Raw genomic sequence first — 71,049 nt, forward strand, 5'->3', positions numbered from 1 at the left:
GAGCTGTGAGAATAAGAGGGTTGGGCCAAGAAGAGAGGTCCTCATGCAGATCAGGAATGGGTAAAGAAACAGGAAGCAGAGAGCAGGAATATTTGGAGGGATGTAGAAAGTGGGGTCCCCAAGGATTGGCACTGGGACCTGAACTTGCTGACGTGTTCATAAATGGCCTAGAATTAGTGGGGAGCAGTGAGTTTGCTGACAGTACTTTCAGGGTTAAAAAGCGATTGTGAAGAGCTCCAGAAGAACCTCTCCAAACTGAGTGAATGGGAGGTAAAATGGCAAATGCAATTCAGTGTAAACAAGAGTCAAGCGATTCACATTTAAGACCACTCCAAAATTGCAGTTGCACATAGATGTTCCAAATAACTCAGTTAAGGCCTTGACTCATTGGGCAGCAGCTACAAAAATGGCAGATTCCATCCTAGGGATCACTAGGAAATGAATTGGAAATGAAATTTTAAATATCATAAAGCTGTTCATTGCGGCTCCTGTCCAACAACAGAGGTATTTACTTGCAAGTAAAGAAAGTAAGCTTTTAGCACAGCAGTCCAATGATACAAACTCAGCAGCTAGGAAAGAGCAGAGGAACTGCAAGAATAAACCCAACAGGTTTCTCCTCCCCCCCCCCACAAGCTTTAAGCAGAGGTGGAGAAGGCTCAGCTTCTCACGAGAAATCCCTGTCCCAGTGAGCCTTCCAGACCTGGAGGCAAACTCTTTCCCGGGGGGCAGGGGAGTCTCCTTCCTATTCTCTATGTGTCATCTCTCCCTGAGAGGAAGCCCTTCTTACATTCTGGAAATTAAAGAATCAGGAATGCCAGGAAGGTCAACAGCAAGGTCACTCTGTGCTGGCTGCAAAAGTCTCTGGCCCAGAGAGAGAGAGAGACAATGGCCACACACTGCATGGGGTGGAAAGAAAATGACAGCAGAGAAAGTCACTGAAGCCAGCAAGTGCTCTGAGACGTTTTGGGTTACTTATCGTAAATCAGCCCACATAGTTTGCTGGTTAGGAAGGGCTTGTAATTTCCCAGGAGGTCATACCAGCGAAGGAGTCAGCCTGCCCCATGTTCTCTTCCAGCAACAACTCTTCCAGTCAAGCCTGGCACATGTCCTGCTCGGGTTGAAGGTGAGGTGATGTGTGGCCAGTTCTGCTCCACGGATGCCAGCTGCCCAGGGAACGAGCGCTGCTGCCGGACCATCTGTGGGCGACAGTGCCGGCTCCCTTCCGAAGGTAAGGGCAAAGGGAGGTTGCAGTTCTGGTTTTGGGGACCCTCGGACAGGAGATGCCAGGAGAGAAGAAGACCAGCACCCAACTCAATTCTGCCCCAAAGGCGCCCTTGGCAACCCATCTCCACGGACCCTCTCATCTTGTGCCAGGGATGGGGAAAGTTTAGCCTTTAGGATGTTCCTGTGCTCTAGCTCCCGGCATCCTCTGCAGCCAGCATGGCCAATGGTCAGGGATGAGGGAAGTGGAGTCTAAAAACATCTGGAGGGTTAGAGTTGTCCTCCGCGACTGGAGGCAGAAATATTTCTGAATCCCAGTGGCTAGAAACCACAAGAGGGGAGAGGCTCTTGTGCAGGTTGGCATCTTGTTGGCCACTGTGAAAGCAGAAGGCTGCTCTGATCCAGCAGCTTCCTCTTGTGTGTTCTTAGTGTCATCCTGGCACATCAGCCACATGTGATCTGCCCAAAGGTTCTCCGTGGCCTTCGCAGAATCGCCTTCTGCCTTCCCACCTGTTGCTCCCCCTTCCTCCCCAGCCATCCCCGGATACTGCCCAAGGACGCAACGCCGGCTGGACCGCCCCTGCTCGACCAGCTGCTCAACCGACTTGGACTGTGGCTTCGGTCTCCACATCCCAAGGAGGAAGTGCTGCAGATACGGATGCCACCAGCTGTGTGTAAAGGCTGAGGAAGGTACGGCTTTTCCAGCAAGGACAAAGAACAGCTGGGCGATGCGTGGGAACCCAATCAGAATGAAAAGAAAAAGTGGTTGGGTGCCACTCCCTGACTCTCCACTTTCAATGGGTGCCAATTTGGGGGGGGGGGTATCATTCAGTTTGCATTTAAAGGGAAAACAACCTAATTCACACTTGCTGAACTAAGACACCAACCGAAATGCAGCTCTCTGTTAAAGTTCACAATTGTCTGGATTTTGTGATGCAACTCTGCAACAGAAAATTCCTTACTGAAAGGAGAAGGGTGCAAAACAGTACAGTGGTACCTCTAGTTGTGGATGCGATCCATTCTGGGGTGCCGTTTGCACCCAGAAAAGTCCACAACTAAAGCGGCACTTCTGCACAAGCGTGGAGTGCGATAGAGCGCTTCTGCACATGTGTGGAGCATGCAGAACGCTTCTGAGCATGTACGAAGTGTACAGAATGCTTCCGCGCGTGTGGCATGGCAAAACCCAAAAGTATACACTTCCGGGTTTGCCGCATTCACAATCTGAAAATCCGCAACGTGAAACAAACGCAACAAGAAGTATGACTGTAGTAGAAATAATGTACCAAACTGCACTGTATCAGGGGAAATTTGTTGCAAACATTGGCAGCATTGCATACTCCAGTTTTCATAAACTGTTGTGCAAAGTGATAGGGAAATGGAGAGAATGTTCAGGGTAAAGGAGAAATAAGTTTGGAAAAGAGAAAGCCCACCCTGAGAGATTGCTCTATCCTTCAGTATCAAGATGTGTTATGATTAAGGGCAGGGAAGAAATGAGATTCAGCTCACACTTAAAATCAAGCCCGTTTCCTTCATGCTTTCCAAAACAATATGCAAACTGAAACACAGCCATCCTTCAAAATTCACACAGCTCCGAATTTTGCAATACAGTTCTCCAACCACAGAATGTGAACAAAAATGCATATGACAGGGTAAAGTGTGCATTAAAAAGGCATATGCTTGTGAAAACAGCATACATAAAATGTGTTGTATTAAGGAAAATTTTCTTTGCAAAAGCGTGTATATTAAGCATTCCAGGCCTGAGTTGTGTGTGTGTGAGAGGGGACTACATTTCCACCACCCTGATTTCAGAACCCTTATTCTTGCAAAAATACTAGGTCTTGTGTTTGTGGCTCTGAAAGCCCATTGAGATCATCAGGAGGAAGAGAGCCTGTCCTGGCAGCTGGTGGGAGGAAGGAGCAGAGCCTGTTACGGAGAGACTCAGACTCTCCATCGGGCTTCCTCAGCAAAAGTATGGCTGGTTGTAGAGCCTCCTTGGTCAGGGGCAGTGTGCTTCTGCATACCAGCTGCTGGAAACGGAGGGCTGTTGCCTTCAGGCCCTGCTTGTGGGCTTCTCCAATGGGGCGTCTGGTTGGGCACCATGAGAACAGGAAGCTGGACTAGATGGGCTCTTGGCCTGATCCTACCACAGAGTTCCTCCTATGTTCTTGACTAGGCTCATGTCTCACCGGGCACCAACAAAGCTTCTCCTTGTAGAATCATGCAACTGTAGAGTTGGACAGCCATCTAGCCCACCCCCCCCCCTGTGATTCAGGAAGCACGTATTTTTCGCTCCATAAGACTCACCTTTTTCCTCCTAAAAAGTAAGGAGAAATGTCTGTGCGTCTTTTGGAGCGAATGTGTGGTTGATCGCTGGCTCCCTTTCCGGCTCCTTGCCCAGGCCTCATTTGTTGAATGTTCTGCAGACGGAGGCTGTTTGTTCCCCCAGCGACATGTGACTGGCTGGTTAGATTATCTGTCTGGAAACTGTAGAAAGGGCTCCCTTTCCTTTCCTAAAGAAACTGCAGAACTGTGAGTTGAACCCCATAAAAACAGGATTTTTTCCCTTTGCAAAATAAGCTCAACGACTTTGAGCTGATCCTCAAAAAACAGAGATTTCCCCCTTTCCTCCTCTAAAAGCTAGGCACATCTTATGTCAGGTGTGTCTTGTGGAGTGAAAAATACAGTAGTTCTCTTCTCCAACTCTTTTCTTCCAGAGCACCCTGGCGTGTGTCCCAAAAGGGAACTGGTGTACACCTTTGTGCCCTGCAATGATACCTGTAAAGATGACCGAGACTGCCCCCTCAAACAGAAGTGCTGCTTCACTGGGTGCAGCCTGGGCTGCCTGGACTCAGGTACTGGCAAAGCCACACCCCTTTCCTCACACCTTTTCCTCTTGGGGTACCCGGGCAGTAGCACACAGCTAGTCAGCCCACACCCCAAACCTTCCCTTCTTCTTCCTACAGTCCGTAGTGACCGGTGCCAGTTGCCTCCTGATGGTGGACCATGCTACGGCTACATGCCACGATACTACTACAGCCCATCACAGAAGAGGTGCCTGCGGTTCATCTACGGCGGCTGCAGGGGCAACAGCAACAGGTTCAAAACCAAGAAGGCATGCGAGAAGGCCTGCGGGAAAATCAGCCCAGGTACAGCACATGCCTTTCATGCACTGCCCAAACCTCCTTGAAAGGGAGTCACAACCCACATGTCAGAGGAACACAATTGTGCTCAAAGAGGCTTCTTAAAAGGGCACATGATGCATTCTAAGCATCTCTTCAATGCACATTTAAAGCATGTGACTTCCCCCACAGAATCCTGGGAACTGTAGTTTGTTAAGAGGACTGGAAAAGATAGCTCTGTGAAGGAAAGCTGAAGTTCCCAGGATGTGCATTGAGTTTGCTTTTAGGAATATTATTTATTTGTCTTGCCAAAGCCACTGCAAAACAAAATACATAAAACAGAATGAAATACATTAAACAGAACCGTGTAAACACTGCACAGCTAAAATATTTATTAAAATCAGGCGTTCTGTCAGATAAGGGTCTGCTCCCCTGAAGAATTTAACTTACCATTCCCCCAAATTTTTGTCCTTGAAATTGCAGATCTAAGGGCAAAATGAGCCTCTTTTTCAGAGGTATTGGGGGGCCTGTCCTCCAATAAAATCCGCTACCCAATCAATGGCTCAACTATGAGATTTAAACCTTTGAACAAGGTTGCTCTTCAGTCTTCATAGATTGAGCAAACCAGGAAGTTGTAGGGTAAATCTTCAGCCACATGACCAAACTCTCCATTCAGAAGGAATCTGGCGATATTGTCCTTCAACTACGGCAGTGTGCATGGGGCTGGAAGTGTGGGGCTGTAAAGGCTTTCTCCATTTGACAATTTAGCCTGCATGACTTTCTCCCGCCCTTCTGTTCAGGTCCAGTTCCTGTTCTTGCGTGCGTACTTACTCTTTATTACTGCTGTTATTTATTACATTTTTATACTGCCCTGTGTCCACAATTTCAAGGCAGCTCATAACATAAAACCACAATATAAAAACACAAAATAGATAATAAAAATAAAAGCAAGAACAACCCGACTCCCCAACACATTGTAAAAGGTCATAGGATGTCAATCAACCAAAGGCCTGGTTAAAGAGGAACGTTTTTGCCGGGTCCCTAAAGGTGTATAATGAAGGCGCCAGGCAAACTTCCCTGGAGGTAGCATTCCACAGATGGGGGGCCACTGCAGAGAAGGCCCCGTTCTCGTGTTGCCACCCTATGGACCTCTTGAGAAGGAGGCACACGAAGGAGGGCCTCAGAAGATGATCTCAGGGTCCGAGTAGGTTCATATGGAGAGAGGCAGCCTTTTGCCTCCCATTGATGTATGAGTTATTTCTATATGGTGCTAATGCTTTTGCTCTCTTGTTTTTTTATGGGCAGAGAGGGGTGTTTTATGTCGACTTTATATTCTGCATTCATTTGCTATACAATTGTGTGTGTATCCACCACCACTTTTTCTACTTCCACCCCAGAGGTTTGCGAGCTGCCCAGTGAGACTGGCCCATGTCGCGCTTACTCAGAATTCTTCTACTACAATTCAACTCTTTCCTCCTGCAAGAAGTTTGTTTATGGCGGTTGCAAAGGGAATGACAATCGGTTTTACACGAGACTGGAGTGCAAAATGGTCTGCGGAACTTCAAGTAAACCAGGTGAAAAAGAAAGAGGAGCTGTCCTTCAGGGATGGGACTGGCTTGGGAAACGGACAGGAGATGGGGTCTCCATCATCTGCCCTGCTGGCCATGGACTCTTGTGTGCCAGTTCAAGGCGAGAGTCTCCTTCCTGCCCTTTAACTCTCTCTCTTTCCTTTCCACAGCAAACTCCACCACAACATCTGATTGAGCCATCCATTGACATACTCCCTTGTCTGCACGATTCTCCAAACTGACCCCTCAAAGTCGGAGGAAGAGACACCAACCTGGTACCCTGCCCTGGGGCCCTCACCTCCCTCCCACCTCCACCTTCAGGGAGGCTGGTGGGGTCAACTCTGCTCTCCAAAAATAAAGACATGAGATGTTCAGCTGCATCCTCTGAATCTGGTTCTTGAGTTAACATAAAAGTCTGGCCGCTGGATCAGACCAAAGGCTTACATAAGAACATAATGTAAGAGCATAAGGTGAATTGGCTGGATCAGGCCAATGGGGGCCCCTCTAGTCCAGCGTCCAACCAGATGCCCTAATGGGAAACCAGCAAGCAGGATTCAAGCACAAGAGCAAGAGGGGAGAGAATTCAGATTCAGAAGCACCCCTGCCTCTGGTTAAGGAAAGCATAGCTCTTGGGGCTTGTAGCCATCAATAGCCTTCTCCCCCTCCAGGAATTTATCCAATATAATAATAATAATAATAATAATAATAATAATAATAATTTTATTTATACCCCACCCCAGCCAAGACTGGGCTCAGGGTGGCTAATACCAGATATAAAACAATTGATTAAAATACAACTTAAAAAACAAGATTAAAATACAACATTAAAACATTAAAATGAATCATAGAATCATAGAGTTGGAAGAGACCCCAAGGGCCATCGAGTCCAACCCCCTGCCAAGCAGGAAACACCATCAGAGCACTCCTGACATATGGTTGTCAAGCCTCTGCTTAAAGACCTCCAAAGAAGGAGACTCCACCACACTCCTTGGCAGCAAATTCCACTGTTGAACAGCTCTCACTGCCAGGAAGTTCCTCCTAATGTTTAGGTGGAATCTTTTTTCTTGTAGTTTGGAACCATTGCTCCGTGTCCGCTTCTCTGGAGCAGCAGAAAACTGCTGCTCCGCGCAGGGAAAGTAGGCGTAGACTTGGCGTCAAAGTGCTTTTGTGCTGGAAGAAGTTTAAGAAACACCCACTGACGGATTCTGCTAGCGACTGAACAGCCACGAAGTGAAGGGCTGTCCAGGCAGGAAAGGTTTGACCAGGCTAACTAGCCAGGCAGGGTAGCAACTTACGCACGAGCAACCCCCATACATTCATTACAGCTTCCTATTAGACTCATTGCATTATTATTTCTACAGTTTTTTGACACACAGTTCCAAGTTATTGCATTTCTTTCTTTGTTTTTGTCAGATATTAAAAAACCTTATATTTGTTGTTCTACAATGATCATTCTATTTCTATTTCTAGAATAGAATAGACAAAAGCAGCACTTGGAATTGGTCCCAGAAACTAATCGGCAGCCGATACAGTCAGGCCAGGATCAGTTCAATACAGACATACCTCAGAAGTCAAACGGAATCCGTTCCGGAAGTCCATTTGTCTTCCAAAAAGTTCAGAAACCAAGGCACAGCTTCCAATTGGTTTCCGATTACGCAGGTGTGCCGGAAACAATAGCGGAAGCCGTGCCGGACATTCAGCTTCCAAAAAAACTTCGGAAACCAAAACACTCACTTCCGGTTTTCGGTCATTCGGGAGCTGGAACGTTTGACTCCCAAGGTTTTGGGGAACCAGATACAACCAGATATGCTCAAACCACCTTGACTGAGTGAGCAAGCTTGCCGCCGAATTTTGCACCAGCTGAAGTTTCCGAACCATATTGAGGCAATTGGGTAAGACCAACTCCACCCTTCTCAGCCCCCCCACGTTCCAGTGATACAGACCAGCTCAACCTCCTCATCTACATGGATCATGGATCAGGGAGGCCTTACTCTGAGCCAATTTAGCACTCAGCATTCAGCAGCCACTTGGGACATGGGTGGCGCTGTCGGTTAAACCACAGAGCCTAGGACTTGCCGATCAGAAGGTCAGCGGTTCGAATCCCCGCGACGGAGTGAGCTCCCGTTGCAGGTCCCAGCTCCTGCTAACCTAGCAGTTTGAAAGCACATCAGAATGCAAGTAGATAAATAGGTACCACTTCAGCAGGAAGGTAAGCAGCATTTCCGTGTGCTGCTCTGGTTCGCCAGAAGCGGCTTAGTCATGCTGACCACATGACCTGGAAGCTGTACACCGGCTCCCTCGGCCAGTAAAGGGAGATGAGCGCCGCAACCCCTGAGTCAGCCACAACTGGACCTTATGGTCAGGGGGCCCTTTATTCAGCACCCACAGACCTGATAGGATAACTGACTGATAGGACAACTGCAATTCCCCAGGTTGAGGTGAGCATGTTCTAGAGGTCAAGCTTTTTCTCAACCTAGATCCCAGGATGTATTAACTGCTGGGGGCAGCTCTGCAGGTCAGATGCTCAGCACCGGGGCTGCAAAAGAAATCCGGCCTTGGACTTTTGCCTCTGATTGCCCAGGTTCATTGTGTGGAGACTCAGTCTCTAGTTATCACTGCATGGCAACAATTGTCCTCCCTCCATCTTCAGGGAGGTTGCTGGGATCGTCTTCACTCTCCAGGATAATAATGATAATAATAATAATAATAATAATAATAATAATAATAATAATAATAATAATATTATATACCCCGCCCTCCCCAGCCAAGACCGGGCTCAGGGTGGCTGACAACCGACATAAAACAAATTGATTAAGATACAACTTAAAAACAAGATTAAAAGACAACATTAAAATGCAGCCTCATTTCAGTAGGAACTCAAATCAAAAACTTTGTGGGGATGAAAATGTCAAGTCTTCACCAAGGCTAACTATCCAGACTGGTCCTACGTGGGCCAGAAAAAAGCCAGAGAAGTCCCCAAATAGGAGTTCCATCACAGAAGGAGAAAGGAAAAAGGAAAAAGGGGAAGGGGATCAAGTTGATTCCAAGCCAAAGTTCTTGAAGCTGCCTGCCTCTGCAGCCTATCCAAAGCCCGCCTTTTCCTGCTGACCCTCCCCACATCAGAAAAGCAAGCAGCCCACCCCCTCACCCCACGTAGCAGGGCAGTGTAAAGGGGTCCTTGGTCCTGGTATGAATTGTGAGGGAAGAGGCAAGTGCTATTTATTTCCAAGGTGGCACCCAATGCAGGCCTGCAGCAGGGCAACTTCCGGTCTGGAGTGGTGCCAGCATCATGGTGCCCTCTTCTCTGACCCTTGGCCATGCTGGCAAGGGCTGGTGGGGGATGGAGCCCAACAACAGCTGGAAGGCACCCTGCTTGTTTGTTTATAAAAAACAATTATAGATCACTGCATCATTAAAAACATACATGACAGCAGTTTACAAGAATAAAACAAAAGCTACACAATAAAAACCATGGAAGAGTTAGAAACAGCCATCCATTAACCACTGTGGATGGATGTATTGTTAATTGCCTGCCAAGACCTTGTGGGATAGTTTATTTTATTTTCATTTTCTATTAATTTATTAATTTATTATTTTTTAAATTTATTTAACATAATTATTACAAAATATTGCAAATACATACATACATATATATTTCTGATAAGCACACATATACAAAAAAAGAACAAAAGAGATAAAGGAAGAAAAGAAGAAAGAAAAAGAAAAAATAAAGAGAAGGAGGAGAAGAAGAAGAAAAGTTGGAAGAATTTCTTCCAAATTTATACTACAAATATCTCAATAATAAAACTTCCATCACTTACACTGCACTTCCTATATACATTTTAAGCAAGATTGTATCCAGCAGAAGTTTCAAAGTTGGCACAGAATCTCCAGTGGCAGGGTGTTCCACAGGACTGAGCTGATGACACTCCTCTTGCCCACTCTCCCTGGCAACCATTGCTGGGGCCACTGGGCGCTGGGGCTCCAAAAGATCCTGAGAGCCTCAGGCTGGACAAGGCTGCTGTACTGTTTCTGCACTGGCAGGAGAGGAGAAACAGAGTCAGGACCAATAGCTAAACTAATGGGAACAGAAGAGAGTCCCTTTGAGCAGGACCGTCTTAAGCATATCAGGCGACGTGGTGCGAAGTTCCCTCTGGTGCTCCCCCCCCCATTTCCCAGAGATTTTTAGGGAGGACGGCGCTGCCGGCGGGGCTGGAGGAGGCGGGCAGCAGCTGGAGGGCGGCTCCTCCGGCGGGGAAGAGGCGGAGGCTGTACGCGGCGCCACCCGCCACAGCTGGCCACTTTGTGCCGCAGTGGCCACGGCAGATGGAGGCTCCAGGCGCGGCGCGGTGCTGCTTCGGCGTGGCATGGCAAGGGCAGCGAGCTGATGCCGGTGTTGGGATGTGTCCAGGGAGACAGGGGCAATTGGCAGGCCCCAGCTGGCTCCAGCCACCGGCCGGCAGCCGGGCAAACTCCGGTTCTTAGAACAGCATCTATCAGCGACTCGAGCCTCGGAAAACTTCAGAGACTGAGCACGCTCTAACTGGCAGAGTGAATAACTTTTCACATTCTTAAAAAAACCTGAAGCATTTTTACTTGGTATTATAGGTCAGGACATTAATAGGCAAGATGTTAAATTGTTTTTATATGCAACAACTGCGGCAAGAGTATTATTAGCCCGGAAATGGAAACAAGAAGAAATTAATGGACTACGCAGAATTGGACAAAATGACAGGAAGGATTTGAAACCTGCAGGACCAGAGATTTACAGAAGGTTGGAAGAAGTACCGTATTTTTCGCTCTATAAGATGCATCAGACCATAAGACACACCTAGTTTTTGGAGGAGGAAAACAAGAAAAAAAATATTCTGAATCTCAGAAGCCAGAACAGCAAGAGGGATCGCTGCGCAGCGAAAGCACGGTACCCCTCCCCCCCCGGGACCAGCACACGGAGGCTGGATGCAGCGCCTCCCGGCTGTTAGGATATAGTTCCATTCCACCTTTAGAACAGATGTGTGGATTGTTGTAAGTCACATGCCTGTTTACTTCCAGCACAATCGGCTGGGAACTTCCCTTGTGCATTGCTTTTGCTATACTGTGTTTTGCTTGGAGGCGAAGGGAAGCAGACATGTTTTTTCTTTGTTCCTGATGCTGAATAAACACCTGTAAATATGCTTGCATATGCCTCTGTCCACCACTTCCGTTGTGAAAAGTTATTGCTCAGGAGGCTTTGCGTGGCTATCCTTGAAGCCAGGAGAGCAATAGGAATCAGTGCACAGCGATCCCTCTCTCTCTCGTGGCTTCAGGGATAGCTGCGCAGCCTGCATTCGCTCCATAAGATGCACACACATTTCCCCTTACTTTTTAGGAGGGAAAAAATGAGTCTTACAGAGCCAAAAATGCGGTATATGAATTATTTGAAGAGCAACTGTAATCAACAAATTACGCTAGTAGGGCTACAAGAAGTTTTGTAAGGAGAAATATACAAAGTGTTACAAAGTATAAAAAGATAGAGATATTGGTTATGAGTTTGAAATGTAATAGGGAAGATAAGAAATGCATACTGAGAGATTAGATTGGAAAACTTTCAGACAGGATTGATGGAAGTCAAAAATTTGAATAAGATGTAAAAGTATGTTTAAGTACTGTTGAAAATGATATGTTAAAAAAACTAATAAAAATTATATTTTTTAAAAAAGAATAACTTTTCACAACAGAAGTGGTGGACAGAGGCATATGCAAGCATATTTACAGGTGTTTATTCAGCATCAGGAACAAACAAAAAACATGTCTGCTTCCCTTCATCTCCAAGCAAAACACAGTATAGCAAAAGCAATGCACAAGGGAAGTTCCCAGCAGATTGTGCTGGAAGTAAACAGGCATGTGACTTACAACAATCCACACATCTGTTCTAAAGGTGGAATGGAACTATATCCTAACAGCCGGGAGGCGCTGCATCCAGCCTCTGTGTGCTGGTCCCGGGGGGGGGGTACCATGCGGCATGGTCCGTGTCCAGTCCAAGGCTGAAGCGGGGTCCAAGACAGGGAGTCGGGCGAGGTCAGGAACTCTGGCAGAAATCAGGACAGGGTGCCGGCAGGAACAGGCAACCAACAATGTTGCTACCGCAACCTGGGATTGGGCGGGCTGGGCTTTATCTCCTCTGAGGCATAGGGCGGCCCCGATCCTCAGGTGACTCGCCTCTCCTGGCCTGGAGGTGAGCACTCCTCCTGCAAGAACTTAGTTCCCTCCGCCTCTCTGCCCTGAGCCTCTGCAGCTCAGGAGAGGTTGGAGGGTTACTGGACCCAGAGGCAACCTCAGCTTCCTCTGACGGGGCTGAGAGGGGAGCACCTGCAGGCAATGGGTCCACGATCACCTCTGCAGCCAGAGTGGATTCAGCTGGTATCTGCTCCTGAGGATCCGGCACAGGTGAGGGCCCTCTGGTTCAAGCCCCTGCCCTGGCTCAGCCGGCCCTGGAGGCGGGGACTCCTGTGCAGGCTGGGATTCCTCAGGTTCAGCCTCTGAATCCGATTCCCAGGCCATCACACTCCGCCTCTTCCCTGGCGCCCTCCAGAACTTGGCACCCTGGCACCCCGTGCCACTAGCCTCTATGGGTAAGACGGCCCTGCCTTTGAGGAATTTATTAAGAAAGGAGAGGATCCCCAGAAGCCCTTTTTATTGGGTATAGTGGGTAGAGAGATACCGAGACAAGATAAAAAATTCTTATATGCAACAACTGCGGCAAGAATTTTGTTAGCCCAAAGATGGAAACAACAGGAGTTACCAACAAAAGAAGAGTGGCAGATGAAAATGATGGACTTTGCAGAACTGGCGAAACCGAAGGGGAAGAATCCGGAACCAGCGAGACCAAGCATTCCAAAAGGACAGGAACAAATTTATATTATATTTGAAAGACAACTGTAAGCAATTAACATCATTAGCAGGGTTATCTGAAGATCTGTAAGGTGAAATTGCTACCTATTCAGGTTGTGTAATTTTAGGTAATGATATATCAAGGTTAGGAAACGAAGCAAAATGTAAAGATGTAAAGTTTAATTTTGTAAACCCTCAGACGGGAGGGAAGTCGAGCCAAAGAGATGAAGTAAGAGGGTACAATGTTACATAAAGTGATTATATGTAAAACCAATAAAATTCATAGAAAGAAAGAAAGAAAGAAAGAAAGAAAGAAAGAAAGAAAGAAAGAGTGTTATGTATTGAGCTGATTCCTAGAACAATAGGATCCAGAATGCAGCAGTCTGATTGGTCCACAGGAGCCACCCAATCCAGCTCCAGGTGGAAGTGAATCAGCAACCTGATTGGCCTGCAGGAGCAGCCAATCAGGCTTCTGGAGGAAGTGAAGCCGCAACCTGATTGGCCTACAGAAGCAGCCTGGAATTAGCCAATCACACGCGGCCCATTGTGTAAATAATGTATATATAAGCTAGATGTTTTGGGGAAAGTTTCATTCATTGCTACTAGGAGCTGAATAAAGAGCATGAAATTCACACTCGACTCAGAGTATATTTCAGAGAGGATCCCTGCAGATTTCAGACCTGCTGCAGATAGACATGCGCAGGTCCAGCAGCCAGGTCTGTGTGACAGAGACTGAGTGTTCCTGCTCACAATAAGATCCCTATCGGTTGCACATAACATCTAAGAACATCTTAATGCCTCCGTGATGCTATCAAAGGTATTGTGCAAGATCAAAGTCACTTGTGGTTCAGAACAATGCGGCTGGGGGGGGGGGAGAACTTGCAGGCCCTGGACAGAATCACAGTGGGAAATGTAGCATGCCAGGAAGACCCGCGAGTGAGAAAGAGCTCCTGTTCTCTAGCTCTGTGCTGTAAGGGAAACAGCAGGTGTCATAATTCATCTTGGTTTCCGATTTGGTCCCAGGAACGAGCCACCGCTTGTGCCTCCAGTGGTGTCGTGCTCTCACGGGGGTCACTGCTGACAAAAGACGTCCGAGCCAGAAGATTTGCACAGCACCAAAAGATGTGTGTCCCGATTGTTATTAGGGAAATGCTGGCGGGTATGTGCTCATACGCATTTCTGCTTGTCTCTCGGTTTCCCCATGGGAAGAAACGCTCTTTAACACAGAATCGGAGCAAACTTCAGCCGGGTCTTTAACAGATTTCTGCTTGTTCTGATTCAGTACAGTGGTACCTCTGGTTGCGAGTGGGATCCGTTCCGGAGCCCCGTTCATACCCTGAGCAGAATGCAACCTGCGTCTGTGTGTGCAAGGGTTGTGATTTGCCACTTCTGCGCATGCGCATGACGTCATTTGAGCATCTGTGCATGTGCAAGTGGCAAAACCCAGAAGTAACCCTTTCCGGTACTTCTGGGTTGCCGTGGGATGCAACCTGAAAATGCTCAACCTGAAGCAAACGCAACACGAGGTATGACTGTACCTTGGATGTCGAACAGAATCCATTCCGGAAGTCCGTTCGACTTCCAAAATGTTTGGAAACCAAAGCGAGGCTTCCAACTGGCTACAGGAAGCTACTGCAGCCAATCGGAAGCAGCGGAAGACCCATCGGACGTTCGGCTTACGAAAAGTGTTTACAATCCGGAACAGTCACTTGCGGGTTTGCCGCGTTCGGGAGCCAAAATGTTTGAGAAGTAAGCTGTTTGAAAACCAAGGCATGACTGTGAAGAGCAGGTTCTGCCAGGGAAGACAGTGGTGCAAATGGAAAACCGCTCAGCCCCGCACTTTCTTGGCATGGAACAAGCAGAAATGTAGAAAAGTAAAAAGGTAAAGGTAAAGGGACCCCTGACCATTAGGTCCAGTCGTGGCCGACTCTGGGGTTGTGGTGCTCATCTCGCTTTACTGGCCGAGGGAGCTGGCGTACAACTTCTGAGTCATGTGGCCAGCATGACTAAGCTGCTTCTGGCGAACCAGAGCAGCACACGGAAATGCCATTTACCTTCCCGCCGGAGCGGTACCTAACTATCTACTTGCACTTTGACATGCTTTCGAACTGCTAGGTTGGCAGGAGCAGGGACCGAGCAACGGGGGCTCACCCCGTCGCGGGGATTCAAACCGCCAACCTTCTGATCAGCAACCCACAGTGCCACCCACATCCACAGTGCCACCCATGTCCCGTCCCAGTTAAATTATGGAACTCCTCCCGCAGGAAGCAGGGATGGTTTCCAGCTTGGATGACTTTGAAAGAGGATTGGATAAAGGATTAGAGGAAGAGCAATGCTTCTGAATCCCAGTTGCTGGAAACAATAATAATAATAATAATAATAATAATAATAATAATATTTATTTATACCCCACCTTCCCCAGCCAACACCGGGCTCAGGATGGCTAACGCCAAATATAAAAACAATGATTAGAATACAGATTAAAAACAAAATTAAAATACAACATTAAAACATTAAAATGCAGTATCATTTCAGTGGAACTCCATCAAAAACTTTTGGGGGGATAAAAACGTCAAGTCTTCACCAAGGCTAACTATCCAGACTGGTCCTACATGGGCCAGAAAAAAGCCAGGGAAGTCCCCAAATAGGAGTTCCATCACAGGAGGGGAAAGGGAAAAAGGAAAGAGGGGGAGGAGATCAAGTTGATTCCAAGCCAAAGGCCAGGCGGAACAACTCTGTCTTCCAAGCTCTGCGGAAAGAAATCAGATCCCGCAGGGCCCTGGTCTCATGAGGCAGAGCGTTCCACCAGGCCGGGGCCAGTGCTGAAAAGGCCCTGGCTCTGGTTGAGGCTAATCTGACTTCCTTAGGGCCCGGGACCTCTAGGGTGTTGCTATTTATGGACCTTGAGGTCCTCCGTGGGGCAGACGGGGAGAGGCAAAGCAGCTTGGGTGCCTTGGCAGAAAGGCGGGATATAAATGCAACCATTGAAATAAATAAATAAAGGGTGGCAGCTGATGACCTTGAGGTAGAAGTAGTGAAAGAGCCTCTCATTGGTCAGAGACAGAACGGTGTAGTGGTTAGAGTCAGACCTAGGAGACCAGCGTTCAGATCTCCCACTCATTGGCCAGGAAGCTCACTGGGTGTGACCTTGGCCAGCCGCTGCCTCTCAGGGTTGCGGTGGGGATGAAATGAGATGGGGAAGAACGGCCTGGGCACCACCTGGATCTCCTTAGAGAAAAGGGTCTGGGTGTAAATAAATAAACAAACAAACAAACAACCCCATATTCTGAAAGCACATTTCAGGCACATTTTCCCCACCCACCCCAAAGAATCCTGGGAACTGTAGTTTGTTAAAGGTGCTGGGAATTGTAGGTCTGCAAGGGGAAAGCTACTGTTCCAAGGTTCCTTGCTTTCAGCGTATGCTGTGGGTGTGTTTGTAGCCAATCGTTGGTGTTCTGCTAAGCCTGAGGCTTCTTTGGGTCTCACTTCAGTGGGTGAAATCCACCAATCAGACTGAGGCATTGTTCTAGGACCAATCAAACTGCTGCATTCTGGATCCTATTGTTCTAGGACCAATCATACTGCTGCATTTTGGATCCTATTCAACTCAGTACATAACAGTGGGGAATGATTCTCAGAGCAGGGAACAGAAGTGGGGTCCCCAAGTCTGCCTGCCTTCTTGGGGTGCCGCCCTGTTGCATCTGCAAATCAGGCATCAGAAGAGTCCTGCTGGACCCATTCAGCCCCTCGGGATCTCGCTTCCTGTTGCCCAACCAGATGCTTCTCAGGAGTCACATGCTTTTCTCCTTTTGTTCACCAGAATTGCGTCTGCTCCTTATTAATCTATTGTTTCCTTAGAACAAAGTGTGGACATTATTTCCAAGAACTAGGTCAGGACTGTCTCCATAGAAAGGTGGAGGCTCAGAAATGAACGGAATGGTCCTTTGTCTGGAAAGAGAAAGCCGCCAACAAGAGTTCCTTCTATTTTTTCCGAGGTGGCTTTGCATTTGCAAGAAGAAGTCTTATGTCTTTGATACTTATCGCTTAGTTCAGGGGTCAGCAAATGTTTTCAGCAGGGGGCCGGTCCACTGTCCCTCAGACATTCTGGGGGGCCAGACTATATTTTGCAGGGGTGGGGGGATGACTGAATTCCTATGCCCCACAAATAATCCAGAGATGCATTTTAAATAAAAGCGCACATTCTACACGCTCATTCCCAGACCCTCTGCGGGTCGGATTTAGAAAGCTACTGGGCTGGATCCGGCCCTCGGGCCTTAGTTTGCCTACCCATGGCTTAGTTCATCATTGTTGGCATCACTGTTCATTAATCCACTTTAGCCAAAGAGCTATATGAAACCAAAATATACAGAGAGCTCAAAAATCAGGCAACAGTGACGGCCACGAACCTGGATGACTTTAAAAGAGAATTAGACCAATTCATGGAGGAGAATAAGGCTTTTGATGGCTCTGCTTCCAAAGTAAGAAGCACCAACACTTCTGAATACCATTTGCAAGAGACAACTGGAGGGCAGAAGACTCTTGGCTCAAATCCCGCCGACTGGTTTCTGCCGTTCATGTGTAATGGGTGCAAATGTGATCTAGCAATGGCCCAAATCAAACCATTCTCACTTTCAGCTCACACTTTCCCCACCAGATATGTCCGCCACCAAACCATATTGTGGAGTCCTCCTGGCCTTCTCTGTGGGGTCTGGATCCTCCAAACAGGGCAAGTCTACCCTTCTGGCCTGCCCTTTTCCTCTCATGGGAAGATGGTGGCCTTCCCATCCCTTTGACAATAGTTCAGACAGAGTAGACCAGGACAGAGAAATGAAAGGACTCTTTCATGCAGCGCGTAGTTAACGAGGGAACTCACCCTCCCTGGAGCCAGAGATGCCACCAACCTAGATTGCTTTAAAAGAGGGTTGGACAAATTGATGGAGGATGGGAGGGCTATTGATGGCTACTAGCCAAGAGGACTATGCTTCTGAAAACCAGCTACTGGATACTGCAGGAGAGGAGAGTTCCTCTTGTGCTTGAATCCTGCTTGTGGGCTTCCGAGTAGAGGCACCTGGTTGCCCATGGATCCCGCAGATGTTCTTCTTATGTTCCTATGTTCTAATAAGCCCCATGGGGTTCATGTTGCTGGGAGCCTCCCTGGCAAGACCCCTAGTTTGGAAGAGGACATGACATCTTTGGGATTACTCCTTGGTAGAGCTGCCTTAAAGGTAAAAGTAAAGGGACCCCTGACCATTAAGTCCAGTCGCAGCTGACTCTGAGGTTGCAGCGCTCATCTCGCTTTACTGGCTGAGGGAACCGGTGTACAGCTTCCGGGTCATGTGGTCAGCATGACTAAGCCACTTCTGGCGAACCAGAGCAGTGCAGAGAACCAGAGAGTGGTACGTATTTATCTACTTGCACTTTGACATGCTTTCGAACTGCTAGGTTGGCAGGAGCAGGGACCGAGCAATGGGAGCTCACCCCATCATTGCGGGGATTCGAACCGCCAACCTTCTGATCAGCAAGCCCAAGAGGCTCTGTGGTTGAACCCACAGCGCCACCCACGTCATACTAGAGCTGCCTTACTGATAAGAAAAAGAAAAAGAAAGCAGAGAGCATTTCCCAACTCTGACAGCTACATATCTGGCCTGGAAGCTTTGTGCCTAGTTCCAGGACTGTGGAAACAAGCTAGGTTGCTCCATAGTGAGTGGGAAATGATCTCTGCACATGCTCAGAGAGACTGTTCTTAATTTTAGTCTCTGCATAGCTCTGAGCCTGGTTGGAAGGTTGGAATCTTCCCTCTGTGGCTCAGCATTCAGGAACTTTTGGAGTCCAGCTGAAGCTCTCAGCCCTACAGAGTGCAATAAAAATAGAGGGGTTTTAAACATTATTTCGCAGGTGTAAACACAGGGACAGAGAGATCCTTTTAGAGAACCTATCTAGGGTTTCTGTCACCTCCAGTTTGACAATGAACAGGAAGGGTTCGGTGAGAAAATATATTAGAGAAGAAGGGGGATTCCAACTAAACACCAGGAAGAACTTTGTGAGCTATTCAACGGTGGGACAGACAACATCAGAAGGTGGTTGGGAGATTTTCAGCAGAGGTTAGGTGGTCACCCTCCAGGGATTCTTTAGCTGCGATTATTAGATATCCCTTGAGGACCTTTCCCTAAACATCGACGGGAATTTGCCACAGGATCGGACAGCTTTGTGTCCAAAAAAAGGGATGGAACTTGGTTGTCATTCCTCAAAAGCTCGTTTTGGCCAATTATCCAAAGCCGTTGGGCCCATGTGCTGGGATGGATTGCATGAAGCACCTGCTGACCATTTTAAACGGCATTTCTCCAGGGGTGGTAAAAACATCTGACATAATTGCCATAGAGTACTTATATCAAGGGGGACGCAGGTGGCGCTGTGGGTTAAAGCCTCAGCGCCTAGGGCTTGCCGATCGAAAGGTCGGCGGTTCGAATCCCTGCGGCGGGGTGCGCTCCCGCTGCTCGGTCTCAGCGCCTGCCAACCTAGCAGTTCGAAAGCACCTCCGGGTGCAAGTAGATAAATAGGGACCGCTTACCAGCGGGAAGGTAAACGGCGTTTCCGTGTGCGGCTCTGGCTCGCCAGAGCAGCGATGTCACGCTGGCCACGTGACCCGGAAGTGTCTCCGGACAGCGCTGGCCCCTGGCCTCTTAAGTGAGATGGGCGCACAACCCCAGAGTCTGTCAAGACTGGCCCGTACGGGCAGGGGTACCTTTACCTTTTACCTTACTTATATCAAGACGGTCACTCGGTACGAGCTCTGATCATTTTTAGAGCCAGAAATCTATTCAAAAACAAAAGGATAGAGCTACTAAGAATTTTTTTTTCTATGAGGTTTGCACTCTGGTGTTGTTTCTTCACCTTACTGGAGTGTGGCACCGTGCATGTCCAATGGCTCTCTTGGCAGGTGAAGCAGCTCAGGTGTACAGGTGTGTGAATCTGCAGCAACACAGCAGGGGTGGAGCTGGCTCCGCTGCTGTGCTCTCTTTCCTCCTCCCCTCCCATCTTTCTGATGGGAGGTATAAAATAAACAGACGCTGGAGCCGGCCAAAGTGCCATGGAGATGATGATGAAGAAGAAGACCCAGTGCACCTTCCTCCTCGTGGGTCTCTTTGCCTTCTGGGCCAGGGTGCCACCTGCCTCAGCTCAGGGAGGTGAGTGGAGCAAAGCCCCGAAGCTGTGCTTGAAAACTAGGTGTGATGTTGCCCTGGCTGGGACCTTTGTGCTTAATCTGCAGGGTTCAAAAATGCAAATTGCAGTTCAACTGCTAGATTAGTTGAACTGGCTAGATTGACAGAGGCAATTAGAGATCGCACTAGACAAGGATTTCGAAAAGCATGGGGGAAATGCAGAGAATACTTCACAAAACAGTGCCCTAAAATACATACCTGGACTTTTTTCAATTAATGTCTGCAGGAGACTTTGCGGATGTTTAAGTTATAATTAGAAAAATCTTAATAATTATTCATAAAGGAAACAGCTTATAAGAATAAATAAGGAGGCCAGATACAGGATAAAGGAAGTATTTTATTGGGTTGTTTGTATTGTCGTATGTTATGATTATTGTATGTTATGTTCACGTTTAGTGAGGGTGGGTTTCTGTATTGGGGGGGGGTAGGGGTTTATGTTATGTTGTAAGTAAAATTTCCAATAAAAAATTAAAATAAAAAACAAAAACAAAATGCAAATAGCAGCTGTTGTAGCTGCTGCTGCTGCTGTCATTTGGAAGGTGGGGGTGGGGAGCTGATCATGAACAGTAGTGTAGGAAGGGGCGTTAACCCTCCCCGCCACCCATAATCCATCTGAAACCCCTCCCTCTAGTGCTGCTGCATTAAACTGTTGACTCATGTTAAGTTTGACCCATGTCCACTAAGACCCCTAGATTCTTTTCACAGGTACTGCTGTTGCCAGAGAGCCAGTGTGGTGTAGTGGTTAAGAGCGGTAGACACGTAATCTGGGGAACCGGGTTCGCTTCCCTGCTCCCCCACATGCATCTGCTGGGTGCCCTTGGGCCAGTCACACTTCTCTGAAGTCTCTCAGCCTCACAGAGTGTTTGTTGTGGGGGAGGAAGGGAAAGGAGAATGTTAGCCGCTTGGAGACTCCTTCGGGTAGTGATAAAGCGGGATATCAAATCCAAACTCCTCCTCCTCCTCCTCCTCTTCTTCTTCTTCTTCTTCTTCTTCTTCTTCTTCTTTGGCTTGGTATGGGTTGCTGTTGCTTTAACTGTGTTGAGGTCAAATCCTTGGAGATCTCTCCTTTCTCCACAGGTTCATCATCATCATCTGAGGAACGCCCTGTGCCTCTGCCAACACCCCCTGGTATGTCCCCCACTTTCCCTTCTGGATCTGTGTGCAGGCTCCTGCACTACCGGTCAGTTGCCCTTCCCCCCCATCCCTGACTCCCATGCAGCGCCAGACATCTTTCCGCTGACCCTGCTCCCCCCTCCTTTTGCATTGGAAACTAAAACTCCCAAGGGTGCCGCTATTGGGGCCTCTTCACAAGATGGCACCTGGCATGACAGCAGTACACGCGAGAAGGCCCTCTGCCTGGTTCCCTGCAACTTGGCTTCTTGCAGCGAGGGAACCGCCAGAAGGCCCTCGGAGCTGGACCTCAGTGTCCGGGCTGAACCATGGGGGTGGAGACGCTCCTTCAGGTATACTGGACCGAGGCCATTTAGGGCTTTAAAGGTCAGCACCAACACTTCGAATTGTGCTAGGAGCCAGTGTAGGTCTTTCAAGACCATCGTTAATGTGGTCTCGGAGAGCCAGTGTGGTGTAGTGGTTAAGAGCGGTAGTCTTGTAATCTGGTGAACCGGGTTCGCGTCTCTGCTCCTCCACCTGCAGCTGCTGGGTGACCTTGGGCCAGTCACACTTCTCTGAAGTCTCTCAGCCCCACTCGCCTCACAGAGTGTTTGCTGTGGGGGAGGAAGGGAAAGGAGATTGTGAGCCGCTTTGAGACTCCTTAGGGTAGTGATAAAGCAGGATACCAAATCCAAACTCTTCTTCTTCTCGGCAGCTTTTAAGACATAAAATTCAGCAATCGACCAAAACACAGCGTAAAATCAGATTAAAATCAAAATAAGATCAGATGGCTGCCCTCCAGTTATAACTATAACTATAGCCTAGAATAGCGTTAGCATTTCTTTCCTAAGTTTGACTCATGTCCACTAAGACCCCTAGATTCTTTTCACAGGCACTGCTGTTGCCTGAAGAATTTTGGCTTGGTATGGGCTGCTGTTGCTTTAACTGTGTTGAGTTAAACACGCCCTGTGCCTCTGCCAACACCCCCTGGTATGTCCCCCACTTTCCCTTCTGTGTCTGTGGTTAGGCTCTTGCGCTGCTGGTCAGTTGTCCTCCCCCCATCCCTGCCTCCCATGGAGCACCAGACGTCTTTCCACTGACGCTGTTTCTTTCTCTCCCAGCCATGAGATGCCCCACCAACTTTAAGGACCAAGAGCTGGAGTGTGGCGCTGAGTGCAGAACACACAGCAACTGCCCAGGAGAGCAGATGTGTTGCAGATATGACTGCCAGGAGAAGTGCGTGTTGCCCGTCAATGGTGAGTCCTCTCCCCTTGTCCCTTCTCAGCTTGTAAATTGCTTCAGTATTTACAATTATGGAGAACTCATTAGGGGAAAAGTTTCCCTATGTTTCAGAGTTTTTGTCCGTGCATGTTAATAGCGTGGTGCCTGGACACCTTCTGGAATTGGCCTTTGGGAATTCCAGTATTCAGGGGGAGCGTTCCCACCATCTTGTATTGTTACGAGCAACCCAGTGAGACTCCAGGCATTTACACAGGTTCTGTTTCCTTGGAACAAAGGTTTGCAGAGACTGTGGTGCCTTTAATTTGCAGCAGGAGTGCCATCTTGGCCCCGCAACCATGGGGCCCTGGGGCCCTGGGTGCCATGCCCTGTGCATGGCCCTGGCACTGAAATTTGTGTTAGGATGTGTCCAAGGAAATGGGGGCAATTGGCAGGCCCCCAGCTGACTCCAGCCCACCAGCCAGCAGCGGTCAAACTCCAGTCCTCAGTTCTGCATCAAAACTGCGACTCAGAGCTTCAGAAGCCTTTCAGAAGCTGAGCACGCAAGCCAGCAGAGATAACAAACTCTTCGCAACGGAAGGGCAGATAGAGGCATATGTAAAGTGTATTTACAAGCAGTTTATTCAGCATAGATCAGGACAAAGGAAAAACATGTCTTCTCCCTTTCATGTCCAAGCAAGGCAGAATAAGCAAAAGCTCTACACAAACGGAGGTTCCCAGCAAGCTGTGCTGGAGTGTAAACAGGCATGTGATACACAACAATCATGCCTGTTCCTTTTAAGGTGGAACGGAATATTCTAACAAATTGTGGGTGCCCAACCTCTTCATGGGGAACTTTGTGGGTGCTCAGGCACCCAGGGCCCCAGGGAGTTGGAACCTATGATTTGCACAGGTATTCAACCTGAGCATAGGATGGAGGAGTCACAGCATCAACACACTTCCAGGAGGTCTTCCTTCGTCACATCTTTGGATCCAGATCCAGATTCCAGGAATGGGGGGGGGGGAGGGCCGCATTCCCTTCTGGGTCTGGGCAGCCTTCCAGGGGCCACATGCCAGGGGTGGGTGGGGCCAGAGGCAAAGGTGAGCAGTGTAGGCAATGTTTACCTTTTGAACAGTTCCCTTTTCTACATACCCTTGCAGGGATGTTGTCAAAGGTCAAGGACGGATGCCTGTCCTGCCACAAAATGATGTATGTGAAGCAGGTGCAGGGAAGGGGGTTTTCTGGAGAGGGTCCAAAGGGCCAGATAGAGAGGTCTGGAGGGCCACATTCCTGATGGCAACTGTGCTATTTGCTCCTTCTTTTCCACTTCTCATTAGAAAACAGTCCTCTGTAGGTGGCAGCAGATGGTGGGAAGAAAAATGGGGAGTGCTGTATTTCTTCAGAAAGAGGACAGACTATTATTCTTATTGTTGGAATTAGAATTAGAATTTATATACTGCCCTATACCCAGAGGTCTCAGGGCGGTTCACAGAACTAAAGACCGCTGAATGAGAAGATATTTGGCTCCTTGCCTTAGCTTTATTATTTGTCATGAAAATATACATCAAAGCAGTTTACAGCAATATAAAGCCATACAGTGAAAACCATGAAAAATTAAAAACAGTCCTCGGTTAACCATTGTGGAAGGGTGTATTCTTCATGGCCTAATCTACTCCCTCTCCTTGCCCCTCAGTGAATCCCGGCTACTGCCCCAGCTCCAACCCCTTCCCCCCTACAATGTGCGGCATCAGGTGTGTCAACGACAAAAGGTGTGGCAGGGGGAAGAAATGCTGCCGCTGGGGCTGTTTATCCAGCTGCGTTGAAGCAGAGCCAGGTAAGTGGGGGCCAGGAGAGCCGGAGGAAGGGGCAGACCCTGCTGGTACTCATAGGTGGGCTGGGAGAAGGGATGGAAGCGTCCTCTGGAGGAATGGCATGACTGTCTCGAAAGAAACCTTTGGTGCAACTGCATTTGGAATAGTGTGTACATTTCTGGTTGTGTTACCTTAAAAAGGATAGAGTTGGGAAGAGTTCAGAAATGGATAACTGCAATTATCATAGGGACAGAGCCGATTGACTCACCAATGAAGAAAGCTTGCAGCATTTGGGGCTTTTTAGCTTGCAGAAAGGGAAATGGGTGGCGCTGTGGGTTAAACCACAGAGCCTAGGATTTGCTGATCAGTAGGTCGGCGGTTCGAATCCCCGCAACGGGGTGAGCTCCCGTTGCTCAATCCCAGCTCCTGCCAACCTAGCAGTTCGAAAGCACGTCAAAGTGCAAGTAGATAAATAGGTACCACTCCAGCGGGAAGGTAAATGGTGTTTCTGTGCACTGCCAGAAGCGGGTTAGTCATGCTGGCTCTGTTCTGCTCTGCTCTGCCCACCACAGCTGGAAACAGCAAGGTTTCTGAATGCCAGTTGCTAGAAATTGCAGGACGGAAAAGAGTTGCTCTTCTGCTCAGATTCTGCTTAAGTGTTTCCCATTAATCCAACAGAGCAGCTTGGGCAACCCACCCAGATGAACAGGCCATTGTTGTTGTTGTTGTTGTTGTTGTTGTTGTTGTTGTTGTTGTTGTTGTTGTTGTTGTTTGTAGCGTTCCCAAAGCAAGGAAGGATTGGACTCTGATTAATAAAATATACACGAGGCTTGACCAGCAAGACTCTGGGAGGAGTGCATATAATAATTCCTCTCCACCCCTCGGCCAGGTTGTTTTATTCACAAAAGAACTTTTCACACAGTGTTCGTTAGAACCAATCAGATTTCCTCTGAGCATTTCAAAACCCCCACATGGGACAAAGTCAGATCAGAAGAAATTATTTTAACTACAAAGAAACTATTTCCTACTTGAACATGCATATGTAGTTCAGAGTAAATAAAAGAGGAAGCGAAGGGGCATGCTTTTAGGAAACTCCAGAGGTCATAAACAACAGTAAACAGTATTTACCATCTCCTTGTGAACTCTCTTCCTGAACTCTCTTCCTGGCCCTAAGATTAACAAAACTAACAACAGCTACATCAAAGAAGCTACCTACTATCTTTATGACCTGATGAAGTAACTGGCCTGTGTTTTAGAATGCTTATATGTGCCTGTCAGGTGTAGACAAAGCAAATGGCAGAGATGCAGAGGCTTGTGGGATTCGATCAGAAACTATTGTCAATGAATCAAACCCAGTCAACGCAATCCTTTCATCGCGGACACCATGGGCTGATGCATATTTCATAATTCCTCATAGCGATCCCACCTGACCACCACACTCTGGATACCTGCACCCCCACAATAATTATTATTATTATTATTATTATTATTATTATTATTATTATTATATCTATTTTACTGGGCGTTTTGGTTTGATGTGATTTTAATGACCAGCCCTTCTCTTCCCAGAAAATCCTGGAGTGTGCCCAAAGATAGATGCCCTGAGACGGTTTCCCTCTTGCCCTAACGAATGCGAGGACGACCGGGGATGTGACCACACAAAGAAATGCTGCTTCATGGGATGTGGCCGCAAGTGTGTCGACCTTGAGAAAGGTACTGGGAAATGGACCAGCAGAGCTCTTGAGCTGGAGATGGTGATCTGCTCTGGGCTTTTTCTCTGCCTTTTAAAACCCATCTGCCTACCTGACAGTTGCCAGACATTCCCCATGTTTCCTTTGCACCAAAGCGCAAGTCACAGCTACTCTGCAGAGCAGGATCTCAAACGATCCATACTCTGGAGTATAGTGGATTCCACTGGGTCCTGAACACACTTGTGAACTGCCCTGAGACATGCAGATAACGGGCAGTATACAAATTTAATTAATCACAACAGCAGAGAAGTGGACACGGAGCAATGGTTCCAAACTACAAGAAAGAAGATTCCACCTAAACATTAGGAAGAACTTCCTGACAGTAAGAGCTGTTTGACAGTGGAATTTGCTGCCAAGGAGTGTGGTGGAGTCTCCTTCTTTGGAGGTCTTTAAGCAGAGGCTTGATAACCATATGTCAGGAGTGCTCTGATGGTGTTTCCTGCTTGGCAGGGGGTTGGACTCGATGGCCCTTGTGGTCTCTTCCAACTCTATGATTCTATGATTCTATGATTCTAACAACAATACAATAATAATTGGCATTGTCTTCAAGGTCCACTTTTGGCCGGAATGGGCCACACTCCACTCCCCAGTTCCCAGTGGGAAACTCCAGAGCGCAGATATTCCTTGCAGAGCTTGATCCACTGATGGGAACTGACTTTGAGCCTGTCTTTCATCTGGGATCGACTCGGCTTGGGAGCTCTGATTGGAAGCTACTGAGCAGAATCCACCCTGGTGGGGAACATTGCATCTGATGCCCAATTTAAGGGCTTGGGACCAGTTTACTACAAGACTGCCTTACCCCAAATATGCCCACCCAACCACTTTGTTAAAGTTTGTTGGGTCATATATCTTTTGACCCACTGAGTCTGCTGCAACGGCCCTGCAATAAATTTGATTTATTGCCACTCCAACAAACTTCCAATGGCGCCCACACTCTTCCACTCCGCACGCTGCCACTGTCCTCAGTTGCCAGATAATAGCAGAGTTCACACGCAGCATAAAATGGCTTGTCTGTGTCGACGTGGTGTCCTCAATAACTCAGCTCGACACTAGTGCTTCTAATCTAAAACTCTTTATTTAGAAGCATTCAAAACAGAAAAGAAAACCTACAGAATCTAGCTGCATGTTCGCAGCTTTCTGCCTCTTAACAAAAACCGAAACGAGCTTGCTAACATTCTCAGACAGACTGCTCTCCAGAGAGAGCTCAGCTCCCACAGAGCACAGATCAAAGGAAAAAAGCACGGATCCTGCGGGCAGTGCACCCAGTTAATAAGAACGCTCCTGGAGTGTTAACTACTGACAGTCCAGAACCACAACACACTTCAAGCGGTGGAACAGGTGCTGCCCCCTGATCTGCATTTACAAGAACTCGTGGCAGCAACTACACTTTGGAACTCCCTGCCAGTTGTTCTAAGGCAAGTACCCTCACGGTACCTTTTCCAGCACCTGCTAAAAATGTTTCTTAGACAAATCTGCCCAGATGTTTAGAAGGTTGGTGTAAGGTCTAATCTGTTGTTAGCCTATTGCTCTTTTTGAATGTCTCAAGTAGTTGCTGCTGATTCTTCAATAGTTATATCGTTTTCTCTTTTTTTGTAAACCATACTGAGGTGTGTTTGTTCTTACAATCAAGCAGTGTATAAATTTTAAGGAATAAGTAAATCAATAAAAGGGGCCCAATCCAAGCCCCTCCGAGGACTGTTTCAGAGCACATTTTAAGGCACCTTTACCTGCCCTACACCTGGTGTCACCTACCTGTGGGGCACGTGGGCTTGGCTTGTTGGGGAAGGGAACAGCCTCATGAACCAAATTAGGATCCCTGCCAGTTCTGATGAAGCCACAGGGCTCCATCGTTCTGCCTGGACACTGAGGTCCAGCGCCGAGGGCCTTCTGGCGGTTCCCTTGCTGCGAGAAGCCAAGTTACAGGGAACCAGGCAGAGGGCCTTCTCAGTGGTGGCACCCGCCCTGTGGAATGCCCTCCCACCAAATGTCAAAGAGAAGAACAACTACCAGACTTTTAGAAGACATCTGAAGGCAGCCCAGTTTAGGGAAGCTATTAATGTTTGATGTATTATGGTATTTTAATATTTTGTTGGAAGCCACCCAGAGTGGCTGGGGAAGCCCAGCCAGATGGGCGGGGTATACCATATTTTTCGCTCTATAAGACGCACCAGACCACAAGAAGCGCCTAGTTTTTGGAGGAGGAAAACAACAACAAAAAAAATTCTGAATCTCAGAAGCCAGAACAGCAAGAGGGATCGCTGCACAGTGGAAGCAGCGATCCCTCTTGCTGTTCTGGCTTCTGGGATAGCTGCGCAGCCTGCATTCGCTCCATAAGACGCACACACATTTCCCCTTACTTTTAAGGATGGGAAAAGTGAGTCTTATAGAGCAAAAAATACGGTAAATAATAAATTATTGTTATCATGATGATGATGATCATGCTTGGTTCATTCCTCTCTGAGGTCAAGATGGTGGTCTCCCATTATTTCAACCTGCTTCCTCTCGCCCTTCTGTTTTCCGGCAGATCTCTGCAACCTCCCCAGGGATCCTGGCTCCTGCACTTTGTCCTTGGACTACTTCTACTACCACGCCCGCACCAAGAGGTGCAGGAGGTTCAAGTACAGCGGCTGCAAAGGGAACTCCAATCGCTTCTACACCAGGAAGGATTGCATGGACGTCTGTGGGGAAGTTGGTAGGTGAAATGTCGAGCTCTGTTAGAAGGTTGGTTTGCAGATCGGGAACGGGTGGATGGGTGAATTGTTAAGCATAATTGTTTAATTGTACACTGAAATGGAAAATGACTCTGTAATGTGTCTGTATGTATACTGTGTAGCAAGGCATGGAAAATTCCGTTGACGCTAAGTAGAGAGCCTAACGGCTAATGATTAAGTGAGATTGGTATTTAACGTAAATCACATGAAAATGATGCAATCGCCAGCCTATGCGTATGTTAATCTGTAGGTCTCAGTTTTGGGTGTGCTAGTCTTTGTTCCGAAGCCACTGAAGAGAAAGAACTTCTCTCACTCTAGGAAAACAGTCTCAGGCTAATGATGGAGGTTGTTTGCAAGAGAGGCAGAACTTTGATTTCAGCTCTGGATGGGAGATATTCATAATCTAAGATATTTTACCTGTTGGGATCAACATAAGATATCATGCATCTATCTGAGTGTAACTTTATTGTTCTAAGTTTGTTTTGGAGTTAAGTTCTGAAGTAAAGCTTTTGAACCATATTTTTGGACTGGAGTATTTTTTATTTCAAGAAGAGTTTGCTTGCATTCATCCCATTTGCTTCCATATGCACAATATTAACAGCCTCAGTGTGAATCAGTAATGAATGAATTATTCGGCAATGAATGAATCAGGAGAAGCGAATGATCTATCTGCACAAAATTCCCATAGAGGTCATGCAATGGTCTGGTTTACTGAGCATTCATTCTGATTGGAAAAAATCAGACCCACTGGCTGTTGACAACCATCATCTGGTTGCAAATTTTATGGAAAGTGGTCAAGAGAGTTGCAGGCAGAGCAAGAATTGAAAGTACTCTTAGACGAAACAGGTCATCTTGGCTCATCTCTGTCTGGGTTCAGGCCTGGTTATGGGGCTGAACTGGCCCTGTTCAGCCTTCTTGGGAGCAGGACAGGGAAAGGAAGGGGGTGGCCATCTAGGTGTTCCTTCATATCTCAGCAGCTTTTAATTCCATTGACCGTGGCATCTTTCTGAGCCGAATTAATGGGGTGGATATTGGAGGTACTGGTTTACACTGGTTGCAATCCTATATCCAGGGTGAGTTTTGGAGAGTACCTGGGTTTCCAAGTCCACAAGGCCACATCACTTTGCTGCTTGCACAAAGGGAAGGCGGGTTAGCGCCTTGCACTGAGAGATGCCAGAGATTTCCCATGAAAATGGAAACAAAATAAAAAATGACCAGTTTCCTCCTTAGTCCTGCAACATGGAGAGGTGATATGAAAGCCATCTTCACATACCTGGAAGATGGAGCAAGCTTGTTTTCTGCTGCTCCAGATTGGAGGACCTGAACCAGCAGTGGAGCAAGCCAATCGGACGCCTGGGGCAGCATGCGTGACCTGTGCGCAGGGGCGAAGCCAGCCAGGGCAGGATACTCTGCAGGGCCTCCAAGGAGTCTGCCTGCCTCCTCCAACTCAGCCGCCCTACAGGTGAGGGGGAGGTGGCGGGCAGACCATTTGGGGCAGCAGGGAGCCTGCGCGCGCCCAAGCCACCTTGCCACTCCCAGGAGAGACGTGTGGCTCGGGCGCACTGCAGGCCCCGTGGTGAGTGCTAGCCAGCATTTTGTCACCCCCCTCAGTGGGGACACCTGGGGCGGACAGCACCCACCGCACACACACCCCTCCTCCGCCCCTGACCTGAACCAGTGGATTCAAGTTACAAGGAAGGAGATTCCAACCAAACATCAGGAAGGAATCCCTCAGAAGGTGGAGGACTCTTAAACATTGGAAGTTTCGAAGCAGAGGCTGGGTGGCCATCTGTTATGGATACTTTATTTATTTTACTTATTAATTTTATATACTGCCCTTCATCATAAGCTCTCTGGGCAGTTCATTTCAAAGCACAGTGGAGAAAGCAAGGGGAATACGTTTAGCAGTTCCTAAGCCATCCTAAACTCATATTAGGCCAATCAAAATTCAACATATGTAATTGCTTGCAAGCTTTCAGGAGCTCCAGAACTCTTTGTCAGTGCTAGAGGCCAAGCAGAGAAGGGGTTTTCGAAGCTATTTTTAAATCAATTGTGATGAGAACGGTGCATCCTTGGGTGGGAGGGATCTGGACCCCTTATTAGCAACCTTCAAATAGCACAAACAACTGTAGATGCTGGACTTCAGAAAACCATTCTCCAGCCAGTGATTTTAATTGAGATTCTTGCATTTTAGGGGATTGGACTAGATGACCCTCAGGGTTCCTTTCCAGCTCTATGATTCTATGATCTCAGGAGCCACCGGCCCCACTTTCTCCCCTCCTGGATCTCACAAGGCCTCTTCTCACAAGCTGATACTCTTCCGCTCACTGAAATTCCGGGTAGTGACATTGCCGTTCAGCCGTGAAGTCTCCTCCCCAGACCCCCACCCGCCCGCAGTTTCCCCACCCCACTCTCTTGAACTGCCCTCCTCTGATGCCTCTTTGGTTTCTGGTGGCAGATATCTGCAGCCTCCCCGTGGACCCAGGTCGGTGCAAAAGCTACCAGCCCATGTTCTACTACTCACCCAGCAACAGGACTTGTCAGATGTTCATTTATGGCGGCTGCGAGGGAAACGGCAACCGGTTCTCCACTCAGGAGCAGTGTCTTCGGACCTGCAGAAACCCAGGTGAGAGGCAGATGGAAACGAGAGGGAGATGCAGGTACCGCTTCCTGTGTGAGGGAGCTAAACTGTAGAACTATGCACTGGGTGAAGAAGGACTTTCATTTAACTGCCCTGACTCTTCCAACATCTGGCTTCATTGCTCGTCCACAAGTCCATACGAAGTGGGCTGCAAGTGTACTTGGACACGGAAACCGCAGGCTGCACACTCCCTTGTCACACAGGTTGAGGGCGAGGAAAGCCGAAAATTTATGCCCCCCCCCCCCCCACTCCAGCCTTCCTAGGGTGCTGGACTTTGGGAAGGAGACTCAGGCTCTGGCGGAGTCCTAGAGCCCTCCCTCTTCCTTCCCAAAGCTGCCTAAGCACTAACTAGGCTTTGGGAAGAAGGAGGGGAGATGCCAGGATCCTGCCAGAGCCTCGTGTCTCCTTCCCTAAGCCCAGCACCTCACTTACCTGGCTTTGGGATGATGGTGCAAAGGCTGGGTGGCTGTCAAATGTTGCCAAAGGTCTCGAGCCACACATTGGACCTATCTATTACATCACTTCTTTTCTCTAAACTGAAAAGTCCCAAATGCTGCAACTTTTCTTTAAAAAAAATTTTATTAACAATTTCAACATAGCAAATTATCAAAACATATATTCATTATTTCCCCCCCTCTAACCCTCCCCCCGAGACTTCCCTCAGCTCCTCTCTCTGATTTCTCAGCACATATTATTCTCTGCATGTTATGAAATTATACATATCCTTACATAATCTGCAGGTATCTCCCCTGTTAGCAACCAATAAATTTGTGTATGTGTATTCAAAACCTGCCAAGGAGTCCAGTTCATTTTGTTGTCTTTTTAGTTAATTTGTAAAAAGCTCCCATTCTTCCTTAAAGGCACAGTTGTCCTTGTCCCTCAATTTGTAGGTCAATTTTGCCAGCTCTGCGTAACTCATCAGTTTTTCTTGCCGCTGTTCTTTCGTTGGGATTTCCTCGTTCCTCCATCCTTGTGCTATCAAGACTCTTGCCGCTGTTGTAGCATGCCAAATGCTGCAACTTTTCTTCCTAGAGGAGTTGCTACATACCCTTGTCATTTTTATTGCCTGAATCACCACAACTTGAATAATATTCCATGGCTTTCTATGGCTCCATCAAGTGCCAGTTTTAGGAAACGCCTGGGTCTCTGTGTCAACAGAACCCCAGAGGGGTATCCGGCTTGCAGTCAGAACTGTAACATTTCGGCTGGAGATGGTGGGGATAAAACCCAGGATCCTCAGTACGGTCTCTCCTATCTCCTCCCCTCTTCTCTCCTGTTCCCCAGATATCTGCAAGCTCCCAGAGGACAGCGGCAGCTGCAATAACCACAAGCTCAGCTACTACTACAACTACGCCAACAAAACCTGCGAGCGATTCACCTACCGCGGCTGCGATGGCAACGAGAATCGGTTCCGGACACTAGAGCAATGCCGGAGCACTTGCCTGTACCCTGGTGAGACCCCGAGGGAGAAGCAGCAAGGCTTGGCTGTCGAAGGGGAGCCTTGCTGCCATGGAGTTAAGGAGAGGGACTCATCAAATTGTAGAGCGGGGAGGGACTCCCAGGCGATCTGAAAGACTCTCTCCTTGCCATACGAACCTGCCCAGCCTCTGAGATCTTTGGCGGAGACCATTCTCAGCACCCGCACAGGCATAATTGGTGGGGATGTGGGAGAGGGCCTTCTCTGTAGTATTTGCTCCCAGGCAACTTTGGAACTCCCTGCCTCAAGAAGCTAGGTTGGCTCCCATCTTGCTGTCCTTGTTCCCACGGGCTTTTGGGAACTGACTATCTTTAAGGAAAGGGCTGGTGCTGTGCTGTTTTTATTGCAATTATCTGCGTGTTTTAATAGATCATGGCTAGATCTAATTCGTGCTGATTTGCTTTTTAATGATTCCCGTCTATGTTTTTAACAATTTCTCTCTTTTTTTAATATGCTTTTTATTAGGTTTTCATTTCATATACACAAACAAAATACACTGATAATTCATATCCTTTTACATCTTTCTTTCTTTCCGCTCTTCTGAGCATTGACTTCCCTCCCTCCCTTCAGCAGGTTTTCTTATTCCAGTCTCTAATCCACAGTTCCTTAGTAATATCTAGTCCATGTCATAAGATTTATTTCAGCCCTGCTAACGTCTTCAAATTTCTACAGTTCTCACTTATATACGGTAGTCCATAAATTTACTCCATTCTTCCACGCTTCTTGCCGATGGTCGCAGCAAACCGGAAGTCCATGTTTTCAGCAATTTCTATTTCATCTGTAGGCTGCCTTGGGTCTCCATTCTGGGGAAGGTGGGGTACAAATGAATATAATGATGGTGATGATCCTAGAATTGAATCATAGAATTGGCAGAGTGGGAAGGGATCCCAAGGGTCATCTAGTAGCCCAATCAATGAATTATTGCTAAAGGATCACTGACAGATGCACTCCACCCCCCCCCCCCCCAACCTCTGCTGAAAGACCTCCAATGAATCATTGGGTCCCTTCCAACTCTACAATTCTATAATGCAATTCGGGGGGGGGGGAACTATGCAAGAAACTTGCAGGTTCCTGTTGATCCATTTACCATCGACTAGACCCAACACGGGTGGCGCTGTGGGTTAAACCACACAGCCTAGGACTTGCTGATCAGAAGGTTGGTGGTTCGAATCCCCACGATGGGGTGAGCTCCCGTTGCTCGGTCCCTGTTCCTGCCAACCTAGCAGTTCGAAAGCACGTCAAAGTGCAAGTAGATCAAGCTCCAGCGGGAAGGTAAACGGCATTTCCGTGCGCTGCTCTGGTTCACCAGAAGCGGCTTAGTCATGCTGGCCACATGACCCGGAAGCTGTACACCGGCTCCCTCAGCCAATAAAGCGAGATGAGCGCCGCAACCCCAGAGTCGTCTGTGACTGGACCTAATGGTCAGGGGTCCGTTTACCTTTACGTTTAGACCCCAATTGGGGCAGCTCTTTTAAGAGGGGTGGGCATGACACTCTTTCACAGTTCCCATGGTGCCCTTGTTCTGACGAGTCTTTGTTTCTTCTGCGACGGCAGAGATCTGCAAGCTCCCGGCAGACCCCGGTCCCTGCGATGCCTACTTCCCCATGTTCTACTATAACCACTCCAACCAGTCCTGCCTTCCCTTTGTTTACGGAGGCTGCGGGGGAAACCTCAACAGGTTCGAGACTCTGGAGGGATGCAAACAGCAGTGCTGGAACCCGGGTAAGGAGGGACTCCTGCCAATGCAGCTGTCATCGTCATTGTACAGTGGACGCTCGGGTTGCGAACGTGATCTATGCGGCAAGCACATTCGCAACCCGCAACGCCGCATCTGCGCACGCACGGGTTGCGATTCGGCACTTCTGCACATGCGCAAAGTGCAATTTAGTGCTTCTGTGCATGCGCAAGTGCCGAAACCCAAAAATAATCCATTCTGGTACTTCCAGGTTCGGAGAGGTGTGCAACCCGAAATCACACAACTTGAAGCATCTGTAACCCGAAGTATGACTGTACTTTCCAAAGAAAAAGTGCCCAACAATGTGGAAGACAAGGCCTTTAAAATGCAGGGAAAAGGGGAGGGGAGGCACACCATATTAAAACAGACAAATCAGGAGGAGACAGCTATTGACAGCCGCTTGACATGATGGCTCTGCTCTGCCTCCATGGTTAGAGGAACCCAGTTCCAGGAAACCACAGGAGGGAGGAGAGTCGCTCTTGTGGTCGAATCCTGCTTGTGGGTTTCCCATAATGGGCATCTGGCTGGCCACTGGGAGAAGAGGAGGCTGGATGAGTTGGGCCATTGGCCTCATCCGGCAGGGTTTTCTCACATTCTTGGTATTCATTAAGCGCAACAATGCGTACAATCAGCAGCACTGTAATATCCCTGAAGTAGCCCGTTCTGTTATACTCCAAATGTCTCCTTCTTCAAGCAGCGCAGTTAAACGGTGGAGCTCCCTGCCACAGGAGGCATATCATTCATTTTGCCTTGATCACCTTGGGGGGGTGGACGGAGTAGGTTACAATGGCAAGGTGAGATAGATAATTTACTACGGTCAAAGACCAGCTCACATAACATAACACAATAAAAACACCGTTCATAAAGATAAAATATACAATCGGAGCAGATTGCAGCAAGAGCTAATGAGTTAAAATTGAGATACAGTGGTACCTCGCAAGACGAAATTAATTCGTTCTGTGAGTTTTTTCGTCTTGCGATTTTTTCGTCTTGCGAAGCACGGACTTTGGAAAAGCTTCAAAAATCACCAAAGTCTTCAAAAACCTCAAAAAAGGCTACCACACCGCGTGCTATGAGTTGCTCCTCGAAGTCAAGTCACAACTGCACCCCCTGAATGCACCCTGGGTATTAACGGTTTTAAGAAAAAGGAAACAAACTTGCAAGATGTTTTCGTCTTGCGAAGCAAGCCCATAGGGAAATTCGTCTTGCGAAGCAACTCAAAAAACGAAAAACTCTTTCGTCTTGTGAGTTTTTCGTCTTACGAGGCATTCGTCTTGCGAGGTACCACTGTATATTCCTACACCCCTACAACTGAGATTTGGGCTACCATAAAAAATTGACCCTGAGGGGCCCCAAAGGGCGACTTCAGCATTTCCCTAGTAAGCTATTTTATACTAGAGGATGATCTGTGCCTACAAATCTGGGCGCAGAATCTGGCTGCCAGCCAGGTCGTCTTATGATCTTTGCCTAAGAGGACAGAATTAAGTTTAGACTTGTCTGAAAGATCGAAGAGCCTCTTCAGGAAAGGATCCCACAGGAGGCAGTGATGGCCACCGACATAGATGGTGTTAAAAAAGGATGGGACACATTTGTGGAAGAGGAGAGGGCTATGGATAGATATTTGCCACAATGGCTCTGTTCTGTCCTCCACAGTCGGAGGCAGCGATACTTCTGAATGCCAGTGGCTGGCAACCACGGGGGGGGGGGGGGAGTTGGTCTTGTTCTCAGACCCTGCCTGTGGGTTTCCCATAATGGGCATCTGATTGGCCACTGGGAGAAGAGGGTGCTGGCCAGACGGGCCCCCATTGGCCTGATCCAGCGGACTGTTGCATTCTGAAGCCAAAGGAAAGGACTGGACCCTGATAAAACAAAACACGAGGCTTGGCCGGCAAGACTCTGGGATGAAGTGCATATCGCCACTCCCTCGTCCAGGCCGCTTTATTAACAAAAGAACACTTTACACAGTGTTCGTAAGAACCAATCAGTTTTCCTCTGAGCATTTCAAGAAAAACCCACGTGGGGACAAAGTTAAAACTACAAAGAGCTAATTTGAGCATGCATACATTCTGGGGTAAATAAAACAGGACTAAAGGAGGAATGCATTCAGGAACCCTGGAGGTCATAAACAAGCAGTAAACATGAGAGGAAGGAGGGCAAGGAAAGATAGGGACAGCGGCGTAGCGTGGGTTGTCAGCACCCGGGGCAAGGCAAGTAATTTGCAGCCCTAACCTGCCGCCGCTGCCAGCTTCTTCTTGCTGCTGCCTGGGCTGGTCGGGTGTGGTTCTCTCCCGCGCTGAGCGCTGCACTGGGTGGCCGCTGCACTGTCCCTCCCCCAGATAGTCCCTCCCTCGCTCGCTCTCCGCTCCACACCGCAACGCACGCCTGGCACCCTCCCCCTCCACAGTGGGCGGCGACCCGGCAGCTCAGATCGGATTCGCACAGCCAGCACTGTGAGAGAGAGTGAGTGAGCCAGGTAGGGGCAGAGAGCTGCGAGTGTGCCCCCCCCAAATGTTGCACCCGGTGCGGCTGGCACCCCCTGCACCCCCCACGCTATGCCACTGGATAAGGATCTTTATCACCTCCTATGTGAAACTCTATTTCCTGGCCCTAAGAATTAACAAAACCAAGGAAAGGTACATCAAAGCTATCTACTCTCTTTATGGCCCAGGATGCCCAGAGAAGCAACCGGTCTGTGTTTTAGAATGCTTATACGTGCCTGTCAGGCGTAGAGAAAATGGGCAGAGATGCAGAGGCTTGTGGGATTTGATCAGAAATTATTGTCAACTGACTCAAGTCAACGCAATGCTTTCACTGCAGACACAATGGCTTGCTCCATATTTTCATAATTCCTCATAGTAATCCCATGTGACCACCACAGCAGGCTCACATTATGTTCTTATGAAGGGAAGGTGGGGACTGCTGACTCCTGCTCTCGGCTCTCTGCTGGCAGATATCTGTGTGCTGCCCCCGGATTCGGGTCCGTGTCTCGATTACTCCCGCATGTACCACTACTCTCCCTCAAAGGAGACCTGCTTGCCCTTTCCCTACGGAGGCTGCCAGGGCAACGCCAACCGGTTTGCTACCATGGAGGAATGCCTGGACACCTGCGGGAGCAAAGGTGGGCAGACTTGGGGGTCGTTTCCCTATCTTCTAGCTTATGGGGCAACTTCTGTCTAACTGGGTTGGTTTTTACTGATGCAACACTGTTTGCTTTTAAATGAGCAATGTGTGAATGCTCAAAATAAACAGATGTCACAGTGGTGCAAATACTTACTTACCAGTGCTTTAGGGCCTTTCTTGGCATAATGCATTACTAATTGCATTCACACCCTTCCCTTGGAGAAAAAAGGAGCTCAAGTTTCTCCCCCTTCATCATTCAATCCCCACAATAACCCTCTGGGCTGAGAGGCAGTGACTGGCCCAAGGTCCACCCAATGAATGAATGAATTTTATTATTACGGTCACAGTTCCGGGACACTTACAATATCAGGAAAATCATAAAACACAACAGGGATACATTGAATTGCAACTGAGTACAACAGAGACAATTCAGATGTAGCGGCAATTAAAATATACCATAGTTTTTTCCTATTAGACTCACTTTTCCCCTCCTAAAAAGTAAGGGGAAATGTGTGTGCGTCTTATGGAGCGAATGCAGGCTGCGCAGCTATCCCAGAAGCCAGAACAGTGAGAGGGATCGCTGCTTTTGCTGTGCAGCGATCCCTCTTGTTGTTCTGGCTTCTGGGATTCAGAATATTTTTTTCTTGTTTTACTCCTCCAAAAACTAGGTGTGTCTTGTGGTCTGAAAAAATACAGGGTGTGGCTGTGGGTGGGTGGGTGTGGGTGTGGGTGTATATATATATATATATATATATATATATATATATATATATAATCTTGATCACTAAAATATAACCAATCATTTTGGTAGTATGGCTTGTTCCCTAAGTTTTATGGCAGTCACACAGAATTTGGCCACCCTTAGCGTAATCTCCAGAACCTTGTCCTCTACCAGGAGTTTGAGATATTGAAGTTCGGACCCATTTGGAGATTTTTGTATAACAGTGAGCTTCATGGCTGATTGCACCACACACCCCAGGCACGCTCACTTCTGCAATGTGCAGGATTTGGCTTTTGGAACCAGTTCATTTCCGTGGGGATGCCTGAGAGTCCCTCTGTTTTGTCCCCCCTCTATGTTCTGCACCCACAGATATCTGCAAGCTCCCTGTGGATTCTGGCCCCTGCTTGGCCCTCTTCCCCAAATTCTATTACAACCCACGAAACAAGACTTGCGAGGTGTTTTATTACGGAGGCTGCGGAGGGAACGACAACCAGTTTGAGACCCAGATGGAATGCATTTGGAGATGCCGCAACCCAGGTCAGACCAAGGAAGGGGAGCAGAGGAGATGGGTGGGGGATAAATAATAAATAATTATTATTATTATTATTATTATTATTATTATTATTATTATTGACAAAGTGGGGAGCATTGTGCAGTGGACGGGTTGTCATCGGTCAGGGGCTCTTTAGCTGTGAGTCCTGCATTGCAGGGGGCGTTGGACTAGATGACCCTCGGAGGTCCTTTACAACCCTACAGCTCTGAGATCTTATGATACTATGACATTTGCTGGTGATACAAGCTGCATCAATGCACAGCCAACCTCCTGGGGCAGCCCTGGAAATCTGCAGTCCTTGCCCAGAATGCACACCCCACTTAGCATTTCACAAAAGGAAATATTTTGGTTTCCTACTTTAAATGAGCTCGGGGCAGACCACCTTATCATTGCCGCTATTATTTCTGCTTTTGTTGCTTTTACTTTAATTTCTTAAGTCCTTCTCATTCTAAGGTCTCAGGTCTGGGTTACAGCAAGAGGAGATTACAGCACTAAAATCTGTTAAAATGATTTAAAAGCAGAATAATAGGGTGGGGTTGGTGGCGGCACCAGTGTGAGCGTGAGCATCCTAGGAACATGAGAAGAGGCCTTCTGGATCAGGCCAGGGTCTCCTCTTTTCTTTTCTTTTTTAATGCTTTTTATTGGTTTTTTATTTAATACCAACAAACAAAGTATAATGATATTCAGCAGTCATTTACCCACATTCTTTCCCAACACTCTGCCAAGCACTGACTTCCCTCCTTCCCTTCAACAGATTTTCTTGCTTCAGTCACCTTTCCACAGTTTCTTATTATATCCAGTCCAATCTACGTCATAAGATTTGTTTCAGTCCTGCCAGAGTCTTCAGATTTCTACAGTTATTATTTATATACAGTTATATATATACTGTTATATACAGTTATTGAGAGCCAGTGTGGTGTAGTGGTTAAGAGCGGTGGACTTGTAATCTGGTGAACCGGGTTCGCGTCTCCGCTCCTCCACCTGCAGCTGCTGGGTGACCTTGGGCCAGTCACACTTCTCTGAAGTCTCTCAGCCCCACTCACCCCACAGAGTGTTTGTTGTGGGGGAGGAAGGGGAAGGAGAGTGTGAGCCGCTTTGAGACTCCTTAAAGGGAGTGAAAGGCGGGATATCAAATTCAAACACTTCTTCTTCTTCTATATAATCCATAAATTTACTCCAATCTCTTTGGAATTTTGTTTCCTCCTGATTTCGGATCTTGCAGGTCAGTTTTGCTAGTTCCGCACAATCCACCATCTTCGCCTGCCACTGCTCAGGTCAGTGGCTCATCCAGTCCAGGCTGGGCAACCAGGTGCCTCCTTTGAGAAACCTGCAAGCAGGACCCAGATGCAAGAGCCCCCCCCCCCTCTCTCGGTGGTTTCCAGCATCTGGTCTTCAGAAGCATTTCTGCCCCCAACTGCAGAGGCAGACTGTAGCTTTTGACAGTCCTCTCCTCCTCCATGATTTGGCCCAATCCTGTTTTAGAGCCGGCCAAGTTGGTGGCCATCGCTGCCCCCCCCCCATAGAAGCAATTTCTGCATATTTTATATAAACTAAACCACTTAGTATTCCATTATTAAATCCATCAAAACTTATTTACACTGCTGAATTTATCTTTATGCTGACCACGTTTTCAAATAAACACAATATTCCTCCACATACTCAATAAACATTTTCCAGTCTTCTTTAAACATGTGTTCTTCTTGTTCTCTTATTCTATATGTTAGGTCTGCAAGCTGGGCATATTTCAACTGTTTCAGTTGCCATTCTTCTTTAGTCAGGTAAAGGTAAAGGGACCCCTGACCATTAGGTCCAGTTGTGACCGACTCTGGGGTTGCGGCGCTCATCTCACTTTATTGGCCGAGGGAGCCGGCGTACAGCTTCCGGGTCATGTGGCCAGCAGGACTAAGCCGCTGCTGGCGAACCAGAGCAGCGCATGGAAACGCCGTTTACCTTCCCGCCAGAGCGGTACCTATTTATCTACTTGCACTTTGACGTGCTTTCAAACTGCTAGGTGGGCAGGAGCAGGGACCGAGCAATGGGAGCTCACCCCGTTGTGGGGATTCAAACCGCCGACCTTCTGACTGGCAAGCCCTAGGCTCTGTGGTTTAGACCACATTGATACCGGCGTCCTTTCTTTAGTCTGGACTTTGCTCAATTTCCATTTGGGGACTAACAAAACATGGGCCATACATAAATAACCTTTTCTGACACCTGGGAATTTCAGTCTGAATTATCCCCAACAAAAAGGACTCTTGTTTTTTTGGAAAAGTACTTTTAAACATATTTTTTTCCAGTTCATCATGAATTATTTCCTAGTACTCTTGCCCAAGCAACTTCAACCCTCCAGCCTGTCCCTCTCACATCCTTCCAGATATCTGCAAGCTGCCCAAGGAGACAGGTCCCTGCAAGGCGGCCATGCCCAGGTACTATTACAACCCTGCCACTAAAACGTGCGAAGTGTTCATTTACGGAGGCTGCGAGGGCAATGAGAACCGGTTTGAATCTCTCTCGGAATGTGAGCACGCCTGCAAGAAGCCGGGTAATGATAATAATGATTTTAATATTTACATGCAGCCCATCCGACAGGTAAGCAAAAGAGTCTCTTGGCCCGAGCTTCTTGCCGTGGGTTCATTGCGTGGCAAGTTCCACCCCCACCCCACCCGCCCAGGAAATAAAGACACATGACACAATTATTGAGGTTAATGGGCTAAATAAGGCCACAACTTTATTGGTTACAGGTGATGAGCGGTATTGGCTTAGGCATTGGCCCTAACTGACTATATCTGACTTCAGCCTGTCTGCTTGAAGTCCAGGAAGGGTTAACCACCAGTAGGGGGAGTCCTGCTGATGCACATCAACGAGGAACTCCCCTGAGGTCACCATTAGGGGGTGTGCCTCACCCCCTCACCCCCATAGGCTTCAGACAGGGCCTAGCCCCCTGGAACCCATTAACGGACTACCCTTCAATAGTAGGGGCAGGGGATGGCGCTTCCTCCCCTCTTCCATCTATAGAGCAATACCAATGCCTAACCGCCAATACCTGAAAAGTTGTGACGATTTGCTACGAGGTAGGCGAAAACCAAGTGGCTGGTGCCAATTTGACAAGTGGGAAAATTCCTACCAGGCACCTCAACCAAGTCCATAGCAAGGTCAGGGAACGAGAACCTTAAAGGGCGGGAGGGTGGGAAACAGGAACAGCTGGAGGCAGCAAAAGAGGGAGATCCCCGGCCTGCGTTAAATAGGGCAGGCCATGTCCCCCTGAGCCAGCTGATTGGCTGTCCAGGGGGTGACGCTGCCGGGGATTCCCTCAATCGTGCGGAGGCTGAAAGCCAGCCGCCACGTGCGTGGTGGGAGCGTGAAGCGCACAACCCCACCTCCTTTTGTAGGCGGAAGTGGCTTTATCAGATATTGTCCCCTGAAATAACCTGCTTCCACTCTAAGCGGGCAAAAGCCAAAGCCAAGGAACAGTGGCAGAGCATCAGCCCCAGGTGAGATCTCTGCTGGCATCCCCAGGTAAGACTGTGAGAGATGTCTGCCTGAGATCCTAGAGAATCAATTCTGCCAGTCAGTGTAGACAATACTGAAGTAGATGGACCAATGGCTTGGCATCTTCCTCTGTTCCTGGAGCGAAGGGGTCACTTTGCTCTCTAAACCCATGTTTAGATTTATTTTATTAGCGTTTGTGATTGCTCTCTTGTTCCATTTATGGTTTCCATTGTCATTACAATTTCAAACTGTTTCTTTATTTATTTTTAACACTTTTCCATATTTGAAGATTGCACAAAAATACAAAAAGCCACGAACATACATACCAAAAGCTGACAAACAAAAAGAAAAAAAAACATCTATACTATACATAAATGAAAACCAATACCATCAGATTTTAAACTGTTTAATTCTGCCTCGTACGCAGCTGCAAGACCTCACCCACCCACCCATGGCAAGCTATTAAGTGGAGTTAAGTGCTTGCCCCATGGAGACAAAGCCCACCCAAAGGCTGGGAGGTGGGTGAACTTGCTCCATTCTCCATAGGGGAAGCTGAAGGCTAAGGGTATTCTCAGCAGGGAGGGGCAGGGATTCCTGCAAGGACAGAGGCAAACTGGGGAGCAGCAGCTGCCCCTCAGAGGCTGCCCCACATATTGCGGCCTTGGCTAATCTTCCCACCTTATGCTCAAAGGTCACCCACCCACCTCCCAGGCCAAGAACGAATGTTTGGCTGAGCAGATCCTAGGATACCAGCATACATACATATTTTTATTTGTATGCCACTATTCCACAGTTCAAGCCATGCTCAAGGCGGCTTGCAACATGAAAAAATACATAATGGCAACATAAGAGAAGTACAGTGGTACCTCGGGATGTGAACGGGATCCGTTCTGGAGCCCCGTTTACATCCTGAGCAGAACGCAACTTGTGTCTGTGCAAGCGCGGGTCGCGATTCACCGCTTCTGTGCAAGCACGTGCCGTCGTTTCGAGCGCCTGCACATGCACAAGCGGCGAAACCCGGAAGTAACCTGTTCTGTTACTTCTGTGTCACCGTGGAACGCAACCTGAAAACGCTCAACCTGAAGCGACTTTAACCCAAGGTATGACTGTAGTTCTAAAGTGTGGGATGTGAAACACAGAGCAGTCAAATACAACATCCCTAGAGTGGACATAAAAAGAGGGTGTCTGGACCAGCCAGTCAGAACTTCCTGTTTCCTCCTGAGCTGGGACAGACTTCCTCTGCATGTGACTAGGGGTGGGCGTGGCCTCACCTGTGCAGGTAACAAAATACCTCAGCGGAGGCCGCCATCTCTCTCTCTCTCTCTGATTCCATTCGTCGAAGAAGCAACATCAGCTTAGCCTAAGATGCCCAGCCAAGAGAGGACAAAGGGACTGTCTCCTTATGGAATAGTTTCCAGGTGTATATTACTTTCGTAACTTAAGTCTGCCTTCTGGGATCCATCAGTGAAAAGATGAGTGAGTGAGTAAACTCTTTTTATATTTTTATAGAAGACTGTGTCGTGTCTATTCTTTTCATGAGGGAATAAAAGGGGAATTACCAGGTAACTTATTTTAGAGGCTTATGCAAGCCTGGCATAAATGCTATCCACTGCACAAGTTTAAAAAGGGGGAATGTTACCCTGCTAAATTATAGAACTTGTTAACACAAGTTGGAAAGGATATACAGTCATACCTCATGTTACATCCGCTTCATCTTACGTTTTTTCAGGTTGCATCCTGCGGCGATCCGGAAGTACTGGAAAGGGTTACTTCCCGGTTTCGCTGCTCACGCATGCACAGAAGAGCAAAATGACATCACGCGCATGCGCAGAAGCGGTGAATCGCAACCTGTGCGTGCACAGACGTGTCGCTGCAAGTTGCGTTCCTTTCATGTTGCGAACGGGCCTCTGGAACAGACCTCGTTCGCAACCAGACGTACCACTGTAATTAAACAATATATCCTCTCCTGCCTCCCTGAACATTCCCACATAAATAACAAATAAAGCATTAAAAAATACACAAGCAAAGTGAACAATTTCCACATAAATCACAACAAGGTCTCAAATAAAGATGCAAAAAAATAAATAAATAGCAGCAAACCCCCCCCCAAGCCTGCAACAGAAGCCCCCAAACAACACCTCAGCCCGAGAGTCTGTTCTAGCTTTTGCAGCTGGAGTCAGTCCGGGCCCTCCCAGGCCAGTTGGGAAAAGCCTGCAAGGCAGGGAGCAAGTTTTCCCAGGAGTCCCAGCCAGGATGGTCTTGACGTGCCTTTTTTCCTGCCCACAAGTCCCAGGTCCATTTCTCTCTCCCATCTCTCTTTGTCCTGCGGCTCCAGATATCTGCCGGCTGCCCAGCAACCCCGGAGAGGGGGACCACTCCATCCACCTGTTTTACTACAGCCGCCTTGGAGCAGGCTGCTACCCGTTCACCTACAGAGGCCACAAGGGCAACGCCAACAGGTTTGCAACTCTGGTGGAATGTGAGGAGACCTGCAGGGACCCAGGTAAGCACTTGGTCCTTGCCATGGGATCACATTCAGCCAGTGCTTTACCAACTGCACTGGCTCCCGGTGGAGTCCAGGGTCAGGTTTAAGGTCTGGTTTTGACCTTTAAAGCCCTATGCGGCCTAGGACCCACCCTCGTACCTACAGGACTGCCTCTCCTGTTATGCCCCGCGGAGGGCCTTAAGGTCCATAAATGACAACACTTTGGAGGTCCCGAGCCTCAAGGAGGTTAGATTGGTCTCCACTAGGCCCAGGGCCTTTTCAGCACTGGCCCCAACATGATGGAACGCTCGGCCCCAAGAGACTAGGGCCCTGCAGGACTTGACATCTTTCCGCAGGGCCTGCAAGACAGAGCTGTTCCACCTGGCCTTTGGTTTGGACTCAGTCTGACCCTTCTGTTTCCCTCCCCTTACGGTCTTGATCTAGGGGCCACTTTTAAAATGAGGCTGCATTTTAAGCTGTATTTTAAATTGGGGTTTTTTCTTATTATGTTTTTACTGTAATTTTCCTGCTGTTAGCCACCCTGAGCCCGGCTCTGGCCAAGGAGGGTGGGGTATAAATGAATTTTGTTGTTGTTGTTGTTGTTGTTGTTGTTGTTGTTGTTTGGGCTCCCTCTCTCTCTCTCTCTGCAGGACACGGGGAAAGGGTGTCCCAACCCCTAGGGGAGAGAGAAGAGGCTTCATGGAAAGAAAAGTCGGGGTACAGTGATTAGGAAACTAGGGTGTGGGCAGACCCTGAGGGGATACGCTCTCTTGCCATCGCCAGTGGCCTCCTATTTCTTCCTCCAGCCTCTACCTCGAATCAGAAATGCCGTACATGACACTAGATTTTGCGGGCCTCCAGTGAAGCTGAATGTTGGGAGATTCGGGACAGAGAAAAGAAAGTCCTTCGTCACACAGCGCAGAGTTAGACTGTGGAACTCCCTCCCACTGGAGGCAGGCATGGCCACCAAGGTGGACGGTTTTAAAAGAGGATTGGACAAAGTCACAATGGAGAGGGCTGCGGCATCTAGTTGGCCACTGTGAGAACAGGATGCCAAACCAAATGGGCCTGATCCAGTAGGCTGTTCTTAAGTAGTAGTAGTAATTATTATTATTATTATTATTATTATTATTATTATTATTATTATTATTATATTTATTTATTTATTATTCATACCCACCCATATGACTGGGTTTCCCCAGCCACTCTGGGCGGCTTCCAATAAAATATTAAAATACAGTAATGCATCAAACATTAAAAGCTTCCCTAAAGAGGGCTGCCTTCAGATATCTTCTAAAAATCTGGTAGTTGTTCTTCTCTTTGACATCTGGTGGGAGGGAATTCCACAAGGCAGGTGCCACTACCGAGAAGGCCCTCTGCCTGGTTCTCTGTAATTTGGCTTCTCGCAGTGAGGGAACCACCAGAAGGCCCTTGGAGCTGGACCTCAGTGTCCGGGCAGAACGATGGGGGTGGAGACGCTCGTTCAGGTATACAGGACTGAGGCCGTTTAGGGCTTTAAAGGTCAGCACCAACACTTATGCAGCGGGCGGGGGCAAAACTAGGCTTTATTTCATCCCAGAACCTGCAAACTCATTTGTGCATATCCAACAGTTCCCCCCCCCACCAGACCCCACCTCCTTCATTCTTTCTAGCAGCTCAGAACACAAGGCCCCTTCTGCTCTCTGGCTGCAGATATCTGCCAGCTTCCCCAGAAGCAGGGTCCCTGCAACACCTACGTCCAAAGGTTCTACTTCAACTCCACCAGCAGAGAGTGCACCGCTTTCGACTATGGCAACTGCAGGGGGAACCTGAATAACTTCCCCACCAAAGAGGAATGCCAGCTGGCCTGCAAGGGCGCAGGTGGGTCCCTGGGCAGATGCTAGGAGGGCGACTGAGGCTGCACTCTGTCTCCACAGTGGATCGCTGACACCTGAGATGTATCTTTCAGGACCCACCCTGTTTTTTGCCGTTATGTTTTCTTTTAGTAATTGAAAGCTTTACTGTGTCATTTTTAATTGTCGCAACCCAGCCTGGAACCTTAGGGTCGTTGTTGTTTAGTCATTTAGTTGTGCCCGCCTCTTTGTGACCCCCTCGACCAGAGCACGCCAGGCCCTCCTGTCTTCCACAGCCTCCCACAGTTTGGTCAAACTCATGCTGGCAGCTTCTATGACACTGTCCCACCATCTCGTCCTCTTCTCCTTGTGCCCTCCATCTTTCCCAACATCAGGATCTTTTCCAGGGAGTCTTCTCTTCTCATGAGGTGGCCAAAGTACTGGAGCCTTAGGGTGGGTGGCAATAAATTAAAATGCCGTCGTCATCTGGTTCCATGCATTTGGTGAGGACGCGGCTGATCAAAAATACCTTTGGGTTGTCATTTTTTTAGAACTTAGGCGAATACTTTGCAATGAGTCAGACCATTCATTCCTCTGGCTCATGTGTCCACACTAACTCTCCTGGGTCTTAGACAGGGGGCCTCTCCTTGCCCTACTGGAGATGTCATTGGAATTTGTACCCAGGGCACGTGGCATGCAAGGCAAATGCTCTATCATTGAACTATGGCCTTTCTTCCCCTGTGCTGGAATTATTACTCAATCTGAAGACTGGCTTTATGCCTTTGAGATACGATTTTTGAGGAGTGTCGTGTCAGCCCCCATGAGTTCCTTGGGAAGCAGCTTTTGCAAACAAAAATGCTGTGTTGGCTCCATCCCCTCCATGACCCGAGACTTCACAGACACCTGGCTGATCTCTTGCAGAGAAGCCCGGCTTCTGCCCCCCTCCGGACCCTGACGATTGCCTGATGACTTGCCAGAAGGACTGTGACTGCCCAGGGGGCAAGAAGTGTTGCAGCAACCAGTGCGGTCAAGTGTGCAAGGAGCCCGTGAAAGGTGAGAGGCTGCGGGGTCAGGCTGGTGCTGTGGGGCAATCCCTTGGGGGGTAACTCAGCCAGCTCCATGGCACACAAAGGGTGTGTGTGTGTGTGTGTGTGTGTGTGTGTGTGTGTGTGTGTTAGGGAAATGTCAGAGTTTGAGCTGCCTGGCTTAGACTCCAGAGACGGTTGTCAAGCAAGGGGCATCTTGATTCGAGGGCTGCAATGTGCAATGTGCTCTGACTTACACCAAGAGCTAAAACACACTCCTCTTTCTACTAAGCATACATTGTGATGTTGCGTTCTGAAGGAAAAGGAAGGACTAAAGTTAAAGGTAAAGGGACCCCTGACCATTAGGTCCAGTCGTGGCCGACTCTGGGGTTGTGGCGCTCATCTCGCTTTACTGGCTGAGGGAGCCGGTGTACAGCTTCTGGGTCATGTGGCCAGCATGACTAAGCCACTTCTGGCGAACCAGAGCAGCACACAGAAACGCCTTTTACCTTCCCACCAGAGTGGTACCTATTTATCTACTTGCACTTTGACGTGCTTTCAAACTGCTAGGTTGGCAGGAACAGGGACCGAGCAACGGGAGCTCACCCCATCACAGGAATTTGAACTGCCGACCTTCTGATCGGCAAGTCCTAGGCTTTGTGGTTTAACCCACAGCGCCACTCGCGTCCCTGGACCCTGATGAATACAATAGACAAGAGGCTTGACCATCAAGTCCCTGGGAGAAAGTGCGCATTCCACTCCCTGGCCCAGACCGTTTTTATTAACAAAAGAACTTTAACACAGCATTTGTAAGAACCAATCAGATTTCCTCTGAGCGTTTCAAAAAATCCCCACTTGGGGACAAAGTCAGATCAGAGGAAGCCTCTTAACCACAAAGAACTATTTCCTATTTGAGCATGCATACATGTTCAGGCTAAATAAGCAGGAACCAAGGAGGAATGCATTTAGCAAACCCCGGAGGTCATAAAAGGAAAGACAGGCATTTTACCACCTCCATGTGAACTCTGTTCCTGGCCCTAATATCTACCTAAAGATTAACAAAAGCTACATCAAATCTCCCTCCTTCAAAGCTATCTCCTTATTTTTATGTACCCAGGATGCCTGGTAAGCAACTGGTCTGTGTTAGAATGCTCTATACGTGACGGTCAGACATGGAGAAAATGGGGCAGAGGTGCAGAGGCTTGTGGGATTGATCAGAAATCATGTCAATGACTCAAACCCGGTCAAAGCGATGCTTTCACCGCTGACACAATGGCTTGCTTCATTTTTCATAATTCCTCATAGCAATCCTACATGACCCCTACATTGTGACACAGCAATAGCAGGAATTTTCAACTCGCACAATAGCAAGGTCACAAAAGGGGGTCTTGTGCTCTTTGCTGCCCCTCCTGCTCATTCCCTTTGAGACAAGCCTGCCTTGAGACAAGCTTGCCGGAGCCTCCTAGATCTTTTCAAGGGCGCCTGTTGCTATCAGTTTATGCAGACCTTACTTTCCACCCAGCCTAGGCGTGCACATATACCATCCTTAGGTTTCTTAATTGCTTTAAACCTTTGTTTTCCCTCCACACACGTGTAGGAGAGAAGGGGAAGGAGAGGGAGGGAAAGGCCATCTCTGTGTTGGGGGGGGGTCACTTCAGTTTAAAGAACTCCCTGGTGCTCTTCAACCTCTGGGGTGACTGTGAGGGGAGGGGGAGAAGGGGGGAAGCTGAGCAGAACCTCTTGACAAAAAGCATGTCAGTAGGCAGCACAGAGTTAGTCTATGGAACTCCCTCCCCCATGAGGCAGTGATGGGCACCCAGCTGGATGGCTTTGAAAGAGGACTGGGCAAATCCATGGAGGAGGAGAAGGCTATCAAAGGCTGCTAGCCACAATAGTTGGAGGCAGCGATGCTTCTGAATCCCAATTGCTAGAAACCACAGCTGGAGAATGTTGCCCTTGTGCTCAGGTCCAGCTTGTGGGTTTCCCAGAAGATGCATCTGGTTGGCCAGATGTTGGACTAGTTGGGCCATTAGGCTGATCCTGCAAATGTTCTCCTTATGTTCTTATATGTCCTCCTGGACTGTTGTTGATATGTCTTCCATGGAGAACCACGAGCCAAGTACAAGTCTTGGGTAGCTTTCCTGGGCTCCCAGGAAGAGTCCAGGTGGATTCCTGTACATGAAGAGCAGGCAAAGAGGACCAAGAGCAGATTCCTCCTTAATGTGACTTTCAAGCTTCTCTGACACAGTTGGCCTTTGTTCATGGGAATGCTCTGGGTATCTTTAGCAGGAAGGTGATATGGGTGGGTGGGTGCATCTCTGGAACAAGGGCTGGCCTAGCTCCAGACACCCAACTGAAATGGCCCCAGCAGCCCTCCCAAATCTTGCTTAGAGCTGCTGGGTGAAGCTCTTTGACACGCCGAGGAGAAGACTGTCCTTTCTGCTGCTGCTACCACCTTGCACATTCAGTGTTCCCAGGACTCGGCTAAGGTGGAAGAGGATCAGAGCGGAGGCTAAGATCCAGTCCTGGTGCTGAATGCTGGGGTTGACCTGGCATGCTGGCTGCAGGCCCTGGGGTGGACCTTCTCCTTACTAAAGGTCCTAATGACACCGGGCTTATCCTCTCTGTGGGAATGTTCAGGGATGCAGGAGAGGATATATTGTTTGATTTTAGCTTTTCCAACTTGTGTAAACAAGTTCACAATTTAGCAGAGTAACATTCCCTTTTTAAACTTGCAGCAGATGCGTTTGCTTAGGCTTGCTATAGCCTCTGTAATAACTGTTCTGGTATTTTCCCCTTATTTCCTCATAAAAGATAAGACACAGTCTTCTATAAAAGTAAAAAAAGGTTTACTCACACATCATTCTGTTCACAATAGGATCCCAGAAAGCAGACTTAGCTTAGAAAAGTAACATACACCTGGAAACTATCTCATAAGGAGACAGTCCCTTTGTCCTCTCTTGGCTGGAGGCCAAGAGAGCAACTTTGGCTAAGCAGATGTTGCTTCTTCGATGCATGTAGTCAAAAGGAGAGAGATGGCTGCCCTGCCCTGTGCTTTTGTCGTTACCTGCCCAGGTGAGGCCCCGCCCACCTCTAGTCACATGCAGAGGAAGTCTGTCCCAGCCCAGAAGGAAACAGGAAGTTGACCTGCTGGCTGGACAAACATTCCTCCCCATGTGTAAACCAGTTCACTCTAGGAATGTTGTACTTGACTGCTCTTGTGTTTCACATCCCACACTCTCTTGCAGTCAAGCCTGGCGAGTGCCCACCTGTTCCTCCTGGTTCTGCTTGCGTGGTTCCCAAGAGCCTCTGCCAGTGTGATGGTGACTGCTCTGGCCCAGAGAAGTGCTGCAGCAATGGGTGTGGCCTCCTATGTACAAAGCCCATCCTTTAGAGGTGAGGCACCTGGCTGTGTTCCTCCAAGCCACTCCTTGCTGCCCCCACATCATCCACACCCTGGTAGCCTCTGGGGGCATCAAGCTGACTCTCCCTCCCTCTAGACTCACTCTGTGGGGGGGGGGGCTGCCGCCGCCTGGTGTACCCCCACTGCCTTTGAGGGGATCCTTGCAAAAGGCCACGGCAGCAAAGGAAAGCCAGGTGCGACATTTCAATGTGACAAATTAGTGTGATTGCTGCATTGCAGGGGTTTGGGCCAGAGGCCTCTTTAGGGTCCCTTCCCATCCCATGGTTCTGTGAAACGACTGCACACCCCCTTTGCAGGAATTGGGAAAGAGGTTTCCACTGGAAGAACAAGCCACAATCCCACAGGCTAAAACAGCCTTTTTTTCAAACTTAACCTCCAAGAGGCATTGGAAACGCACACAAAAAGAGGAGGTCGTTGCATCAGATGTGCAAGCACTCTCAAGCTCCATTCACACACACTTATTCATCACTGCAGCATTGAGGGGTGAGATGCACGTATGAAAGACCCACCCCAGAGGGAGGTCTGCTCCTACCTGAAGCTTAGCCACGGATTCAGCTACAAGTTGCCAAGCACAGGGCAATGGAGGGGCATCAGGTCAAAAGACATCAGGTCAAAGGACATCAGGTCAAAGGATGCTTCCTTCCTGCATGAGCCAACAAGCCTCAGGATTGTGGGAATGTTCAGGGATGCAGGAGAGGATATATTGTTTGATTATAGCCTTTCCAACTTGTGTAAACAAGTTCACAATTTAGCAGAGTAACATTCCCCTTTTTAAACTCGCGGCGGATGCTTTTGCTCAGGCTCGCTAAAGCCTCTATAATAACTCTTCTGGTATTTTCCCCTTATTCCCTCATAAAAGATAAGACACAACAGTGTCTTCTATAAAAGTATAACAAGGTTTACTCACACATAATTCTGTTCACAATAGGATCCCAGAAGGCAGACTTAGCTTAGAAAAGTAACATACACCTGGAAACTATCTCATAAGGAGACAGTCCCTTTGTCCTCTCTTGGCTGGAGGCCAAGAAAGCATCTTTGGCTAAGCAGATGTTGCTTCTTCAATGCATGTAGTCAAAGAGAGAGAGATGGCTGCCCTGCCCTTTGCTTTTGTCGTTACCTGCACAGGTGAGGCACGCCCACCTCTAGTCACATGCAGAGGAAGTCTGTCCCAGCTCAGAGGGAAAGAGGAAGTTGACCTGCTGGCTGAACAAACATTCCTCCCCATTTGTAAACATGCTCACTCTAGGAATGTTGTCCTTGACTGCTCTTGTGCTTCACGTCCCACAAGAATCATAGAGGTGGGAGGGGGTCTTGGAGGACTTGGGACTTTGCAAAGGCTGGTCACAGCAGCCCCATGCAAATAAACCACATGGCATTCTCTACCAAGAATCCCGAGAACTGTAGTCTGTCAAGACTGCTGGGAACTGTAGTTCTCTTGCAGGAATGCTGAGGGTGGCAGGAGAGGATATATTGTTTGTTAATATCCTTCCTAACTTGCACTAGCAAGTTCCTTCACTTAGCAGAGTGCATTCCCCTTCTCACACAGCAGAAAACAAGTTGCTGACTCGTCTGAGCCTTTTACTACTGTGGTACCTCAGGTTAAGAACTTAATTCGTTCCGGAGGTCCGTTCTTAACCTGAAACTGTTCTTAACCTGAAGCACCACTTTAGCTAATGGGGTCTCCCGTTGCTGCCGTGCTGCCAGAGCACGATTTCGGTTCTCATCCTGAAACAAAGTTCTTAACCCGAGGTACTATTTCTGGGTTAGAGGAGTCTGTAACCTGAAGCGTCTGTAACCTGAAGCGTATGTAACCCGAGGTACCACTGTACTATTATACAATTCAATCTAGATCAGGTTGAATTGTGTGTTCCGGGTAAAATCCCCTTTGAATCCCTCCTAAAAGAATAAAGACACCACAGTCTTATTCATAAATAACAAAAAGTTGTTTTACTTATGATCAGGCAGAGCACAGTCTGATCCCTGAAGGCAGGCATTAGGCTTAAAGTTACAAACATGTACAAACAGGTTTACCCCATATGGGAGATGACCTGGGGGAACTGCTGTGGTGGTCCAGGAAGCAGGCAGGACAAACAGGAAGGTCAAAAAGAGAAAGGTGGCAGCTTGCCTTGTCCTTTTACCAGGTCTGGAAAGGTCATGCCCACATGCAAAAGGAAGGATGCTCCAAGCCAGGAGGAGCAGGAAGTTCTGACTGACTGGACCAAACATCCCCTTGCATGTCCACTCTAGCAAAACAAGGAATGTTGTACTTGACTGCTCCCAGTGGATTACGTCCCACATCTCTCAGGGGTAAATTACAGTTCCAGGGATTCTTCGGTAGAATCTGAGACTAACTGAAGTGCTACAAAAGTGTTTTCGGTCTGTGGCGTGGATGAGACCACACTTTCACGTACAGTGGGGAAATCTGGGCAGCCAAGGAGGTTGTGTCCCCTTTGGTCAGCAGGTGGCAGCATTGAGCTATGTTTCAGATGCTCCTGCAGACAGGTGATTCCTAGCAGGTGGGAGGCAGCTTTTGCGTGTAATGCTATGCAGACAGGCCACCCAGTGAACACACCTGTGTGCGCGCATGCACACGCCCACTGGGATATGCTCACTGCCCCCTCTCCTGACCCTCTATGCAGAATAGTGGAAGCCAGTGGGGTCACCCAGCAAAGCTGGAGAGCGGCAGATTCAGGAAAGGGAACAGGAAGGACATTTTCACATGTTGCATGTAGTTAATATGCTACTACCAAGTGTAATGATGACCACCAAGTTGGGTGGGTTTTAACGACAGTTAAGGAAAATCGAAGGCTATTCCAAGCTCTATTTTGGTGTTGTTGTTGTTGTTTTTAAGGAATGAGAGACCATCAGGGTCTTGGGTGCCACATCTTGCCTGTCCCCAAAACATAGCTGTCAACCTTCCCTTTTTTTTTTGCGGGAAATTCCCTTATTCCAGCGCCATTTCCTGCTGCTATCCTGGCTTGTTAGATATCCCGTAGACTGTCCCCGGGACAGGTGAGGCTGCTGATCCCTTATTTTCAAATCTGAAAGTTGAGATTTATGCCCCAAAAGCCCGTTCTGTGATAAGGACGCCACATCAGCTGGAAGAGCATCACCTGCAGAGTTCAAGATCCCCAGATCTCTGGCCACTTCTGCCTGAGTGCACTAGAGGGCAGCAGTGCCACACACATACATACCTAGGTTATTGCAGGTTGAGCTGCCATTCGGATGCCTTCAGCATTCTCACGACAGGAAGGAATTCCACCAGTGCAGCCTTACCTGGCATGAGGATTTGGTGAGGGGAATGTTGCACCGATTCAACCAGCCCAAACTCAGCCTTGCAATGCAGCCTTATTGAAGGGGCAAGGCCTCTTCCATCCTTTTCTCCCCTGACCATCTGCCTAGACCCAGCTCCTTACAAACCCAGACCATGGGTGTCTTCAGTTTTGGCCCTCAGGCTCCACCTAGAAATCTGGTGGATCTTTGCAAGCCCAGGAGCAGCCCCCTAACCCATACTCTCTCTCCCACCTGCCAAATTCTCTGCCTTTTAGAAGAGGACATTTGGGGCAGGGCAAAATTCCTTCGCTTTCTTTCGCTTCTGGGTGACCTGACAAGCTGGGCTGGTGGAAATGGCACCAAGGGCCATGGAGCACTCCTGCAAAACTTACATGGGAAGCATGTAAAGTCAGACCTTTGGACTGTCTAGGTCTGTACTGTCAACACTGACTGGCAGCAACTTCCCAGGGTTTCAGGCATCAGCTGCTGCCAGCTCTACCTATGGGGCTGGACCCACGGCCCTCGCCTCTTTAGCAACTGGTGGCCTGGACTCTCTCCTGCCTCCTTCACCTCCAGCTGGAGGTGGTGTTTCTGGTGCCTGTCAAGACTCTGCAGCAGAGCCAGAGTCATCCCACCCGTCTCCAGCCGCTGCCAAACTCAGCACAAAAGCCTCTGCCTCTAAGTGGTGGGTCAGAATCAGTGCAGGAAGACCCACCCAGGTGCCTCCTGCAGGACTCCCTGGTCCTGAATGGGGTAACTGTGTCCCTGAAGGACCAGGTGTGCAGCCTGGGAGTCATTCTGGACTCACAGCTGTCCATGGAGGTGCAGGTCAGTTCTGTGTCCAGGGCAGCTGTCTACCAGCTCCATCTGGTACGCAAGATGAGACCCTCTCTGCCCGCAGACTGTCTGGCCAGAGTGGTGCATGCTCTGCTTATCTCCCGCTTGGACTACTGCAATGTGCTCTACGTGGGGCTACCTTTGAAGGTGACCCGGAAACTACAACTAATCCAGAATGCGGCAGCTAGACTGGTGACTGGGAGCAGCCGCCAAGACCATATAACACTGGTCTTGAAAGACCAACATTGGCTCCCAGTACGTTTCTGGGCACAATTCAAAGTGTTGGTGCTGACCTTGAAAGCCCTAAACGGCCTCGGTCCAATATACCTGAAGGAGCGTCTCCACCCCCATCATTCTGCCCGGACACTGAGGTCCAGCGCCGAGGGCCTTCTGGCGGTTCCCTCACTGCGAGAAGCCACTGCGAGAAGCCAACACTTCCTTAAATAGGGCTGCCTTCAGGTGTCTTCTAAAAGTCTGGTAGCTGTTGTTCTCCTTGACATCTGGTGGGAGGGCGTTCCACAGGGCGGGTGCCACTACCAAGAAGGCCCTCTGCCTGCTTCCCTGTAACTTGGCTTCTCGCAGCGAGGGAATCACCAGAAGGCCCTCGGTGCTGGACCTCAGTGTCCAGACAGAATGATGCACCCAGAGATGCATTTTAAATAAAAGGGCACATTCTACTCATGTAAAAACATGCTGATTCCCAGATTGTCCATGGGCTGGACTGAGAAGGCAATTGGGCCGGATCCAGCCCCTAGGCCTTAGTTTGCCTACCCATGTTCTAGGGCAGGGGTCAGCAAGGTCTACCTTGCCTGGGCCGGTACACTCCCACAGAGATCGCTCCGTGGACCGGATGGTGTCTGCGCAGATGTGATTTCCGGCATCTGCGCATGCGCAGACGTGATTTCCAGCACCTCGGAAGCAAGTACCTGCTCTGGGCTGCGCCGGTTTAGCGCAGCACGCGGGTACTCACCAAGTAGGTGGCTTCTTTCGGGGGCGGCTCATGGGTCATTTAAACGACCCCCGGGGGCTGCTTGTGGCCCACGGGCCGCAGGTTGCCAACCCCTGCTCTGGGGGCTGAGGTTCCTTTGGTGCCGGGTGGTGCTGGCATAGGCTTCGCCACTGGGTGCCCCTGCTGTTTATTCCTAAAAACTGTCCCCACAATTCCTAATGTCCAATTTGGCCCTGGGCTAAAGACACCCACTCAATCACTACAGTCTCATTATTACCATAATTTTTGCTCTATAAGACTCCCTTTTTCCCTCCTAAAAAGTAAGGGGAAATGTGTGCGCGTCTTAGGGAGCGGATGCAGGCTGCGCAGCTATCATAGAAGCCAGAACAGCAAGAGGGATTGCTGCTTTCGCTGCGCAGCGATCCCTCTTGCTGTTCTGCCTTCTGAGATTCAGAATTTTTTTTTTCTTGTTTTCCTCCTCCAAAAACTAGGTGCATCTTGTGGTCTGGTGCGTCTTATAGAGGGGAAAATATGGTATTTTATACCACTTTATTTTGGGTAATAAACAATTCATTTAAAACAACAACAAATAAAACATGTACTTTGAAGATTGATGGTTCGTCCCCTCTTTCTCCTAGATCTTGCCCAATTGTTATTAGTAAAAATGTTTGGTGAGTGATTAGTTGTGGGCTGTTGTTTGTAAATGAAACATGTTTAATGCTATCAATTACCTGGCTGCCCGTCAGCTACTGGGCTAAGTTCAAGGTGCTGGTTTTGCGGCATGAACCCTATGCATCTTGGGATACAGCCCTCGCCTCCTCCTCGAATTTGTCCAATCCTCTATGAAAGCTTTCCAGCTTGGTGGCTGTCACTGCCTCCTGTGGCAGGGAGTTCCATAGTTAAACGCTGCCCTGCATTAAGGATTACTTTTTTCTTTCTCTCTGGAATCTTCCAATGTTTGGCTTCACTGGGTGTCCTTTTGCAGGTAACACTTAATCTCTGCACCGCATTTCTAAGAACTCGGATTGTTTTGTGTGGCAGCACCGACACTTTGGAACTCCCTGCCTCTTGATTATCAGGCCGGCATCTTCGTTGTATTCTTTTCAGCGCCTGCTGAAGGCATTTAGACAAGCCCGCCCAGATGTTTGGAAAGTTTGCATGAGTTGTACTTTGCTGCTGGTCTATTCTTTTGTGGTTTTAACTTTTCGTATGTTCTAAATGATACATTATTACCGATGATTTTATTATTTTACCTTTTTTTCTTTGACTTTTTTTCTGCAATCAAGTGGTAAATTTCATGAAATAAATAAACAAATACTGTCAACAAGCTCCAATGTCCATCTGCACTGATCAGGCACATTTTCACGGTTATCTCTTGGTCTGCATAATTTGTTTGGGTTTTCCTGGTCTTAAGATTTAATAATAATTATTATTCTATTATTTATGCCATGCCCATCTGGCTGGGTTTCCCCAGAAGGGGCATAGAAACCAAAGACCCTCTATTATTATTATTATTATTATTATTATTATTATTATTATTATTGTTATACACACAAACAAACTTTATTCAGCCATCCCATCCCTCTGGCTCCTAAGTTTTCCACAGTCCTTGCCCCCACACTTCTAAGCATACATTTTCCTTCATGAGGACTGGAAGCCTGCTCCGCTCTTAAAGCTGAGCTTCTCCAGAATCTGGGTTCTCCCTGCCCAGAGTCACCTCCTGCGTCTTGTCAGCCTTTCTGCCAAACCAGAGTGGGCACACGCAGCCCTGCCCCGACTGCCCCCTGCCCTCCATACCATCCATGGGCTCTTGGCCCTGCCCGGCTGCCGCTCTCCGCCCCTCCGACCAGGCAGGCAGGCAGGCAGCCGAAAATGGGCTTTTTATTACAGCCATACATCAAAGTGGCTGCCTGATGCGGGCAGACGGTGGCGATTTTTCTTCATGGTTTACAGACAAATGAGGGGAAGGAAAATGGATGCGAACTTTGCTCTATCGTGAGGTCAGCAAGCATGTGAAGAGGGACCTCGTTATGGATTATCAGAGCATTAACGAGGCAAGGCTGGGGAGCCAGGAATACAGCGGGGGGTGGGGGGTTTAAGCAGCACCAGGAAGAGGAGGTGGGCTTTGCGCGGGTGGATTTCAAGAGCCCCTGCTGGAAACACAGAGCTGTAGAGGGGGAAGGGACCTCCAAAGGCCATCTAGCCCAATCACAGCTGCAGAACCCCTGGCCACCCAACCTCTGAAGGACAGACAACCACCTTCCATGGGAAGAAGAAGAGTTTGGATTTGATATCCTGCTTTATCACTACCCCAAGGAGACTCAAAGCGGCGAACATTCTCCTTTCCCTTCCTCCCCCACAACAAAGACTTTGTGAGGTGAGTGAGGCTGAGAGAATTCAGAGAAGTGGGACTGGCCCAAGGTCACCCAGCAGCTGCAGGTGGAGGAGCGGAGACGCAAACCCGGTTCCCCAGATTACGAGTCCACCGCTCTTAACCACTACACCATACTGGCTCTCTTCCATGGGACAATGGGCACAGCCAGGATTTATGTTGGGATCAGAGGCAGGAAGGACACCCCCCTATCGTCATCCTCTTTCTGGCTATGCCTAGCTAGCAGCTTTGGAACGAAACACTTCAACAACAGTTGTTTTAAATTACTTTCCTTTGACCCCCAAGTGCTCAGAAAATTACACGTCCTTTCAATTTCAATATTCTGATTATTTCTACTTTTAGTTGTTGTTGTTTAGTCGTTTAGTCGTGTCTGACTCTTGGTGACCCCCTGGACCAGAGCACGCCAGGCCCTCCTTTCTTCCACTGCCTCCCGCAGTTTGGTCAAACTCATGCTGGTAGCTTCACGAACACTGTCCAACCATCTCGTCCTCTGTCGTCCCCTTCTCCCTGTGCCCTCCATCTTTCCCAACATCAGGGTCTTTTCCAGGGAGTCTTCTCTTCTCATGAGCTGGCCAAAGTCTTGGAGCCTCAGCTTCAGGATCTGTCCTTCCAGTGAGCACTCAGGGCTGATTTCCTTCAGAATGGAGAGGTTTGATCTTCTTGCAGTCCATGGGACTCTCAAGAGTCTCCTCCAGCACCAGAATTCAAAAGCATCCATTCTTCGGCCATCAGCCTTCTTGATGGTCCAGCTCTCACTTCTATACATCACTAGCTCTCCAGAAGAGGGTCCCTTCCAGCACCCAGGACGCCCCCTTCCACGCGGTGCCTCCCCATGCCTGGGGCCTGAAGCGCAGCCGGCAGGCAGGTCACTAAGCGGGGGTGCAAGGTGGACTTTCTTGGTCCTCCCCAAAGCTTATGGGCCTGTCGGAGGGGTTGGCAAGACCACCCCTGCCGCCCGCTGGCGGGTGATCCGGCTAATTAATTCCCAGAGGCGCCTGATGAGCCCGCCGTAAAACGCATTTGGCCGGCTGATCCCCCTGCGCTGGCTGCCGGTGGCTTTGTGCTGGAGTTATCAGGGTCCGCCCCCCCTCCCGGAACAATTAATTTTGCCTCCCGTTACCCCGCGAACTCCTGGCCAAGGCGATAAGGCTTAATACTCCCCAATAGCGACTATCGGCATTCGCATAAGGCCCCATAAATATTAATAGCATTCTAATTAGCCCCTTTCAAATGCATCGCCCAAATGAAGCGTCTCGGCAGACATCATTCAGCGCCTCTCATTTGCATCCTCTTTGGCGCCACGGGGGGGGGTGTGCTTCTCCCGCAACCCCAGCCCCCCCCCCCCCAGGCGCTCCCCTTTGCTCGCATCCTTCCTGGTCCACAGCAACCCAGTTGAGAGCATCTGCTTCTGCCAAAAAAGCTGATCAAATATTTTTAAAAATAAAAATAAATTAATTGTATTGCGCTTCCGGGCCACCAAGGAGCTCAAGGCAGCGCACATGGTTTTCTCCCTTCCTCAATTAATCCCCACAACAATCTTGTGAGGTAGGCCAGGCTGAGAGGAAAGCGACTGCCCCACGGTGGCGCAGTGAGCTTCATGGCCAGGTGGGGATTTGAACCCAGGTCTCAGCCAGGTCCTAGTTCGACATCCAGGCAATGCAGTCGAGCCCCTCTGGAAAGCCCATCGGCTAAGTGGAAGAAGCTGGCCAGAATGGGTCCATAGTTCTGGCAGGATTAGGCCCTCTGCTCTTTTCCTGGGCAAGCTGTGTGTTTTCATTAAGAATACAGTACCTCGGGTTACATACGCTTCAAGTTACAGACTCTGCTAACCCAGAAATAGTACCTCAGGTTAAGAACTTTGCTTCAGGATTAGAACAGAAATCGTGCTCCGGCGGCGCGGCAGCAGCGGGAGGCCCCATTAGCTAAAGTGGTGCTTCAGGTTAAGAACAGTTTCAGGTTAAGAACAGACCTCCAGACGAATTAAATACTTAACCTGAGGTACCACTGTACTGCTATTCTTGCTATGTGCCATATTCTTCATACAGTTCCTCGGGCATGCGAAGCAAAGTCCCCCCCTTCATCCTTTGCCCGATGTGATGCTGACACTGGTGATGACAAGGCCAAGCCGGGGACATCATCCCCACACCTGCCAGGGCAGGGCAGCCGTGGGCTTGGCACAAGCAGCCCCTTCTCCCGCTGCCAGCCCTGCGGTCGATGTGGTGGAGACGGCCAGTGAGCGAGGCAAAGAGAGGTCAGGACGCCTCATTATGGGCACAATCACCATCAATGCAAATATCCAGGTGTATCTGGGAAGAAGGAGGCATTAATAGCACTCTCCCTGATTGGGGTCATGAAGCTGTTCCTTCTCCTGTTCCTCCTCTGCTTATCCACTGTGCAGCTGGCCTCTCTCTGAGGAGGAGGAGGAGGCAATCATCAGTTCCTTTTCTCTCTCTGGAACATTTTGGCAGGTGCCTCATCGAGGGCTCCTTCAATCACTGGAAGAAGGGCTGCCAGCAGGTATGATCTGCCTCAGTTTCAGGGAGATAGAGAGATAGGGGGCGGGAGAGAGAGAGAGAGAGAGAGCGCTGACCCCCAGCTGGGTGCTCTCTACATGCAGACAGAATTCAGGCTGATTCACACATTGTTTTCTTTCTTTGTTTGTTTATGAAAACATATTTGTACACCAGTACTCATAAACATATACATTATATTATATCAGGGTGGTTTGCAACAGCTGCAAAAGCCATATAATAATAAAAAGCACATAGCCAAACTCAGAAACCAGCTAACTATTTTTTGGAAGGGTGTCTTCTGAATTGCCTGTCTGGGCCTGGAGGAACTGAAGAGTTTTCAGCAGGCATTTGAAAGTGGGCGCAGAAGGCTCCAACGGAATCTCTAGTGGCAGAGTGTTCCACAGCACTGGGCTGATGCACTGGGAATGCAGGGAATGACCAGAGGTGCTCATGCAGATGATCCCAGTGACTGAGCTGGGACAGAAGGGTTCAGGCACAGCCTTTCTCAACCTGTGGGTCCCCAGATGTTGTTGAACTACAACTCCCATCACCCCTAGCTAGCAAGGCCAGAGCTCAGGGATGATGGGAGTTGTAGTCCAACACCATCTGGGGACCCACAGGTTGAGAACCACTGATTCAGGGGGTCCCTGAGGTACCCTGGCCCTGAGTTGCTAGGATCTTGGCAAATCAATGCCAGGACCTTGAACCTGACCAGTAAGTGGCAGCCAGCGCAGCTGTTTCAACAAGGGTACCACACCTTCTCAGCCAGATGCCCCCATCAGCAATGGGGTAGCCTCCTTCTGCGCCAGCTGGCACTTCTGAACCAGGCCCAAGGGTAACCCTGAAAGATGCAGACCTTGCCACTCAGAAACGGGCATGCAAACTCCTCCAGCTCGCAAACCCCATTTCTTGTTTTGGGTGGCTAGAGCTGGGCCCAGGGCAAGGAAGTGGCCCTGTCCCTTGATGGGGGAGAGGAGGTGGTGGGGTTTTGCCCAGTGCTGCTTACAGGTGAGGACAGATGTTTCCCCAGGGGGGTGCCCAGCACCAGGATCTCAGGACTGCAGGGAGCAACCAGGTAAGGAGCAGAATGAGTGCCAGGCAGCGAGGAGGAGATGTCAGCATGACTGGATGAGCAGGGAAGTGCAGGAGGCACAGACTGCAATCAGCGCTGACCTCAATTAGCCCATGGCAGGCAAAGACCAATTACAGTGTCAATCACGGAGAAGAAGGAGGAGAGCAAAGATGGAAGCAGAACCTTCTTATTTTTGCTCCTCAGCTTCTGTGTGCACTGAGAGGCAGCCTGGCATTAAGTTCTGTGGCTTTCATATATTCTTAGGATTGTCGCACTGGGAAGAGAACCAAGGGTCATCTAGTCCAACCCCCTGCAATACAGGAATCTCAGCTAAAGCATCCATGACAGACGGCCATCCAACCTCTGCTTAAAAGCTACCAATGAAGGAGAGTCCACCACCTGCCCAGGGAGACTTTTCCACGGTTGAACAGCTCTTACAATCAAAAAGTTCTTCCTGATGTTTAGTCCAAATCTCCTTTCTTGTAACTTGAAGCCATGGGTTCGAGTCTTACCCTCCAGAGCAGGAGAGAACAAGCTTGCTCCATCTTCCATGTGACAACCCTTGAGATATTTGAAGGTGGCCATCCCATCACCTCTTTGCCACTGCTGCTCCCCAAGCTTGCATCTCGCACCCGCTGGGCGGATAGAGAAGACAGCCCTAACGAAAGCTTGTGGCTCTGGCTGGTGATGGAGGGAGAGGTATTCTGCATCATGATGCCCTAGTAAATTCCAGCTCTCCAGATAAAGTTGAAGAGCTCACCTGGGCTGGTTGCCTGGCAACAGGAGACGGTGAAGGATATTGTTCCTCAGAAACGTGAGCTGCTAACCCACTCAAAGTTGAGAGATAATGGAGGCGAAGACGAGCCATGGGGAGGCTGCCCCACTGGCACTCACAGCCACTGCCCTGCCCTCAGCAAGGAAAGAACAGCTCCAGCCCAAGAATTGCAGGGGGGATTGGGGCCTCACTTTCAGGCACAGCACCCCAACACTCATCACTTGCATTTGTCTCACCAATTCCACCACCTAAGGGTGGGATATCTGAGTGTCCCATTCTTGCAGAGGAGCCTCTGTTGTTGTTGTTGCTGCTGCTGCTGCTCCTTTGGGGACATAGAATCAAAGAACTGCAGAGTTGGAAGGGACCCTGAGGGTCATCTAGTCCAAACCCATGTGACGCAGTGATGACAGCTAAAGAATCCCTGAGAAATGGCCATCCAACTTCTGCTTAAAAATTTCCAATGAATGGGATTCCACCACCTTCCACTTTTGAATGGCTCTTGCCTACAGAAATTCCTTTTGAGGTTTAGTTGGAATCTCCTTTCTTGCCATTGTTTTGGGTCCCACCATCTGGACCAGCAGAAAACAAGCTGGGTCCATCTTCCAAGTGTCAGCCCTTGAAATATTTGAAGATGGCTATCCAGTCTCCTCTCAGTCTCCTCTTTTCCAGACTAAACATTCCCAGCTCCTTCAACCATTCCTCATCAGGCTTAGTTTCCAGACCCTTTGATCATCTTGGTCGCCCTCTTCTGCACACCTTCTAGCCTGTCAGCTGCCTTCTTTGTCAGCCTCCAGCTCTTCCCATTCCACAGCCAGGTCTGACCAGCCCCTCCAAGACATTTCAGTGGGACTCATGACAGAAGGATCTGAGATCTCAACTAATGACAGCTCCTGGACTGCTGACCCAAGAGATCCTTTTAGCTGGAAAAGCCAGGGCTTGAACCTGGACTGGGTATCTTGTATGTACAAGCAACATGCTCAGCTGTGCCTTGTTGAAAACCACATGAGCACACCATCACTTCAAAAGGCACATGTTCCAGCCCATCTTAGTGAGGGAAATGTCCAGCCAGAGACAATGACCATAGCTAGCATGCCAGAGTTTCACCCTCTGCAATGCCCTGGGCATAGCTTTCATCTGTGGCCTCTCCAGTGAAGGGATCTCAGAGTAGTAAAGCAGGGAAATGGCCACAGGCTGGACAGAGTGGACCATCCTCCGAAGTAACTCCTTGGACACAAGCCCTGCATAGACAACCCTTTCCCAAAAATGTTGCTGAGCGATCCTCAGCCCCCACGCTGGAAGATGGGGAGGTGAAAATAGACACTCTCCCTTCCCTGTCTCTAGGAATATGGAAATAAGTCCCTTTTGCTTGAAGAGAAATTAATACGGTGTAAAATCGGGAGCAGATAATTTAAGAAAACTTAATTTTAAATCCCAGTGCAAATAAGCTTTTGATAAGGTCAAATGGAAGATTAAACATCTCAAACCAGTGAACCATTTGCTGATTGAAGCACCGTTTTCAACCATTGATTTCTCTGGAAGGTAGGTGACCACTGTCCAGATGCCTCTGCCGACTCCGCTTCTCTCCACCCCTCACCTAGAGATGCCTGGGGGGGTGCTCTGTAGGGTGAGGGGCTTGAAGGATGACACTTCTGAAAGGGAGCCCCATTCCACCACATCCCTGAGTTGTGAGGATCTTGGAAATTCTTCACAAGGCAGCTCCATCCAGTGAGAGGGGCAGCTGTGGGAGAAAATTCCCTTTGGGAGTTCAGTATGGAGACTCAAACCAAATTCCCAATTAGTCAGACTTCATTCAATAATGTATTACTGCCCCCAAGAGCATTGCTATTAGCATGCCTGCCATATAGGCAGAATGTGCCATCTTGGCTGTTTCATTATCTAGCCACCCCTCTTCTGACACCTTCTGACACCCCAGCACCTCACCATCTCATCGCCCAGCCACAGTCCTTGAAAAGACCTCAAGGCCTTTCTTCTGAGCATTAGAATTGGCGCCTGGTTTGCCAGGCCCTCCTGACCCACTTGCGCCCACACTTGACAGCCGACAGAACATTCCCTAACCCCCTGAAATATATTGCAGGTAAAAAGTGTTGGTGCAAGGAGAGAGAGAAAAAATTAAAGCATAATTCTTAGATGCCAAGATCCAGGTTTGGGGAAATAGTGGGGCAGGAGTACTGAAAATAATGCCCATAGATTTCACATCTGACAACCAATGCACCCCTTTGGTCTCAGGTAGTACATGGGGAGACAAGTCAAAAAAGCCTGGGACACAAGTTTCCATGGCCCTCTAGTGGCTCTGGAATTAATGTATTTAGCGTTAACTCTAGAAGTGGCAGGTGGCGCTGTGGGTTAAACCACAGAGCCTAGGGCTTGCGGATCAAAAGGTTGGCGGTTCGAATCCTGGCGACAGGATGATCTCCCGTTGCTCGGTCCCTGCTCCTGCACACCTAGCAGTTAGAAAGCACATCAAAGTGCAAGTCGATAAAGCAATGTGGCCGGCCAGGGGTTGTCCCTCCGAATGTGTCCCTCCAGACCTCTCTCTGTCTGGCTCTCAGGTTTCTTCCCAGACCACACTCCTGTTTGCATCCTGCGCTGTTCCTGCCCCACAAGTCAGGAGTTCTGGTCTGCTTAGAATGGGTCCTTGAATGCTGACCATGACACTTGCTTGCCTGGATGGAAAATAATGAGTTGCATTTCTTTTGCGTGTTGCTGTAGCAAGGTAAAAAACTGCATTCATTTCTCCCCTTTCTTTTGCTTCCAGCCCCACCCACCATTGAAACGCAGTGAGTTTGCTTAGAAAAGGAATGTGGCCTTGAAAAAGTCCTCCCCTGGCCTAGATCCAAACCCCACCAACCAAAGCCTCACAAGTAAAAGTGCAAAGAAACATGTGTGTGTGTGTGTTGCTGATCCTTCCTAAAAGTTTGGATTGCCTGTGTTGGGGGGGATTAAAAATAGGGAGAAGAGATGCAGGAGAATTGCAAAATATTGTGATTTTTAAAGACATCTGTAGGCAGCTCTGTTCAGGAAGAAGAAGAAGAAGAAGAAGAAGAAGAAGAAGAAGAAGAAGAAGAAGAAGAAGAAGAAGAAGAAGAAGAAGAAGAAGAAGGAAGCTGAGTAGTGTGTGATGTTGTATTGTGCTTTTACTATTTTTTGTTGGGATCCGCCCAGAGTGGCTGGGGAAATCCAGTCAGATGGGTGGCATATAAATGCATTATTGTTGTAAAGGTAAAGGTAAAGGGACCCCTGACCATTAGGTCCAGTCGCTGCCAACTCTGGGGTTGTGGTGCTCATCTCGCTTTTTTGGCCGAGGGAGCCGGCGTACAGCTTCCGGGTCATGTGGCCAGCAGGACTAAGGCGCTTCTGGCAAACCAGAGCAGCACACAGAAATGCTGTTTACCTTCCCACCAGAGTGGTACCTATTTATCTACTTGCACTTTGACGTGCTTTTGAACTGCTAGGTTGGCAAGAGCAGGGACTGAGCAACGGGAGCTCACCCCGTTGCGGGGATTCAAACCATTGACCTTCTGATCGGCAAGTCCTAGGCTCTGTGGTTCAACCCACAGCGCCTCCCGCGTTGTTGCTGTTATTTTGAGCATAAGGATATGTGGGGGAAATGGTCTAAATGGTTTGTCTGGAAGCTTCCTGCACCTCCAGTTCTGGGGCTTTAAATGTTGCAGCATTATCATTCTCCTGTAAAGATGTCAGTGTTGTGACATTGGAGGTGGGGCCACTGGGAGCTCACATTGATTCCTCTGCAGGAAGCCAGACTCCCCAGACCCATATTGTGGTGCAGCCAGTTAACCCACTCGGAGCCCATAGTGTGTCTTGGTCCAGAGAGTTGAGAAGGGAAACCTGCTTTCCTCGCCACCTAAGGAGCCCCTTGGGGCTGCACCCTTGGCCAGTCCCTTGCCCTCTGGGTGACAGCTGCCCACCTGAGGGTCCCAAGAGCTGGCAGTGACGGATAAGGGGCGGAGGCGGGCAGCAGAGCATTCTGGTGACAGATGGGGGCTGCCAGCGGCCGACACAAACCCATTTGGTGCAGGGAAATGATAGATGCTAACACTAATTTTAAACACGGGCAAGTGAATTCCTCCAGACAAGTGCCATGCTCAGAATTTAGGGCACAGCTGCTGGGTTCAGATAAGGTGCGAAATCTGTCCCTGTGTACAGAATGTTTCTTAATAATGAAAATTTGGTGATGGATGCGGCTGTCGCCGGGATATAACCTCCACAGTTGGAGCCTTTCAGCTCCACAGCCATCTATTCTGGTCTCTGGGTGGCTGAGGAGGAGGAGGAGGAAAGAGATGAAGGAGGTAAGGGGTTTGTTTTGTTCTTTCTGGCATCGGTGGGACAGGTAGCAGAATTTTACAAAAATAGCCTTCCCCCTATCTCTCTCTCTCTCTCTATCTCTCTCTCTCTCTCATATCTTGCTTATGGAAGAAGATGAGAAGGAGATAGTGCTGAAACTCTGGCCATCCAGGGCTCAGCACTGGTAAATTATTGAATGGTAGGGTTGGCAGGGACCCCCGAGGATCATCCAGTCTGACCCTCCTGCAATGCAGGAATCAAGACTTGAGAATCCCTGACAGAGAGCCATCCAACCTCCAACAAAGGAGAGCCATGAGGGAGTCCGTTCCACTGCCAACTGGCTTGAAACACCAGAAAGTTCTTCTCAATGTTCACTCAGAATCTCCTTTCTTGGAATTTGAGTCCGTTCCCCTCCAGAGTGGCAGTAAACAAGCTTGCTCCTTCTTCTATGTGGTGGCCCTTCTGATAGCTGGAGATCCCTCAGAAGGAGAGAGGTATCAGAGCCCGGAGAAAATAAGGGGAGTGCCCTGTTTAAGGGGTGTTTGTAATAGATAGATGTCGCTGTCAATTTGGCTCCTTAGAGGTCCAAAGACTCTCTCTGTAGGTCCAGTGTAGAGGAGAGGCAGACTGTCTGGCAAGAGTCTCTCCTGGTTCCTTCACTGACTTATATATTGGGGTGGGGGGAAGGTATGGAAGTGAGAGCTGGACCATAAAGAAGGCTGATCGCCGAAGAATGGATGCTTTTGAATTCTGGTGCTGGAGGAGACTCTTGAGAGTCCCATGGACTGCAAGAAGATAAAACTGATCCATTCTGAAGGAAATCGGCCCTGAGTGCTCACTGGAAGAACAGATCCTGAAGCTGAGGCTCCAAGACTTTGGCCACCTCATGAGAAGAGAAGACTCCCTGGAAAAGACCCTGATGTTGGGAAAGATGGAAGGCACAAGAAGAAGGGGACGACAGAGGATGAGATGGTTGGACAGTGTTCTCGAAGCCACAAACATGAGTCTGACCAAACTGCGGGAGGCAGTGGAAGACAGGAGTGCCTGGCGTGCTCTGATTCAGGGGGCCACGAAGAGGCAGACACGACCAAACGACTAAACAACAACAACAACAGGGAAGTGGGGAAAGGACAATGCCACGAATGAATGACCTTTAGAGCCCCTCAAGCTTAGGGTTGCCCTGGTTCTTCACTGCGCACCTATGTAGTGATGGCGGGGCCATGAAACTCAGGGAATGAGTTCTGCAGGGTGGCTGCCTGGGAGACGGTGGGCTCAAGTGAAGACAAGGAAGAGTGAGCTGGCCTGAATTCTGTGCCCAAGAAGAGGCAGGCCATTGCTGGTGCATAGGCAGTCACAGAATCACAGAATGGTAGAGGTGGAAGGGACCCCTAAGGGCCATCTATTCCAACCCCCTCCAATGCAAGATTCGCAGTTAAAGAATCCCGGGCAGATGGCCATCCAACTTCTGTTGAAAAACCTCCAAGGTAGGAGAGTCCACCATGATTTGAGGGAGCCTCTTCCACTGTCAAGCAGTGGTCTTGGCATCACGCTTGATAGAGAACCTCATCCCCACCTGAAATCCCCTGCCTGCTGAGCCCTGAACTCCCTCTACGTGGAGCTGCCCTTGAGACTGACCCAGAAACTCCAGCGGGTGCAGAATGCTGCGGTGAGACTCCTTATGGGGTCCTTACTGCAGGATCACATTCACCCAGTGCTATATCAGTTGCACTGGCTCCAGGTGGAGTACAGGATCAGGTTCAAGGTGCTGGTTTTAACCTTTAAAGCCCTATATGGCCTAGGACCCTTGTACCTACGGGACAGCCTTCCCTGGTATGTCCCACGGAAGACCTTACGGACTTCAAATAAAAACATATTGGAGATCCCGGGCCACAGGGAGGTTAGGCTGGCCTCAACCAGAGCCAGGGCCTTTTCAGCCGTGGCCCCGAACTGGTGGGACGCTCTGTCACAAGAGACTAGGGCCCTGCGGGACTTGACATCTTTCTGCAGGGCCTGCAAGGCAGAGCTGTTCCACCAGGCCTTTGGCCGAGGCACAGTCTGACCCCCTTGTTTTGCAATCCTCACAGAACTCTAGCCCAATGGTTGCCATGAATTTGATTTGAATTGATTTTAGAATGTATTTCAATTACCGTATTTTTTGCTCCATAACACTCACTTTTTTCCTCCTAGAAAGTAAGGGGAAATGTCTGTGCGTGTTATGGAGCGAATGCTTACAGATGGCGGGGGGATCTGCTGCAGTCGTGAGCAGAGGATCCATGGTTCCCCTTCCTTCCCTCCTCCGTAGCTCGCTTTGCTCGCTTTGAAACAGCAAAGCGGGAGAAGAGCCACTGAGTGGGGAGAAGAGAGGGACAGAGAGCCTGGTTACAAAGCACGGATCCACATGGATCCTCAGGATTTTTGCACTGGGTCACCCCAAATTCACCATCAGAGCACATAGCATGTCCATGGCTACAGCTTGCACCAAACAAATCACGTACCCACTGTTGCCTGGGGCCGCAGTGGTGAAAAAACGTGGTTACAAAGCATGGATCCACATGCATCCTCAGGATTTTTGTATTGGGCTACCCCAAACTCACCGTCAGATCACATGTCTGTGGCCACAGCATGAACCACAAAAATCATACATCCACGCTTTCGTTTAGAATATATTTTTTCTTGTTTTCCTCCTCTAAAAACTATGTGCGTGTTATGGTCGGGTGCGTGTTATAGAGCGAAAAATACGGTAATTGATTGTGATTTTATGTAAACTGTGTTACTTTTATTGTTGTTAGCTGCTCTGAGCCCGGCTTTGGCTGGGGAGGGCAGGATATAAATAATTTTATTCATTCATTCATTCATTCTTCCCAAGATGGGAAGGTGTTTGTGTGTCTGCATGTGCAGCTGAGCCTCCTTGACGGTGACACTGGCACACTGTCAGACGGCTGTCTTGCTCCGCAGCCGCTCCTGCGTGGCACCCAGAAGGGATGGCTGTAAATAACCTCCCATTACAGGGCTGGAGACGCTTCGCTGAGCGACTTGTTTGGCCGGTCACATTAAGGGCTCCATAAACAGACTCATTTGTTTCCCGTCCCTTCCTGCAGCTGCCTGCGGGCATGCAAACCAAAAGCTTCCCATCAAGGCTGCGCAAGACATGGATGCTTCGCTATGCGGTGGCAGGGAGGGTCAGGCTGCATCAGGAAGGATGGAGAAGGTCCTCTGCTGTCCGGCAGATGTCCTAGTTTTGGCCTCTGTGTCTGGACTCCTTGTAGCAGAGGTGGGAAGATGTGGCTCAGTGGCAGAAGCACAGAACTGCAGAGTTGGAAAGGAACCCAGGGGCCATCTAGTCCAACCCCCTTGCAAGGCAGGAATCTCAACCAAAGCACCCATGACAAATGACCACCAAATCTCCAAGGAAGGAGATCCACCACCTCTTGTGCAAGTAAGGATCCTTCCAGCTCTACAATTCAAGGATTCTGTGAGTCTGTTCCGCTGTTGAATAGCTTTTACTGCCAGAAGGTTCTTCCTATTGTTCAGTCAGAATCTCCTGTCTTATGAATTGAATCCGTTGGTTCAAGAGTATTCTACCACCACCACCACCACCAAAAGTCCTACCATATTGAATTTTGAGATTCAGCAAAATTAGATTTTTAAAAACCCCACCTGTTTGGCATCATAGAATCATAAAACTATAGAGCTGGAAGGGACCCCAAGGGTCATCTAGTCCAACCCCTGTGCAATGCAGGAATTGCAGCTAAATAACCCCTGGCAAACGGCCATCCAACCTCTGGGTAAAAACTTCAAGGTCACCCCACCACCTTC

At 48.9% G+C, this 71,049-nt stretch overlaps 2 protein-coding genes across 2 annotated transcripts in view; both read left to right on the forward strand.

The window, feature by feature from the left end:
• LOC310847106 (actinia tenebrosa protease inhibitors-like) overlaps nt 1–6,280 on the forward strand; it is an 8,582-nt gene extending 2,302 nt beyond the window's left edge. Inside the window, exons 3-8 of the mRNA XM_083744628.1 lie at nt 1,076–1,228; nt 1,756–1,911; nt 3,936–4,073; nt 4,185–4,367; nt 5,738–5,914; nt 6,079–6,280. Coding sequence (XP_083600754.1) covers nt 1,076–1,228; nt 1,756–1,911; nt 3,936–4,073; nt 4,185–4,367; nt 5,738–5,914; nt 6,079–6,104 — 833 coding nt within the window. The 3' untranslated portion in view covers nt 6,105–6,280. The remainder of the gene's footprint in view (nt 1–1,075; nt 1,229–1,755; nt 1,912–3,935; nt 4,074–4,184; nt 4,368–5,737; nt 5,915–6,078) is intronic.
• A 13,585-nt stretch (nt 6,281–19,865) lies between these two features.
• LOC310847715 (papilin-like) lies at nt 19,866–57,347 on the forward strand (the record flags this gene model as incomplete). Its single annotated transcript, XM_083745777.1, has 16 exons — nt 19,866–19,962; nt 21,076–21,126; nt 22,230–22,364; nt 24,021–24,161; nt 25,708–25,851; nt 28,414–28,581; nt 31,059–31,226; nt 32,526–32,693; nt 34,273–34,440; nt 37,404–37,571; nt 38,664–38,831; nt 41,219–41,386; nt 44,669–44,836; nt 46,511–46,678; nt 47,572–47,703; nt 57,144–57,347. 16 exons carry the CDS (start codon nt 19,866–19,868, stop codon nt 57,152–57,154), a joined length of 2,223 nt encoding a protein of 740 aa, XP_083601903.1. The 3' UTR covers nt 57,155–57,347.
• Between the last annotated feature and the right edge of the window lie 13,702 nt (nt 57,348–71,049).

The sequence above is a fragment of the Podarcis gaigeae genome (genome assembly GCF_964106915.1).
Source record: "Podarcis gaigeae genome assembly, chromosome: 6".
Taxonomy (NCBI): domain Eukaryota; kingdom Metazoa; phylum Chordata; class Lepidosauria; order Squamata; family Lacertidae; genus Podarcis; species Podarcis gaigeae.